At 39.7% G+C, this 72,089-nt stretch overlaps 1 pseudogene; it reads right to left on the reverse strand.

Moving 5' to 3' along the window:
• Positions 1 to 27,910: 27,910 nt before the first annotated feature.
• Positions 27,911 to 28,008, reverse strand: LOC120107359 (annotated as a pseudogene).
• Positions 28,009 to 72,089: the final 44,081 nt, after the last annotated feature.

A 72,089-nucleotide genomic window follows, 5' to 3' on the forward strand; every position in this document is an offset into this window, starting at 1 on the left:
ATATGGCTTTTGAGCAAAAAGTTTTGACTGCCCTTCAAGGACTCGAAGCCAATACACAATTGTTGCACTCCCACACCCAGTCTATTGCCAAATTAGAAACCCAGCTAGGGCAGCTAGCGAGAGCACTAAATAAAAGAGAGGAAGACAAGCTTCCAAGCCAACCAGTGAGTAATCCGAGAGGGCAGTACATGGCTCAAGAGACTCACCCGAATGATGTTCACCATGAACAAGCTAATGCCATGACTACCTTAAGGAGTGGACGTGTAGTAGACAATAAGATTGGGGAGGATAACAATAAGGAAGGTGAAGAAGAGGATAGCAATGTGTCAGATGAAAATCTAAAACCTTCTTCTTCTTTTTCTTCAGCTAGTCCACCTTCTGCCAAAACTCACATCTCAAAGGCCCCATTTTCTGAAGCTCTTAATTCACCCTCTCCCTTTGGCAAGAAAGGAACTTCACTAGAGGAGATGATGGAGGTTTTCAAACAAGTCAAAATCAACCTCCCGCTTCTTGATGCTATTAGACAAGTTCCCTCCTATGCCAAATTTCTCAAAGACCTTTGTACCCAAAAGCGAAAATCTAGGATACATGTGCCTAAAAAGGTCTTCTTAACTGAGCAAGTGAGTTCTATTCTCCAACACAACACCCCTCCGAAATTCAAAGATCCTGGTGCTCCCACTATCTCCTGTGTCTTAGAAAATAATTTCATTGATCGAGCGCTCTTAGATCTAGGGGCAAGTGTCAACCTTTTACCTTACTCAGTTTATAAGAAACTTGGGTTAGGTGAGTTAAAACCAACCTCGGTATCCCTTCAATTAGCTGATCGATCTGTAAAAACACCACGTGGGATAATTGAAGATGTTCTTGTCAAGGTAGACAAATTCTATTTTCCAGTAGATTTTATCGTCCTTGATATGGAACATGAGCCTAATCCTAATGTTGCCCAGATAGACAACCCAAGAGGGGGGGGTGAATTGGGTTTTTAACTTAACTTAGCTAATTAAAACTTTGTGGATGATTAACTAAATACTATAGCCAGTTATTTAATTAAAGCTAAGTGCTGTGAGTAATGTGTGGGGAAGAAGATGAGAGACAATGCACTACAAACACAAAGTTTTATAGTGGTTCGGAGCTAACCCTTGCTCCTACGTCCACTCCCCAAGTCTCACTTGGAAATTTCACTATAACCCCCTTGGATTACAGCCGGTTGTTTTGCAAGCTCACAACCGAACTTGTTGTTTTACGAGCTCACAACGAACTCGGTCGGTTTTCCCAGGCTCACCGACTAGAACCAACCCCGATTGTTTTCCCGGGCTCAAAATCAAACCCTTACACTCGTTGGTTTTAAACCGGCTCACCAACCAACCTTAATCCCCTTGATTCAATCCCCCGATTGAATCAAGTAAATACACGAGATAGAAGAAAACAGAAAATAGCTTCTCAAAAAGCAGATTTAAAACAATATAATCGTAAAGGAGTTAGAAGCCCTCAAACGCTTTTAAGATGGTGAAGAGGTGTGGCTTCTGGAACTCCGGTCTCCTCTTGAAAGAGTGATCGACTTGAAAGCAGGAGGAGGAAGCTTTGAATGCTGGGAAGATGTTGGTGGAGCAGCAAATGCAGATCTTTCCTTTTTCTCGTTGAAGAGCACTTAGAGAGCTTGAAGACTTGAATGCTAGGAGTGGAATGTGTGTTCTCTACCTTGCTACAGTCTTCTGTGGCTATTTAAGCCAACCCCCACGGAAACTAGCCGTTACTCTGCTTTTTCTGGCCGTTCTGCACACTCTGCGCAGCCTGACAATGTGACCGTTGGTGGGTTGGAGTCGACTCGCGCGATCAGGAGTCGACTCGGCTGTAGCAGGAGTCGACTCGAGCTTTTCCGGAGTCGACTCGGCAACTGTTCCCAGTTTGAATTAAAGTTGCCGTCTTGACTGGGAGTCGACTCGTCTTGACCCGGAGTCGACTCGCCAACTTCTGGCGCTGACCTGGCAATTTTGGAGTCGGCTCATCCTCTGTAGTCCGTGGATCCAAATTTGAATTTTGTCCACTCGAGTCGACTCGACTGTCCTGGGAGTCGACTCGAATCTCAGAGCCCGAACTCCCGATTCTCTGTCTTTTGGCTCATCCAGTCTTGGAGTCGACTCGAACTTCCTTGGAGTCGACTCGGCTCTTAGTTTCCGAAAGTTGGTCTTCTGCCTTTTGACGTGAAGCTTGTCTTGGAGTCGACTCGAGCTGTCTGGGAGTCGACTCGAATCTCAGAGGCAGTAACATGGTCTTCTGTCTGTCGATGGTCGCACAGTCTCGGAGTCGACTCGCGTACTGCGGGAGTCGACTCGAATCTCAGAGTCCATAAAACGCTCTCTGACTTTTTCTTTATGTACCGCTGGGAGTCGACTCGCGTTCCACTGGAGTCGACTCGAATCTCAGAGTCCATAAAACGCTCTCTGACTTTTTCTGTGTGTACCGCTGGGAGTCGACTCGCGTTCCACTGGAGTCGACTCGAATCTCAGACCTGAAAAACTGCTCTTCTGTCCTTCTGTCTGTTTTCAGTCGGAGTCGACTCGTACTGATCAGGAGTCGACTCGAGCTCGTGCCAGTGACCTTGATACGCTTGGAGTCGACTCGTGAAACTCGGGAGTCGACTCGTATCTCAGACATTGGTTCATGCAGACTTCTTAACTTATCCAAAATGCTATGAACCAAGTCTAGAGACACTTGGACAGGATTTTCACTGAAACACTCAATTGAATTCATTAGTAATCACAAGATATACTCCAATGCTTTGAGCTCATCAAAATCAAACGGGGTTTTAATCGATCACTCCACAATCTCCCCCTTTTTGATGATGACAAAACTTTGAGTATATGTAAAATGAGTTGCTCAGTAAATAATGAAATAAACTCCATAAATGAATTCAAATGTCTGATAATTTAATTTATCCAAGTTTGAAAGGAGTGAAACATTAAATTTCGGAGTTAAAGTTCCCCCTTTCATTTGGAATTATATAAGCCTTCATATTCTGCAATCAATTGTTTGGCTTATATGACATTAATGATTTAGCTTGATTAAAATTCAGATTCTCCCCCTCAACATATGCATTCAACTATGTTTTGATTTTCTGAATTTCCTTTTAATGCTTTGAAATTTTTGAACTAAAATTTTTGTTTTTAGAGGGAAAATCTGTCAAATTGTTCTTGAGTAGGATTCAGCTAATCTCCGAATATCCCTTGAATAGATTCTGGAGATTACTCCATTAGGAGCCCCAAAAGAGAGATAATGAGCCTCGAGGTACCGAATCTACTTAGAACAAATTTATGTGTGTTTTTAAGAGTTTATCGTTTTATTTATTTCCATTGATTTCTTTTACATATTTTTTAATATTTCTCCCCTTTTACATATTTTATACTTACACATTTCTCCCCCTTTTTGTCATCATACCAAAAAGGAGGTAATCACACACAATCAATGGCACACATGGCACAGTCAATCATCAAATGGCACAGAAATGAAGATAAGATGTCTACTCATTGTATTGATATGAAGGTGAATACATTTGAGCATACAATAGGTAAAGCAAGAACAATACAAAAGAAGACAAAACACAACTCAAAATCATCTATGACCTCCTCGAGGATGTGGCTCCCCCTCTCGAGGATACATCTCCTCCTCTGGAGGATATGGCTCCCCCTCTCGAGGATACATCTCCTCCTCTGGAGGATGTAGCTCCCCCTCTCGAGGATACATCTCCTCCTCTGGAGGATGTAGCTCCTCCTCTCGAGGATGTGACTCCTCCTCTCAATCGGCTCTGCTCCATGAGGAGGGCGACTGCCTCTGTAACATGGCCCAGCTGCGTGATAATAGACGTGGTGGCTCTGCTATGTGTAGTGGAGAGCTCAGTCACCGACGTCTGAAGCCCAGTCACCGAGGTCTGAAGTGCGTCCAGCTTGTCGATGAGCACATTCGACAAGCGCTCGGCCCCCTCGGTGGTGGTGTGCATGTCACGGCGGATGTCATCCCGCATCCTCCTCGTGGTGCTCGTGACCTCGCTCATGCTGTGGAACTGGGCCTGCACCAGGGTCCTAATGTTGTAGATCTCCTGCCGCACCTCAGCCGTCATGTCTGTCACGACTGTCAAGGATGGGACCAATGCTGAGGATGGAGTGGGTGCAGGAGTGGGAGCTGGCACGGAACCTCGGAGCTCCCGGAGCAGCTCGTCCCTCAAATCTCGGACGATCTCCTGCCGCAGCTCCCGGAGCTGCTCTGGATCAATACGGACCTCCATAGATGGTGGAGCTGAGGAGGAAGGTCCGACAGAGGTGGTAGGAGCAGGAAGAGTGGATGGAAGGTCTGGATGGTCTGGGAACTCTGGGTAGTCAGAATCTGGCTCAGGACTGGGTGATGGTCTGGTGGTCTGAGCGGTGAGAGTGGACTTCCTAACCCAGATCCCTTCTCTCTTCCGAAATCCCATCCTGTGCATGGTCCCCGTACCCAAGCGATCAGTCCATCGCAAGGCACGAGAGGGTTCCTTCTCAGGAATGGAAATTTCGTACTGCCTAAAGAGAAGAGTGAATATCATTCTGTATGGGAGGGAGAGCCTAGGTCTATCCAGGGGCTCACACATATATCTATAAATGAGCTTGGGAAAGTTGACCGGGGTGTCCTGAAGAATGTAAGACATAATAGCTAGGTCCCTCTCATTCACAAAATCAAATCTCCCTGTCTTAGGGAAGATGGACCTGGACAAAATGCTCAAAAGGATTCTCACTTCAATAGGAAGTGAGCTAGCAGATACCTCATCTAGGGGAGACTGAGGCGGATGCCCTAAGACGATCGTAAGGGCCTCAAATCTATCCTCAGGATGTGCAGGAGCCACCCCTACTAATGGAAGGTGGAGGATATGGGCAATGAGGTCCTCTGTGACACGCAATGGGACACCTAATACCGTGCCCTCAATACCTCCATCTCCCCGATGGACGGTACTGTAGAACTCTTGAACTAGGCCAGGATAGGTGGGAAGGTCCAAGGTGAGGAAGTACTCTAGACCCTGGGCTCTAAGCCTATCGCCTATGGTGAATCCTTCCCGGGAGAGATAGTCGAAAGTGACATACCTCCCGGAGGTGACGGCCTTCCCGGCCAACGGCCTAACATGAACCACCCTAGGCGGGGAACGATCCGGAGGAGGTTGCCTCGCGGGATCGTGCCGCGCCTTGGAGCGCCGCTCGGGACCGGCCACGGGACGGGACCTCTTTCTAACAACTCCCTTGCGAGGCATCTTGACCTAAACGAGATGAAAACCTAGAGAACGAAGAAGGATCGATAGAGGAAGCTCGGGACTGACCTGAAAAGACCTAGGAACGGACGGAAACTCAATGTCCGGCGAAGAATCGACGGGAAAAGGGCTTGGAGACGATCGAGGATGACCTAGGAGTCGGCTCTAGGGCTTTGTGAACAGTGGCGGCTTGAGAAAAAGTGTTTGCGAAACGACAAACCTAGGGTTAAAAAGTCGGATCCCGACTGCGAGTCGACTCCCCTGAGTCGCGAGTCGACTCGACCTCGAGTCGACTCCAGAAAATGCGCGAGTCGACTCTCCTTATGCGCCTGTAGACTTCGAGTCGACTCCCGACAATGTGCGAGTCGACTCCCCCTTAGGAGCCGGCTCTGAAACTTACTCGAGTCGTCTCTAACCTTGGCACGCACTTAAAAATCATGCTATAACCGTGCCAAATGAGGGAAAATCACCTAGTTGGGATCTAATTTGATGATCATTGAATAGAAACTCTATTTTAACCTCATTTTAACCATCAAAATCAATTAATCTAGTGGAAACTCCCACTAGGATGGGTCAATCACTCCTAATCCCCTCCTAAGTACACTGAACCTCTCTTCACTTAGGGGTTTTGTGAAAATATCTGCTAATTGATTATCAGTACAAACAAATTGGAGAGTCACATCACCATTCAATACATGATCTCTTATGAAGTGATGTCTTATCTCAATGTGTTTAGTTCTTGAGTGTTGAATTGGATTTTTAGTTAGGTTTATGGCACTTGTATTATCACAATTAATGGAGATTTTATCTTGTTTAATGCCATAATCTTCTAATTGTTGTTTAATCCACAAGATTTGAGCACAACAACTCCCGGCTGCAACATATTCAGCTTCTGCAGTGGATAATGCAACCGAGTTTTGTTTCTTGCTAAACCATGAGATTAGGTTTTCTCCTAGAAATTGACAAGACCCGCTGGTACTTTTTCTATCAAGCTTACATCCAGCAAAGTCTGAATCTGTGTACCCTATTAAGTTTAGGCTAGATTCTTTAGAGTACCACAGCCCTATGTTCTTAGTTCCTATTAAGTATTTAAAGATTCTCTTAACTGCAGCTAGGTGTGATTCTTTAGGATTAGCCTGATATCTAGCACACATGCACACACTAAACATAATATCAGGCCTACTTGCAGTAAGATACAGTAAAGAACCTATCATACCTCTATAAAGTTTTTGATCTACAGATTTACCTGATTCATCTTGGTCTAACTTACATGATGAGCTCATGGGGGTGCTGATTGACTTGTTTCCCTCCATATCAAACTTCTTGAGCATCTCCTTGATATATTTGGCTTGATTGATGAAGATGCCTCCTTCAGATTGTTTGATTTGAAGCCCGAGGAAGTAGTTCAGCTCTCCCATCATGCTCATCTCAAACTCACTCTGCATCAAATCAGCAAATTCCTCGCAGAGGCGATTGTTAGTAGCACCGAAAATGATATCATCAACATAAATCTGTACTAATAACATATCCTTTTTTTTCTTTTTCAGAAATAATGTTGTATCTACATTTCCCCTAGAGAATTCATGTTTTAATAGAAATTTACTAAGTCTCTCATACCATGCTCTAGGTGCTTGTTTTAGTTCATAAAGTGCTTTGTTCAGTTTATACACATGATTGGGGTATTGATGATTTTCAAAACCAGGAGGTTGTTCCACATATACCTCCTCATTAATAAACCCATTTAGAAAAGCACTTTTTACATCCATTTGATATAGCTTGAAGTCCTTAGAGCATGCATATGCTAATAATAGTCTAATAGCCTCAAGTCTAGCTACGGGAGCAAAGGTTTCATCAAAGTCTATACCTTCTTCTTGATTATAACCCTTTGCTACTAGTCTAGCCTTATTCCTTATAACAATTCCATTTTCATCTAGCTTATTTTTATATATCCATTTTGTACCTATAATTGGATATTCAGAAGGTCTCTCTACTAGATCCCACACTTTGTTTCTAGTAAATTGGTTTAGTTCTTCTTGCATTGCATTTATCCAATTTACATCATTTTCGGCTTCTTCTATATGTTTGGGCTCAAAGTGTGAAACAAAAGCTAGATGGTTATTCAAATTTCTAAGGGATGCTCTAGTCCTAACGGGTTGGGATGGATCATCTAGAATTAGTTCCTTAGGATGCCCATGAGCATACCTCCAAGCTTTAGTTAGCCCATGATCCACTATAGGCTCTTGGTTTGATGATTCTCCTTCAATCAACTTTTGATTATCATCTTGTAATCCCATCTCATCTATCTTTTCTTCAAGTATTTCAATATCATCATCAAAATTAACCTTCTTACTAGATGAGATGTCACTAGAGTCATCAAAAACAACATGTATAGATTCTTCTATAGCTAGGGTTCTTTTATTAAAGATTCTATAGGCTTTACTAGTTGTAGAATAACCTAGGAATATTCCTTCATCAGATTTTGGATCAAATTTCCCTAGATTATCTTTCCCATTATTATGTACAAAACACCTACATCCGAAAACATGAAAATAGTTAACCTTTGGTTTTCTGTTTTTCCACAGTTCATATGGTGTTTTCTTTATGATGGGTCTTAATAGAACTCTATTTAATACATGGCAAGAAGTATTAATGGCTTCTCCCCAAAAGTACTTAGGGAGGTTACTTTCACATAACATCGTTCTAGCCATTTCCTCTAGGGTTCTATTTTTCCTTTCCACAACTCCATTTTGTTGTGGTGTCCTAGGTGCTGAGAAATTATGGGTTATCCCCTTTTTACTACAAAATTCATCAAATAATTGATTTTCGAATTCGGTACCATGGTCACTTCTAATAGCTATAACTGAGGACTCTCTAGCATTTGTTACTTCCTTATGGAACTTCTTAAACATAGAAAATGCTTGATCCTTATGCGCTAGAAACATGACCCATGTGTACCTAGAGTAATCATCTACTATAACTAGACCATATTTATTTCCACCTAGGCTCGTTGTTCTAGTTGGACCAAATAGGTCCATGTGTAGTAATTCTAGAGGCCTAGAAGTAGAGACACATTTTATGGATTTAAAAGAGTTTCTAGATTGTTTGCCAAATTGACATGCTTCACATATTTTGTTCTTTTCAAATTTTAATTTTGGCAAACCTATCACGGAGTCTCTTTTAACTAGTTTAGTTATTGTGTCCATGCTTGCATGACCTAACTTACGGTGCCATAACCAACTAGCATCATTTTCTTTAGTTTCATTAACAACTAAACATTGGTTATGTTTTGTAAGGTCTTCTAGATCTACCACATATACATTTCCACGTCTCATCCCTTTAAAAACTAAACTATTATCATTAGGATTTGTTATAATACATAGTGATGGTTTAAACATAACATCATATCCTTTATCACATAATTGACTAATGCTTAACAAGTTATGCTTAAGACCATCAATATATCTAACATTATCTATAAAGGTAGAAGGGGTGATTTGAACTTTACCAATACCAATGATGTGACCTTGGTTGTTGTCTCCAAAAGTCACAGCACCTCCCTTCTTAGCTTCAAGGGTGAAAAATTGATCTTTATCACCCGTCATGTGCCTTGAACAGCCACTATCCAAATACCAGCAGTTTTTGTTGACCTTGGCTGCAAGACACTCCTACACAAGCAAATCATGTCATCTTAGGTACCCAAGTTTTCTTGGGTCCTTCATGGTTAGTCAAGTTGGTTCCTTTTGGAACCCATACCCTTTTATTTTTTCTTTTAGTTTTACTTTTCCTAAAATTACATGCATTTGCTTTATGTCCTACTATTCCACAACAAAAGCAAGTTATTTTCTTAATTTTAGTTTCCCCAGCTTTAACAAAGAAGTTACTAAGAAGTTTTTGCTTATTCCTTGGTTTATACCCTAAACCCGCTTTATTAAATACGGCTCGTTGATTATTAAGTATCATGTTTAACTTTTCAGAACTATATGTGAATTTTTCAACTAAGGGTTTGTATTTGTTTAGTTCTTTAGTTAATGTCTGATTTTCGGTTTTTAGATCATTTAGCTCTTTAGTTAGATCCTTGTTTAAGACTTGTTTATGGTTTTTGAGATCTGAAAATTCCTTTGTTAGTTTCTCAATATCTTTCGTTAAGGTGTTAGTCTTCTTAATTAGGAGTTGGTTGCTTGTCTTAAGTTCTAGATTTTCTTTGGTGAGATTATCTTTATCCTTAATTAATGAATCATGCTTATGAATATAACTTTGGTTAGTTACTTTTAGTTCTCTGTTTTTAACATTTATATTCTTATACTCAATCATTAATTCATTGAACGCATCATAAAGTTCATCAAATGTAAAATCAAAATGCGTATCGGAAATTACCTCATTTTCGTTGGCCATGAAACAGAAATTGGCCTTCTCTTCTTGTTCTTCATCCGATGATGAAGATGATGCGTCGGAGTCCGATAGGGTGGTGACAAGTGCCTTCTTCTTCTTGTACTTACTCCCCTTCTTCAGTAAGGGGCACTCTGCTCTTATGTGTCCCGGCTTCTTGCACTCGTAACACCCAATCCCCTCATTTTCCCTTTCCTTACCTTTGTCTCTGCGGTAGGAATTTGAGGGACCTCTCCTTTGATGATACGTCTTCTTGTGGTTGATAAACTTCTTGAACTTGCGCACAAGAAGTGCCTCACCACCATCTTCCTCATCTTCTTCCTCTTCACTGCTACTGCTGCAAGACAGGTCCTTGTTAGAAGAAGTAGATTTTAAAGCTATTACCTTTTTCTTATGGGAGGACTCTTCCTCGTTGTGTTGTTTCATGGTAAGCTCATGCGTCATCAGGGATCCAAGGAGCTCTTCAAGTTGAAGCTTGTTCAAGTCTTTAGCTTCTTGGATCGCCATCACCTTGGCTTCCCACGACCTTGGTAGACACCGAAGGATTTTCCTGACAAGTTCACTGTTAGTATAGTTCTTGCCAAGGCTTTTTAGGCCATTGACAATATCAGTAAACCTAGTGAACATGCTTGTGATTGTTTCATTTGAATCCATTTTAAATAGTTCATATTTATGAACCAAGATGTTTATTTTGGATTCCTTGACTTGATTCGTGCCCTCATGGGTCACTTCAAGTCTGTCCCAAATTTCTTTTGCAGAATTACAAGTTGAAACTCTATTGAATTCATTACGGTCTAAGGCACAATAAAACACATTCATTGCTTTAGAGTTTAGTTGTGCCTTCCTCATGTCATGTTCATCCCAATCCGTTTCTAGTTTGGGTACCTTAACACCCTCTACATATGTGGATGGGATGTATGGGCCATTCACTACAATGGTCCACATCTCATAGTCTTGGGCTTGGATGAATATTCTCATCCTAGCCTTCCAGTATGAGTAGTCGGATCCATTGAAGAAAGGAGGTCTTTGGGTGGACTGACCCTCAATGTGAGAAGATCCAAATGGGGTTGTCATTTTGATCTTTTAACTCTTGAGTGGAAGAGTTTTTGGCTCTGATACCACTTGTTGCCCAGATAGACAACCCAAGAGGGGGGGGTGAATTGGGTTTTTAACTTAACTTAGCTAATTAAAACTTTGTGGATGATTAACTAAATACTATAGCCAGTTATTTAATTAAAGCTAAGTGCTGTGAGTAATGTGTGGGAAAGAAGATGAGAGACAATGCACTACAAACACAAAGTTTTATAGTGGTTCGGAGCTAACCCTTGCTCCTACGTCCACTCCCCAAGTCTCACTTGGGAATTTCACTATAACCCCCTTGGATTACAGCCGGTTGTTTTGCAAGCTCACAACCGAACTTGTTGTTTTACGAGCTCACAACGAACTCGGTCGGTTTTCCCAGGCTCACCGACTAGAACCAACCCCGATTGTTTTCCCGGGCTCACAATCAAACCCTTACACTCGTTGGTTTTAAACCGGCTCACCAACCAACCTTAATCCCCTTGATTCAATCCCCCGATTGAATCAAGTAAATACACGAGATAGAAGAAAACAGAAAATAGCTTCTCAAAAAGCAGATTTAAAACAATATAATCGTAAAGGAGTTAGAAGCCCTCAAACGCTTTTAAGATGGTGAAGAGGTGTGGCTTCTGGAACTCCGGTCTCCTCTTGAAAGAGTGATCGACTTGAAAGCAGGAGGAGGAAGCTTTGAATGCTGGGAAGATGTTGGTGGAGCAGCAAATGCAGATCTTCCCTTTTTCTCGTTGAAGAGCACTTAGAGAGCTTGAAGACTTGAATGCTAGGAGTGGAATGTGTGTTCTCTACCTTGCTACAGTCTTCTGTGGCTATTTAAGCCAACCCCCACGGAAACTAGCCGTTACTCTGCTTTTTCTGGCCGTTCTGCACACTCTGCGCAGCCTGACAATGTGACCGTTGGTGGGTTGGAGTCGACTCGCGCGATCAGGAGTCGACTCAGCTGTAGCAGGAGTCGACTCGAGCTTTTCCGGAGTCGACTCGGCAACTGTTCCCAGTTTGAATTAAAGTTGCCGTCTTGACTGGGAGTCGACTCGTCTTGACCCGGAGTCGACTCGCCAACTTCTGGCGCTGACCTGGCAATTTTGGAGTCGGCTCATCCTCTGTAGTCCGTGGATCCAAATTTGAATTTTGTCCACTCGAGTCGACTCGACTGTCCTGGGAGTCGACTCGAATCTCAGAGCCCGAACTCCCGATTCTCTGTCTTTTGGCTCATCCAGTCTTGGAGTCGACTCGAACTTCCTTGGAGTCGACTCGGCTCTCAGTTTCCGAAAGTTGGTCTTCTGCCTTTTGACGTGAAGCTTGTCTTGGAGTCGACTCGAGCTGTCTGGGAGTCGACTCGAATCTCAGAGGCAGTAACATGGTCTTATGTCTGTCGATGGTCGCACAGTCTCGGAGTCGACTCGCGTACTGCGGGAGTCGACTCGAATCTCAGAGTCCATAAAACGCTCTCTGACTTTTTCTTTATGTACCGCTGGGAGTCGACTCGCGTTCCACTGGAGTCGACTCGAATCTCAGAGTCCATAAAACGCTCTCTGACTTTTTCTGTGTGTACCGCTGGGAGTCGACTCGCGTTCCACTGGAGTCGACTCGAATCTCAGACCTGAAAAACTGCTCTTCTGTCCTTCTGTCTGTTTTCAGTCGGAGTCGACTCGTACTGATCAGGAGTCGACTCGAGCTCGTGCCAGTGACCTTGATACGCTTGGAGTCGACTCGTGAAACTCGGGAGTCGACTCGTATCTCAGACATTGGTTCATGCAAACTTCTTAACTTATCCAAAATGCTATGAACCAAGTCTAGAGACACTTGGACAGGATTTTCACTGAAACACTCAATTGAATTCATTAGTAATCACAAGATATACTCCAATGCTTTGAGCTCATCAAAATCAAACGGGGTTTTAATCGATCACTCCACACCTAAGAAACAGATCCTTATGATTCTAGGTCGTCCCTTTTTAGCTACAGCCAATGCGAGTATAAATTGTAGAACTGGGGTGATGAATATATCTTTTGGGAATATGAAGGTCAAGTTAAATATATTTCGTGCCTCTGATCAACCCGCAAAGAAAGTTGAGTGCTTCCTAATAGATAAAATGAACGATTTTGTAGAAGAAAACCTTCCCTATATTTTGACAGATGACCCTCTGAAAACATGCTTGGCCCATTTTAACTCTGATAGTCAACTTTAAAGACCACGCAATAGCACGTATCTAGTAGGATAGTGATTACGGGTATCGATCCACAAGAATTGGGGTATAATTGTTTTCTTAAAAATAAAAATATTTAAAAGGATGAGTTTGTGAAGACTATTAAACTAAGCAATTTAATAAAAGAAAATGCAATTAAAGGGATATCAGTTTAAGAGAACCTAGGGCAAGGAATTCACCAGTAACATCAGAACAAGGGTTATTTATAATTTATTTCGTTCTTGGATTAACATGCAAATTGGCTACAATCGCTATAAGCATTCAAATAAAATTTCACCAAAGTAATTTAGGAACATCCATCTTCAGTTAGCATGAAATGTCTACCCTAAACTAATGCGGCAGGACACTGCATCTTTCCTAAGCATGGATGATCTTACATTAACTTAGTGATCATGAAAAAACCGTTGTATAAACGTCATACTTAAAATCATAGAAATTAAATATGAGATGAAATAAAATATTCATTAAGAACAAAATAAAGTTTATACAACTCCAAGAATAGAAATCAAAAATATAAAACCCTTGGCCCTTTGTTAGGGCTGCATCCAGCCCTAGAGAGGAGATCAGCCTTCCATGGAGTCGTGGGCGACAGCAGCAGTGGCACAACAGCGGGCTCCCATCACGATCGACTTCCTCTGCCTCAGCACTTCATTTTTTTTTATATGGGAAGTGTTTCCCGAAATGCCCCAAACTTCTCTCCCTCCTCTGTTTCCATGGGATTTGGCCTATGAGCTCCCCCCAGCTTCCTACTCGAAGAGGAGAAATCTCCTCCTTTTATAGCCTCTGTCGACCCCGTTATCTCATCACGTCGTGGGAAGATAAGGGCCAAGAAACTGACACGGGCGAGACGCGTAGCAGATTTAATCTGGGCGTTGGGATTATAGTCTGGGAACTGATTTCGTTGAAGAAGTCGGTTGCTCCCTTGGATGCAGAGGATGGCGAAGACGTGGATGTTGAGAGGATCTCGGACACTGCTAGCTCATGGGATGAGTGGAAGAAATCGCCACTTCTTCAATGCGTGGGAGGAGATCTTGGATGCGGCTGGCAGCTGGGAGTTGACCGCGGATGAGATGAAGGCTGGCTTGGGATTTGAAGGTTGGCAGTTGAGATATAACGAAGCAGGGGATGCAGAAGGGAGTGATCAAAATATGAAGCTTGGGACTCGACTTGACTCGAACGAGTGAAGAAATCAGGGGATAAGCTTGGGAAGTTTGCTGGGATTAGTCCGGAAGGATGTTGGGATGTGGAGAAGATAAGGATGCTGGGAGGAAGATACGATGGGAAGATGAACTGGGATGCAAATCCGGATGGGGTTGATCCGTGGAAGCTTTGGAAGAAGAATCGGAAGCATGGGAGATGAAGATGAGCAAAGATCATGGGATTCGGCTGGTGGTTATTCCGAAACAGAGGAAGAATACGTGTGGTTGCCGTGAAGCTCGCAAGGATGAAGCTCATCCGGTTGAGATGCGGCTGGGGAAATCTAGGAGGTGGGTCGAACGGCTGGGAAGTATGAACAGAGGAGTTTGTTCGTGGACGTGGCTTGGATTGATGAAGACTCGGACTATGTTCCGAAGCAACAGGGAATACGTGGGTGATGAAGGTTATCCGGAAGAAGATGAGAGCTGGTGCCGTTTGGGAGTGATCCGGAAGAGGCCAACGCGAACGGGAGGATGGAAGATCACGGACAGGATGTGGGCTGCGGAGGCCATGCACGCATGAGATTGGTTGTTCCGCGAGATAAAGATGATCTCGGAACAGGGGAGGTTGGAAGAGAGACGCGTGGAATTTGTTGATGGATGCTAAACGGTAATGAAGGGAAGCGACTGGGAGTGAAGATGTTGAGACTTTGTTTGTGAACGTGGGAGTGAAGGAGAAATAAACTGTTTGGGAGGATTACGCTAAGAAAAGGAATTGGGGTTGACTCGGAATATTGAATTTTTAAATGGAGATGATATGGAAAAAATGACTGGTGAACGACTGGGAAGTGAATCCCGGGAGTTTGATACAGGGGATGTGATCCTATTCAGCTGGGAACATGTGTGGGAAGAAAATTAGGTGACTGAGATGTGACGCAGGAAAGTTTGGTGGAGTCAAATGTGGGAAAGAAACAAGGGAGGATGGATCTGAGAGGGTCTTGATTTGCGAGGTGCATACGATTTGGGTTCAGAAATTAATGAATTTGACTTGACCTGCATACATTAAACTCAATCAGTAAATAAATAAGTAAAACAAACTCGAATTAATTTATTAAAATGCAATGATGAGGGTAACACATTTTTTAGTTAAATTTACAAAATATGTGAATTAAAATAATGATAAGTGCTATGAATAAGATATGAATTTATGCATTATTTAGCACTTATCACACCCCCAACCTACAATTTGCTAGTCCTCAAGCAAAATAAAATAAAAAAAACTAACTCAATTTCGCAGGAATCGCGATTGCATTTACCGTATGCAATAAGGCTTTAAACCCCTAGGTGGCCCTAGTGGACGAGTTTTGTCTCGTGAGGGTTTCCGGCTCAGATACCCACAAACTGTTGTCTCTACCTAATGAATTTATTTTATTGCTTTATAAAATCTAATTTTAAATGCATAAGTGCCAAGAATTTTAAAAGCACACAAAGTTTTAATTACTAAGTCAGCCCAAATCCTAAGTCAGTATGCAATTTAAGTTGAAGTCATTAAGTTTCTGTTAGAGAGTTGTAAGGCTAATTTATACTTGGGTGCTCGGTGATGTCTGGACCATACACAAGCTAAGGCTTTAGATTCTCCAAAATACTGCTAAAACTAGTAGTTTCCAAGAATTGGTCAGATAAGACCTAATCACTGATTCAAAATCATCCTACCTTGCAGGATTTCGAGAGTTGTGGATGTTTACTTTAATACCTCATGGGCTTTATCTGTAATATTCCAGTTTACTCGAATTTTTACAACAACGGCTTTCACACTATCGTCTTTTTCAATGTCAATATTATTTTCTCTTTTTTTCTTTTTTTTTATTTTTTTTATTTTTTATTTTTTTATTATTTTTATTATTTTTATTATTTTATATTTATTATGCACTTTTACTCTTGTAATGATTCCTCCATGTAACGAGCATTCAGTCAACACTCCCACACTAGATGGCATAAGGTGTTAGGCATCAAGACTCCCCTACGGACCTATGCTCGGATTCATCATTGCAAGCCCGCTGACCTTTGACAAGAGGTAGCCCTTTTCGATGTACCTGACTAAATTCACTTTTTTTTTTTTTAATAGCGAATTAGATAGGTATGATTCATCAGGACTCAAGGTTGCTACCAGACTTAACAATATCATGTTAAACCTAACCCTTAGAAGTGCAGGCCATGTGTGTTGTGAAATTTCAAAGTAAAAATTATCTTACAACTTGCTAAAAGAATTTTTATTGAAAAGAACTCAAATTGACTTATTCCTGACTAATCATTGGGCTTTTTAGATTTTATATACTTTGTGTGATTATCATTTCAGCACTAAGGCATAGAAATAAGGTTTTTTTTTTTTTGAAATTCACTTAAAAATGTGAAAATGCGAAAAATTTCTTCAAAAATTCGAAACCTATACCCCCCAACCTAGATCAGACATTGTCCTCAATGTTTTTTTTTTTGAATATTATATTATTATTTTTATTTTTTTATATATTTTTTATTTTGGACGAAAATATGATGCATATGGAGGATAGAAGCATTTTACCGTAGTTGCATCAGTAATATGAGGGATCCTGTTAAGAAAATAACAAAAAAAAAATGCGACAAGAAAATATGCAAAAATAACCTACGAGAATTGGGTTGCCTCCCAACAAGCGCTAAGTTTAACGTCTTCAGCCAGACGCAGTGCATCCTTATCAAATCATACCGGGTTCATGCGGGGTTCTCCAAGGAAGAAAATTTGTGGAAGACTGATTGTTGGGCAGAAAGTTGATTGCTTCTATGGCCTTGTCTATATTAAAGTCAAAATGGGCCAAGTATGTTTTCAGAGGGTTATCTGCCAAAATATAGGGAAGGGTTTCTTCTACAAGATCGTCCATTTTGTCTATTAGGAAGCACTCAACTTCCTTTGCAGGTTGATCAGAGGCACGAAATATATTTAACTTGACCTTCATATTCCCAAAGGATATATTCATCACCCCAGTTCTACAATTTATACTCGCATTGGCTGTAACTAAAAAGGGGCGCCCAAGGATCACGGAGATTTGTTTCTTAGGATTAGGCTCATGTTCCATATCAAGGAAAACACCTACTAGGATCTTCGCCGGAAGTAATGGCGGAACGGCCGCTTTGGACTGAGAAGAAAATGGAGAAGGTAGAAGAAGACAATAAGAAAGAAACCAGAGGAGGCCAGGTAGGGGTTTATATAGATCCCTCCAACAGCCCAGATCAGCAAGACGGAACGCCGCTCCCCGCCTAGATCATGACACATATCGACTCCGAGAGTCAAAGCGCCGCATTTAATTCAAGCTAACGCTTCAAACACAGAAGCGCCCCGTCGGATCGTGTGGCCCCATCATGAGCCCACGACGCGACGACGCTTCGAAAAACGAAAAGGTACCCTAATGATGAAACGTTTCGGGAAAGAGGAGACGCCGCCCATTAAAAGCGCCTCGAAGCGCGCGATAATTCAAAATTTCCCTAACCCGAATTAACCCAACTAAAACTACTTCCCGCGCTCGAGCTTGCAATCAGCTCGAGCTCGGAAGTCGGGGGGTAGTGTTGGGGGAAAAACATAAGGCATCCTGGAGCAGAGGGCGCCGACCAAGAGGCGCCGACCTGGAAGCACCCGACCAGGAGGCGCCAACCAGGAAGCGCCCGACCAAGGGGCGCCGACCAGGAAGCGCCGACCAGAAAGCGCCGACCTGATGACACTCCGACCAGAAGGCGCCGACCTAACGACGCTCGGACCAAAGGCACCCAACTTGGCAACTGGCTCGGTTCGGCACCGGACCAGGGGCCGAACTCCGAAATGCCTTGTCCAAATATTCGACCCCGGCCTAACCCCGTAAAGGAGCCTAACTCCAGATACTCAACCTCACCGTATCCTGTTACTGTCGTCAAACCATTAATGCGCATGGCCTCTGCAGGCCTCCGGCGCACTCAACCATTAAATGAGCATGGCTCATGATGATTTCCGGTTCACTCAACCATCAAAGCGTATGACCTCTCCTGATCTCCGGTTCACTCAACAATTAAAGCGTATGGTTCCTGTCGTCTACGGACATCGAACCCCTTACGGCAAACCCACTTGGCTACGGATGATGGAATGATTCAACGATGACTTAAGGGCTTCGACCTAATCTCCAACAGTAACAGTGTTGACTCACACGATCGGGCATTTATTTCCACTCCATGCCAGATTGTACGACAGGCCGTTTGCCCCGTCACATCACAGGTAACCCAGCTCCCTCTATAAAAAGGGAACTCCTCCATTTTAAGGGGGGCTGGAAGCTGGAAACTCTAATTTTCTACTACTGTCTCCATTCTTACACTTGCCTCCTCTGACTTAAGCATCGGAGGGCCGGCGCCGGAAACCCCGGCCACCGGCTTCTTGCAGGTCTCCCGGAGGACGCCCCGCGCCGACGGACCGCCACCGATCACCGCCGATTCTCACCGAAGCTCCCCCTTCCTGGCCCAGCGGTCGCCCCCAGGTCCAAATTCCAGCAACACAAAGCTTCTTCATTCCGTCTTCATCCCAGCTCCCATCCTTCATTCCATTCTCTTCTCAGCATCTGTATCTCCACGTCACCACGGAGTGGATCAACATCCCAAGTGCATCCCGAGCTCCATGGAATCCCCTGTTTCGGAACCACTCCCAGCCGGTATGCCAGATTGACTCAAACCAATCCAAGCATCCCACGTTCGGCCATCCGTGGATCATGTCCCAGCATCCTTATCACCTTTCGCATCCGATTCCTCCCAGCCAAATCTAAACTTCCCATATTTTCTTTCTTCCTCCGAACACCAGCATCATGCACGTCGTCCCCCTGGCTCAATCCATCTTCCTCCCAACTTCACACTCCCAGTTCATTTTCTCTTACAAATCCAACCAAACTCCCAGCCGAGATCTTCTTAGCTTCCCCCTCGCGCCTGTGCCCATCTTCTCTGTGATTCCCTGCATCCAATAGATTCATCTACGAATTCTCAAACTTCCCAGCTTCTTCTGGAATCCCATCTCCTTCCGTTCGTGAACATTATCCCCACTGCATCATCCCGCATCTTTAGCCGTGGGCATCAATCATCATCCCCGTCCTCGCTATCCCCTGTTCCCAGCTCGTTTTATCTTCATCCGAATCATCCCAGCGTCCAAGCCAATCGTCACCCATCCGACTTAATCTCCCAACGTCCAAGATCTTCTTCCGGACTCCCAGCTTCCACCGTGAAAATCTTCATCCACGTCCGCAGCATTCCAGCCGTTCGGGTTGACTCCATCACCCACGTCGCATCCCCTGCTCCGCTAGATCTAAGCCAAGATAGATGCAAATCCAAGCTTCCCAGCGTCCGGATAAACTTCATCTTTCTCTGTTTCGGAATCAAGTCTCAAACTCCCTCCGGATCACACGTCCTTCTGCATCCAAATATCCTCTGTTCTCAGCCGTATCCCTCTACCGAACTCAGGATCCGATCTTACCTCCCGGCTCATGGATTCGTCTCCTCTTCCGGCTTGATCCCAGCTCCTCCCAGCCGAGATCCCAACATCCAAGTTCATCCTCTGCATCTAGTTCGCATCTTTCCCAACTTCCGGATCATTTCACGTCCACAGATCCACCGTTCCCAAGCTTCCTTTCTTCCGGATTGAGTCCATTGACACGGGATAAACTCCAAATCCTTATCCAAATAGCATTCCATCCGAGATTCTCCCGAGCTTCATGGATCACGGATCATCACCTTCTTCTGCATCCTCCACATGTCCGGATCAACTCCATCCAGCAGCATGCCTTCCGCGTCCTTATCATTCCACTCTCACGTGAAGCGAAACAGAAGGGGGGTAGCCTATAAAAGGAGTCAAGTTGTGAAGGGGAGAAGCCATTCTCTCCTCCGTTCCATTCTTCTTCCCCCATCAAGCTTGGAGCAAGCCGAATCCCATGAAGTCAAGAGAGAGATTATTTTTGGGTATTCTGGGAATGATTTCCCAGAAGAGCTGAGAGGGAGCCGTTTTCAGTAGAAGCTACACCGGAAGGAGACGTCGAAGAGATGGAGGTAGCCATGATGGGAGCCCGCTGCTGTGCTGCTGCTGCCGTCTACCACTGCATGGAAGCCTAAGCTCTTCTCTAGGGCCGGATGTGGCCCTAACAAAGGGCCAAGGGTTTTGTATTTGTTTTATTTTTATTCTTGGAGTTGTATAAACTTTATTTTGCTCCTAATGAATATTTTATTTCATCTCATATTTAATTTCTGTGATTTTAAGTATGACGTTTATACAACTGTTCTTCATGATCACTAAGTAAATATAAGATAGTCCATGCTTTGGAAGATGCGGTGTCCTGCCACATTAGTTTAGGGTAGATATTTCATGCCAACTGAAGATGGATTATTCCCAAATTACTTTTGTGAATTTCTATTTAAATGCTTATTAGGCTTGTAGCCAATTTGCATGTTAATCCAAGAATAAATTAAAATACAAATAACCCTTATTCCGATGTTAGTGATGAATTTCTTGCCCTAGGTTCCCTCAAACTGATATCATTTTAATTGCATTTTCATTAAATTTCTTAGTTTAATTTTCTTTACAAATTTTCCTTTTTAAATATTATTTTTAAAAAAATAACTGTACCCCAACCCCTGTGGATCGATACCCGTAATCACTATCCTACCAGATACGTGCTATTGCGTAGTCTTTAAAGTTGACTATCAATTTTTGGTGCCGTTGCCGGGGATTGCTAGCATAGTTGTTTTTCTTTTCATAAAAAAAAAACTTCATTTTATATAATATATATATAAAATAAAATAAAAATATTTTATATTTTTTTTATTTTTTTATGTCCTTTCTCTCTCTTACTAATTTTTGATTTTTTTGATCAGGAATCGAAGAAGAAGTCTGGGACGATCAAAAAGGGAACTGCTGAAAAGGAATGCTGTAGAGGTTTGCTTTTAAAAAAAAATTGCTGGAAAAATTTTCTTTGGTAACATCTAAACCTTTCTTATTCAAATTGATTCCCAGTTTGTTTGAAATTTTGTGGTGATTGTTTGATTTTAATTTCAGTAAAAGTGTGAATGCATGTTTGATATACATACACCAATTAATCCGCACATAGTAAGGGCAATCACCCCAATAAGATAAGAACTGGATTTCATCACCAGATTTTTGCCCAAATTAGGTGAATCAATTCTCACATAGCTATCACGTTAATTAAAATCAATTAGACGTTGGCCCCTAGGGACATTCGAGCTCAATAGGACGAAGATCACCGAAAGTTGCACCAATTTCGCTCTGTGGCTCAGTTGATATCTAGGCAAGCTTTGTCCCAAGGGAGACAGTTCATCTGTTCGAGGCAAGTGGTTTTTAAGTGGGACCTTTGCAACGCATCGTGACCCCCCCACTTACCTAGGAGCTTACCTGGTCAACTCAGTTCATTAGACCGGATTGGAGGCTTAGGTGCCCTTTTCAAACCAGTTAGGAGTTGTCTAGTGATTTTAGGGCAAACATAAGGATTTGAAGTGTTTCTTTTAATGCATGCTTGACTGCACTTGACTGATCAGAAGAGTTTTAGTACATGCTAGGGTGTCGTTCCAGATCTCCTGAATTAGTACCTTTTGATTCTGAGATAGAGCGTTCTATTAGGGCCCTTCGAGCTGAAATCCGCACCTATAGAACTATAGGATCTGCTCCACTTGTAGAGATGGCTGAAGAACACCCCAAGCTGTTGAAGGAGTACTTTACTCCTTCCATTTATACCTCTCCATCTTGTATTCGACTACCTGATACCACTGCTGCTGTACACTTTATGATTAAGTCTAGTGTCATCCAAATGCTTCCCTCTTTTTATGGACTCAACAATGAAGACCCATACAAACATTTAGATGAGTTCCTTGAGATCTGCACTACTGTCAAAATTCAGAACTTCACTGATGATGCTTTGAAACTTAGGCTGTTTCCTTTTTCCCTTAAGGATAGAGCTAAACAATGGCTCCATTCATTAGAAGCCAATTCTATTCTCTCTTGGGCTCAAATGCAACATGAATTTCTAAAGAAATATTTTTCCATAGGAAGAACAAACCAATTTAGGCGTGCTATCATGAGCTTCTTCCAATCTGATGGTGAAGAATTTCATGAAACTTGGAAAAAATTTAGAGACTTACTCCGAAAATGCCCGCATCATCAAATACCCAAATGGCAATTAGTGCAATGTTTCTATGACGGGTTGTCTGAACGAAACCGTCAGATGGTTGATGCTTCTTGCGGGGGAACTTTCATGCTTAAGAGTGAGCATGAGGCATGGCAGTTGTTTGAAAACCTCAATGAAAATTCTCTCCACCATGCCTCCTCCGCTCGTCAAGCACCCCCGAGTTCTCAAAGAAAAGGAACCATATATGAAGTTAGCCAGTCCATAGGTCTATCTGACAAAGTAGATGCACTATCCCGCAAGTTGGACCAGCTAATGTCTAGAGAATAGCTCCCAAACTTTCCCCAAGCACAAGTGTGTGCTCTCTGTTCTAGTCCGTCTCATACTATTTTTTAGTGCCCTTCGGCAACACAATTCTCTGAATTTGTGCAAGAACAAGTAAATGCTACCCAAATGCAATCCCGACCCGGTAATGATCCATATTCTACCACTTACAACCTGGGGTGGCGCAACCATCCAAATTTCTCTTGGAAGCAGCAAACTTCCAATATCTCCCAGCCTTATTCCCAAAATGTTTAACTGTTCCAGAATGTTCATCCGAACCGTCCTCCTACTCACTATTCACAATTTCAACATGTCCCTCCTCCAGCACCCCAAAGAGATATGGCTTTTGAGCAAAAAGTTTTGACTGCCCTTCAAGGACTCGAAGCCAATACACAATTGTTGCACTCCCACACCCAGTCTATTGCCAAATTAGAAACCCAGCTAGGGCAGCTAGCGAGAGCACTAAATAAAAGAGAGGAAGGCAAGCTTCCAAGCCAACCAGTGAGTAATCCGAGAGGGCAGTACATGGCTCAAGAGACTCACCCGAATGATGTTCACCATGAACAAGCTAATGCCATGACTACCTTAAGGAGTGGACGTGTAGTAGACAATAAGATTGGGGAGGATAACAATAAGAAAGGTGAAGAAGAGGATAGCAATGTGTCAGATGAAAATCTAAAACCTTCTTCTTCTTTTTCTTCAGCTAGTCCACCTTCTGCCAAAACTCACATCTCAAAGGCCCCATTTCCTGAAGCTCTTAATTCACCCTCTCCCTTTGGCAAGAAAGGAACTTCACTAGAGGAGATGATGGAGGTTTTCAAACAAGTCAAAATCAACCTCCCGCTTCTTGATGCTATTAGACAATTTCCCTCCTATGCCAAATTTCTCAAAGACCTTTGTACCCAAAAGCGAAAATCTAGGATACATGTGCCTAAAAAGGTCTTCCTAACTGAGCAAGTGAGTTCTATTCCCCAACACAACACCCCTCCGAAATTCAAAGATCCTGGTGCTCCCACTATCTCCTGTGTCTTAGAAAATAATTTCATTGATCGAGCGCTCTTAGATCTAGGGGCAAGTGTCAACCTTTTACCTTACTCAGTTTATAAGAAACTTGGGTTAGGTGAGTTAAAACCAACCTCGGTATCCCTTCAATTAGCTGATCGATCTGTAAAAACACCACGTGGGATAATTGAAGATGTTCTTGTCAAGGTAGACAAATTCTATTTTCCAGTAGATTTTATCGTCCTTGATATGGAACATGAGCCTAATCCTAAGAAACAGATCCTTATGATTCTAGGTCGTCCCTTTTTAGCTACAGCCAATGCGAGTATAAATTGTAGAACTGGGGTGATGAATATATCTTTTGGGAATATGAAGGTCAAGTTAAATATATTTCGTGCCTCTGATCAACCCGCAAAGAAAGTTGAGTGCTTCCTAATAGATAAAATGAACGATCTTGTAGAAGAAAACCTTCCCTATATTTTGACAGATGACCCTCTGAAAACATGCTTGGCCCATTTTAACTCTGATAGTCAACTTTAAAGACCACGCAATAGCACGTATCTAGTAGGATAGTGATTACGGGTATCGATCCACAGGAATTGGGGTATAATTGTTTTCTTAAAAATAAAAATATTTAAAAGGATGAGTTTGTGAAGACTATTAAACTAAGCAATTTAATAAAAAAAATGCAATTAAAGGGATATCAGTTTAAGGGAACCTAGGGCAAGGAATTCACCACTAACATCAGAACAAGGGTTATTTATAATTTATTTCGTTCTTGGATTAACATGCAAATTGGCTACAATCGCTATAAGCATTCAAATAAAATTTCACCAAAGTAATTTAGGAACATCCATCTTCAGTTAGCATGAAATGTCTACCCTAAACTAATGCGGCAGGACACTGCATCTTTCCTAAGCATGGATGATCTTACATTAACTTAGTGATCATGAAAAAACCGTTGTATAAACGTCATACTTAAAATCACAGAAATTAAATATGAGATGAAATAAAATATTCATTAAGAACAAAATAAAGTTTATACAACTCCAAGAATAGAAATCAAAAATATAAAACCCTTGGCCCTTTGTTAGGGCTGCATCCAGCCCTAGAGAGGAGATCAGTCTTCCATGGAGTCGTGGGCGACAGCAGCAGTGGCACAACAGCGGGCTCCCATCACGATCGACTTCCTCTGCCTCAGCACTTCATTTTTTTTTATATGGGAAGTGTTTCCCGAAATGCCCCAAACTTCTCTCCCTCCTCTGTTTCCATGGGATTTGGCCTATGAGCTCCCCCCAGCTTCCTACTCGAAGAGGAGAAATCTCCTCCTTTTATAGCCTCTGTCGACCCCGTTATCTCATCACGTCGTGGGAAGATAAGGGCCAAGAAACTGACACGGGCGAGACGCGTAGCAGATTTAATCTGGGCGTTGGGATTATAGTCTGGGAACTGATTTCGTTGAAGAAGTCGGTTGCTCCCTTGGATGCAGAGGATGGCGAAGACGTGGATGTTGAGAGGATCTCGGACACTGCTAGCTCATGGGATGAGTGGAAGAAATCGCCACTTCTTCAATGCGTGGTGATGAGAGCACAAAAGTGCGATCTACACATCACTTAAATTAGTATTATTGCTAACAAATAATGATAAAAGTGCTGCATTAATATTATATTTTTGTGGGGTGCAGGTAATCATAAATCAAAGCTAAAATGCGCATTGGGTCTAGAAAAGATGCAATCACTGCAGGTGATCAGCCGACTGCATGGTTCAATCCCAGTTGCACACTAGAAGGAGCATTAGCCGGCTAGGTGCAGCCATATCCAGCAGCAGCATTTTCCCCATTTCGTGTGTCCATTTGAACTTCTCCCAGCCGTCCACGTGTTCAGCCGAGTCCCCAGCATCTTGCGAAGCATCCACCCAGCGTCCCTCATCCTTCTCTTTCCCCATTTCAAAGGCATCTAGAGTTCATGATTCATTCCTTCCAGCCGTCACCCTGGCATCATCCAAATCTCAGCATCTCGAGACCAACATCCGGCCGTCCGTGGCGATTCCAACCGCGTCCGTCTTCTCCGCGCGCGAGTCTCCCGTGAAGCGTCCCAGGATCCGCATCAAGCTCATCCGTTCGCTACCCAACCTCCCAACATCCTGCAGCCGGGATGCATACTTCGAACGACCACCCAATCATCCCGCGTTCGTGCAGCCGTCCGTGAAGCATCCTCCCACGCGTTCCACGCTCCAGCTTCTCCCGAGTTCCAGCCACATCAGCTCCCAGCCGTCCGCTTCATCCGCACGATTCCATCCCGATTCCCAGTTTCCTTCAAGCATCCCCAGATCTTCTCCGCGTACATGAGCCAACGTCCGCGTGCATCCCACGAGGATCGCGACCCAGCCTCCGTCTTCGTCGCAGTCCACCTCTTCCGGATTAAGCAACCGAAATCCCAGCTTCTCCCAGCGTCCGAGGATCCCGGCATCCCGTGATTTCAGCATCAGCGAGGCATCGTCCGCGTCCATCCATTTCTTCCGGATTAGCATCCATCCGTTGATCTCCATCGCGTTCGAGGAGTGGATCGAAGGCTAGCTTGATATCCCTCTCGGCTGGGAAGTTGGCTATTTATTATTCCTTCCCATTCGGTGAAACGGAGGGGGGGGGGGTCCTGTTATTCAAAGAAAAGAGAGAAGAAAGGGAAACAGAGCATGCTCTGTTTCCAAAAAGAATAGAAAAAAAAAAGAAAAGAAAAAAAGAGGGAGTTTTCTTTTATGATTATGGAGGGCTGATTTCTTAGGGAGGGAGATGGAGGAACTTTTGATGTATTGCTCTTTGAAGTAAACTCTAAACTTTTGCTTTTAATGATTTTTATTTATTGATATGTTTTTGATCCATGCGTAGTTATTTCGTAGATAGATCTTTAATGGAGTATGATTATTGATATATGGATTGCTTTAGTATTTGATTCGTCGTAGACGTAGAAAGCACGGCGAATGCTTAGAAATTGAGTTCATATGTTCATGAAACATATACCATGATTAGATCTATCCTACATTTAATCTTTAATCAAGAACCATAGAGTTTATTCCTTGGATGCAATATCATCAAGGGGGATTCCAGATCCCTACCATTTTTATTTCATTGAATTGTGTTTATTATTCTCTGCATTTAATTTCTGAAAATCAAAACATCATTTTAATCCACATATTTATTCAACTAAAGTACTAATTATATCTAAAAATTACGCTAATAATCTATAGATCGTTCCCTGAGGATTCGACCTCGGACTCCCGAGATTTTACTACTTGTGCGATTCTCCTGCACTTGGGAGAACAATTTTATTTTTGCATCAAGTTTTTGGCGCCGTTGCCGTGGAATGGCTTAGTTATTAGTATAGTTTTAGATTTAATTAGTACCCTATCAGTTAGATTGAACATTATAGTAAAACTAAAACTGAGAAAAAAAAAAAAAAATTTATTGCTGTTTTTTTTATTCCCTGGACAGTCTGCATCAAACTCTGATATCTGAGTAATGCACCGTCTGATTGGACTCAAATTTTGTCGGCTGGTGTAGGACACAAGTTTCTTTCATATGAACGGTCTGATTGATATTCTGAGATTTTTACGACCATTAAATTAATATACAACCTTGCTGCTGTCTGCTTTAAATTTTCTGTGTTTAATTTTTTTTAGAATCAGAATTTTATTATCATCATATCTCATTAACCCTTGTTGCTAATTGAAAATTGATAAGAACTTTAAGAAAAGATCAAGGGTAATCATTGAAAAAAAAAAAAAACAAACAAATAAATAAACTCTAAAATTTTGTATGCTAGGTTGGAATAGGGACAACACTGGACGTCTGAGTCGACAACCTTTTGACAATTCCTTAGATCACATTATTGAAACTTTTTCGCAAAATCTCAGATCTGGTGAGATGGCTGATGATGATGTAGGAAGTCACCATGGTAATGAAGGTAGACCCCCAGTTATGACACTTCGACAATACTTACATCCCACTAGGACTAGTCAACCTTCATGCATGATTATTCCTGAAAATGTAGGACACTTTGAAATCAAACCAGGAGTAATTCAACTGCTGCCCAAGTATCATGGAATAGAATCTGAGAACCCTTATCTTCACCTTAAGGATTTTGAGGAAATTAGTATCACATTTAGAGTGCCAAATGTATCAGAAGATGTCCTTAAATTAACCTTGTTTCCTTTTTCCTTGAAGGATAAAGCCAAAACATGGCTGAACTCCTTGAGACCTAGATCGCTAGGAACATGGCATGATATGCAAAGAGAATTCTTGAAAAAATTCTTTCCCGCACAAAGGACTAACTTTTTGAAAAGGCACATTAGTAATTTCTAACAAAAAGACCATGAAACATTTTATGAATGCTGGGAGAGATTTAAAGATTTGCTTCTCTCTTGTCCTCATCATGGGTTTGAAACATGGAGAACCATTAGTTTCTTTTACGAAGGGTTGTCTCCACAGTTGAAACAATTTATAGAGACTATGTGCAATGGTCTATTTCTGGAAAAGCAACCCGATGAGGCATGGGACTATTTAGACTCTCTCGCAGAGACTGCACAATTATGGGATACAGGGGATAGAGTGAATAAACCTTTGCCTAAGCCTACTAGCATTCCACACGGGGGCCTTTACAACCTTAATACTCAAGATGATATTCAAGCTAAAATGGCAGCCCTTACTAGGAAGGTAGAGGAAATTGAACTTAGAAGGATTGAACCCGTCAAGACCGTAGAACATAACAGCGAGTGTTGTAGGATTTGCGAGATGCCTGGCCATCTCATCACTGATTGCCCCACAATACCCGCATTCAAGGAAGTCTTGCACGATCAGGCCAATGTTATGAATACCTATCAAAAATCTTTCAATAATCCTTTTTCGGGTACTTACAACCCTGGATGGAAGAACCATCCAAATTTCAGGTGGAGGAATGACCAACCTCAACAAGTATATAACCCAACTCCTCCACCTCCGCACCCTCATTATGCACATGCACCCCCTCAAAAATCCAGTCTCGAAGAAATTTTGCAATCTTTCATGCAAGGTCAAGCTAAAATCAATGATGAATTAAGAAATCAACTGACAACGCTGACCACTGCTTTAAGTGCTCAAGAGAAAGGCAAGCTACCAGCTCAACCACAACCTAATCCTCAAGTCTATGGCGGTAGCAATGCATCATCTTCAACTTTGCATAAAGAACAAGCAAAGAGTATAATAACTTTGCGAAGTGGAAAGGTTATTGACCGACCAGTCCCAGAACAAACACAAGTCATACCTGATTCTGACCCTCCCAAGACAAAAGAAAAGGATAATGAAGAAACCGAAGCACCAACATCTACTGAAAAAATTGAATGTCCTTTTCCTGCACCATTTCCACAAAGATTAAAGCCCTTGCAAAAGCTTGAACCAAACTCTGAAATTCTTGAGCTTTTTAAGCAAGTAAAAATCAATGTACCTCTTCTTGATGCAATCAAACAAGTGCCTTCTTATGCAAAATTTTTAAAAGATTTGTGCACTGTCAAGCGTCGTTTAAATGTCAAGAAGAAGGCATTTCTGGCTGAAAATGTGAGTGCAATTTTACAGCATAACATTCTTCCTAAATATAAGGATCCAGGTTGCCCAACTATCTCGTGCATCATTGGCAATTTTAGGATTGAGCGAGCATTGCTAGATTTAGGAGCGAGTGTGAACTTGTTGCCATATACGGTATATGAGCAACTCGGGTTGGGTGAGTTAAAGCCAACAACTGTGACCTTACAATTAGCTGACAGGTCAGTGAAGGTCCCTAGAGGAATTATCGAAGATGTGTTGGTCCAAGTAGACAAGTTCTATTTTCCTGTTGACTTTATCGTACTGGACACACATCCGGCTTCCAATTCACCATCTCAGATTCCGGTCATCTTAGGATGCCCATTTCTTGCAACTTCTAATGCATTGATCAATTGTAGGAATAGTGTCATGAAGCTTTCTTTTGGCAATATGACTTTGGAACTGAACGTCTTTAGTATAGGCAAACAACCCAGTAAACATGAAGAAAGTAAAGAAGTTGAATGGGTTGAAACCATTGCGGAAGAATATTTGTTAAAAGAAACATTTACTAAATCGGCCGACAATGGTTTGATAGATTGGTGTTCTGAAGGTACTGCTGATGATACGGTCCCACCTATTTTAGATAACTCGGATGTCATGATGGTCAATGGGTGGAGACCGAGAATAGAGGAATTTGAACATTTGCCATCTCGAGGAGCAAAGATAGTACCATCCCATGAACAAGCACCTAAGCTCGAGTTGAAACCTTTACCGAAGGAACTCAAGTATGCCTTTCTTGGATCCAATGACACATTTCCTATAATCATCTCATCTGATCTGGATCATGCCCTAGAAAGAAAATTACTTGGTGTTCTAAAGAATCATAGAGGAGCTTTAGGGTGGTCTATTGCAGACTTGAAGGGGATTAGCCCTTTAATTTGCACGCACCGGATATATTTGGAGGACAATGCCAAAACCACAAGGCAAATGCAACGCAGGTTGAACCCTACGATGAGAGATGTGGTTAAAGCAGAAGTCCTCAAGTTGCTTGATGTGGATATTATTTACCCAATTTCCGATAGCAAGTGGGTGAGTCCTACTCAAGTCGTGCCCAAGAAAGCAGGTCTGACGGTAGTCAAAAATGATCAGGGTGAACTAGTTCCAACTCGTGTTCCGACGAGTTGGCGCATGTGTGTTGACTACCGAAAATTGAATTTGGTCACTAGGAAAGATCATTTTCCCCTACCCTTCCTAGACCAAGTTTTGGAAAGAGTTGCAGGACACAAATTCTATTGTTTTCTCGATGGCTATTCCGGATACTACCAAATTGAAATTTCACCTGAGGATCAAGAGAAGACTACCTTCACTTGTCCTTTTGGCACATTCGCTTTCCGTCGGATGCCATTCGGGTTGTGTAATGCACCTACAACATTCCAAAGATGCATGCTCAGTATTTTTGAAGAAATGAACGAGAAGTTTTTGGAAGTGTTCATGGATGATTTTTCTGTTTTTGGCGATTCTTTTGATGATTGTTTACTACATTTACAAGCTGTCTTAGCTCGGTGTATAGAAAAGAACCTGATACTAAATTGGGAGAAATGCCACTTCATGGTGCCAAAGGGAATTGTTCTAGGACATATTGTTTCATCGAAGGGCATGGAAGTTGATAGAGCTAAGATTGACTTAATCGCCAAGCTACCTGCACCCAAGACGGTTAGAGATATTAGATCATTTTTGGGTCATGCCGAATTTTATAGGAGGTTCATCAAGGACTTTAGTGTCATAGCCCGACCATTATGTAACCTCCTATCCCTTGATACACCGTTCAATTGGACTGAAACCTGTCAAGAGGCATTCGAAAAGTTGAAGTCTATGCTTAGCACTGCACCTATCGTGCGACCACCCGATTGGTCATTACCTTTTGAGATCATGTGCGATGCTAGTGACTATGCGATAGGAGCTGTCCTAGGACAACGCAAGGATAATAAGCCATATGTCATTTACTATGCAAGCAAAACTTTAAATGATGCTCCTTATTTGTTCAAGTATTGCAATGATCAAATCTTTAGAAGATGCATTCCGGAACATGAGATACAAAGTGTACTCTCTTTTTGTCATGCCAGTGCTTGTGGAGGACACTTTGCATCTAAGAAAACGGCAGCTAAGGTGTTGCAATGTGGTTTTTATTGGCCTACACTATTTAAAGATGCCCACGAGTTCTGTAGGACATGTGACCCATGTCAACGTGTTGGAAGTCTAACTCGTAGGCAAATGATGCCTCTTCAGCCCATTACTGCTATTGAAATTTTTGACATTTGGGGCATCGATTTCATGGGCCCATTCCCACCGTCTTTTGGACATGAGTATATTTTAGTTGGTGTTGAGTATGTGTCAAAATGGGTAGAAGTTGTTGCCTGTAGAACTAATGATCACAAACCTGTTTTGAAATTTCTGAAAGAAAATATTTTTTCACGATTTGGGATGCCCAAGGTTATAATTAGTGATGGGGGAAAACATTTCTGTAATAAGCCTTTTGAGATCCTATTGCGAAAGTACGGTATCACTCATAGAATTGCAACTCCTTATCACCCGCAGACTAGTGGCCAAGTAGAGTTAGCCAATCGGGAAATTAAACGAATTTTAGAGAAAACGGTGAATCCATCACGCAAAGACTGGCCTTTAAAACTTTCTGACGCATTGTGGGCTTACCGTACTGCTTATAAAACTATTCTTGGTATGTCCCTGTATCGGCTAGTGTATGGAAAAGCATGTCATCTACCCGTTGAATTAGAGCATAAATCATATTGGGCCATTAGAAAATTGAACTTTGAATTGTCAGATGCTGGTTTAATTCGAAAATTACAATTAAGTGAGTTGAATGAAATTCGTCGGGATGCGTATGACAATGCTAGACTTTGTAAAGAACGAATGAAAATTAGGCATGATAAATCAATTCTAAGAAAATCTTTTAAACCTGCACAAAAAGTTCTTTTGTATGACTCTCGCTTACATCTATTTCCTGGAAAGTTACGATCAAGATGGACAGGTCCTTTCATTGTAAAAACTGTTTTTCCACACGGGGCAGTTGAAATTGAGAATCCACAGGATGGTCAAATTTTTAAGGTAAATGGACACAGATTAAAACCTTTTCTTGAAAATTTTGCAGATGAAGAGGACTCCTTTCCCTTGGGGGAGCCTTCTTATGACTGAGCATGACGGCCAAGGTATGTGTATATTAGTTAGAATTATTTTTTTTCTTTTATTTTTCTTCTTATTTTCCAGGTCTTCTTTTCTGAAAATCAACAGCTCAAGGTATTCTTTTTCTCTCCAATATTCTTTTCTCTATTGTTTCTCACATATAGTTTTCTTGCATTTTTTACATTGAGGACAATGCAATGTTTAAGTTGGGGGGAGGGAAATATTTTGACAAAAAAAAAAAAAAAGTTTTTGCATTTGATTTATTCTATTACTTTCTTTTCTGAGCAAATGCACATGTATTTTCATATTGAGTGTATACAACTATTAAGGCAAGGAACACATGCATACTATGACTGATCAGAGACCTATTATTAGATTCCCACACGTGTACTTAATGACAATAGGAAGGCCTCAGGAGTTCATATTTGTTAACTGCATTTTTGTTAGCCTTATCCATAAAAGAAGTATGAGTATCCTTGTTCGTACCATAAGGTTCAGAATTTGGTTTTCACATAAAGATAGAGGTTGAATATCCCGACTAGATTACTTAGGTGCCTTATGATCCGACTTTGGTTGACCTATAGTCACGATGCAGTCACATATATAATAAAAATATATATGGTTCAGTCTATCATTTCTTTTCTTGCATAATTATTATTAAAAAAAATACTTATGATGACAAGTCTGGCCTCGTGGCGTAGTCTGGTTCGAGTAATTAAGTCCGAGGGGTGTTTCACCTAATGTCTTGAGCCAACTGGATCGGGGGTCATTGACTGAAAGCTCGCTACATGGACCTTACTAGAGCCTAATGGGGTTGGATAGCTGTAGTTGTCATGTGTATTGAAAAAAAAAAAAATGAAATAAAAATAAGCATGAATGAGTTGGTTAGGCTGAACCTAGTGACATGTGGTAATGGCTGGTTTGACTCCATTGTATTGGACCTCTGTGTACCCGGGTTGTTTAGTTGAGATTGATAGCTCTTTCTTTACATGCGAACCATTCTTGACAAATTTAGACAACATGTGATATTCTGAAAATTTGATGGATCAGGTTCTAATAAATTGTAGAAAACACTTGTGAACTTGAGTAGTGCACCTAAAACTCAGGCAGTGCCCTGTTGTGGTGGAGGTATTAGTACTCTGAGAAAGTCATACGGTTTGATGCACACTACACTTTTATATTTCCTTATCTTGACAGTTGCCATGCTTGAAAATATATATCAATTAATTACATGTGTATTAGCTTAAGATTTATTTCATATTTTTTAGAATCTCATGTCATATAATTCATGATGTTTGTGGGTAACATTCCTGAAAACCCTCACGAGACAACACTCGTCCACTAGGGTAACCTAGGGGTTTAACGGCTTGTTGCACGTGCTAAGTGCAATCGTGATTCCTACGAAAGTGAGTACATATCTTAGTTTTATATCTTTAGCTTCAATAAAAAGTCATAGGTTAAACCACACCTTTTGCACTCTCATTTTATTATCTGCTCGTTAATTGCTAGAGACTAGCAATAAGCTAGTTGGGGGGTGTGATGAGAGCACAAAAGTGCGATCTACACATCACTTAAATTAGTATTATTGCTAACAAATAATGATAAAAGTGCTGCATTAATATTATATTTTTGTGGGGTGCAGGTAATCATAAATCAAAGCTAAAATGCGCATTGGGTCTAGAAAAGATGCAATCACTGCAGGTGATCAGCCGACTGCATGGTTCAATCCCAGTTGCACACTAGAAGGAGCATTAGCCGGCTAGGTGCAGCCATATCCAGCAGCAGCATTTTCCCCATTTCGTGTGTCCATTTGAACTTCTCCCAGCCGTCCACGTGTTCAGCCGAGTCCCCAGCATCTTGCGAAGCATCCACCCAGCGTCCCTCATCCTTCTCTTTCCCCATTTCAAAGTCATCCAGAGTTCATGATTCATTCCTTCCAGCCGTCACCCTGGCATCATCCAAATCTCAGCATCTCGAGACCAACATCCGGCCGTCCGTGGCGATTCCAACCGCATCCGTCTTCTCCGCGTGCGAGTCTCCCGTGAAGCGTCCCAGGATCCGCATCAAGCTCATCCGTTCGCTACCCAACCTCCCAACATCCTGCAGCCGGGATGCATACTTCGAACGACCACCCAATCATCCCGCGTTCGTGCAGCCGTCCGTGAAGCATCCTCCCACGCGTTCCACGCTCCAGCTTCTCCCGAGTTCCAGCCACATCAGCTCCCAGCCGTCCGCTTCATCCGCACGATTCCATCCCGATTCCCAGTTTCCTTCAAGCATCCCCAGATCTTCTCCGCGTACATGAGCCAACGTCCGCGTGCATCCCACGAGGATCACGACCCAGCCTCCGTCTTCGTCGCAGTCCACCTCTTCCGGATTAAGCAACCGAAATCCCAGCTTCTCCCAGCGTCCGAGGATCCCGGCATCCCGTGATTTCAGCATCAGCGAGGCATCGTCCGCATCCATCCATTTCTTCCGGATTAGCATCCATCCGTTGATCTCCATCGCGTTCGAGGAGTGGATCGAAGGCTAGCTTGATATCCCTCTCGGCTGGGAAGTTGGCTATTTATTATTCCTTCCCATTCGGTGAAACGGAGGGGGGGGGTCCTGTTATTCAAAGAAAAGAGAGAAGAAAGGGAAACAGAGCATGCTCTGTTTCCAAAAAGAATAGAAAAAAAAAAAGAAAAGAAAAAAAGAGGGAGTTTTCTTTTATGATTATGGAGGGCTGATTTCTTAGGGAGGGAGATGGAGGAACTTTTGATGTATTGCTCTTTGAAGTAAACTCTAAACTTTTGCTTTTAATGATTTTTATTTATTGATATGTTTTTGATCCATGCGTAGTTATTTCGTAGATAGATCTTTAATGGAGTATGATTATTGATATATGGATTGCTTTAGTATTTGATTCGTCGTAGACGTAGAAAGCACGGCGAATGCTTAGAAATTGAGTTCATATGTTCATGAAACATATACCATGATTAGATCTATCCTACATTTAATCTTTAATCAAGAACCATAGAGTTTATTCCTTGGATGCAATATCATCAAGGGGGATTCCAGATCCCTACCATTTTTATTTCATTGAATTGTGTTTATTATTCTCTGCATTTAATTTCTAAAAATCAAAACATCATTTTAATCCACATATTTATTCAACTAAAGTACTAATTATATCTAAAAATTACGCTAATAATCTATAGATCGTTCCCTGAGGATTCGACCTCGGACTCCCAAGATTTTACTACTTGTGCGATTCTCCTGAACTTGGGAGAACAATTTTATTTTTGCATCACGTGGGAGGAGATCTTGGATGCGGCTGGCAGCTGGGAGTTGACCGCGGATGAGATGAAGGCTGGCTTGGGATTTGAAGGTTGGCAGTTGAGATATAACGAAGCAGGGGATGCGGAAGGGAGTGATCAAAATATGAAGCTTGGGACTCGACTTGACTCGAACGAGTGAAGAAATCAGGGGATAAGCTTGGGAAGTTTGCTGGGATTAGTCCGGAAGGATGTTGGGATGTGGAGAAGATAAGGATGCTGGGAGGAAGATATGATGGGAAGATGAACTGGGATGCAAATCCGGATGGGGTTGATCCGTGGAAGCTTTGGAAGAAGAATCGGAAGCATGGGAGATGAAGATGAGCAAAGATCATGGGATTCGGCTGGTGGTTATTCCGAAACAGAGGAAGAATACGTGTGGTTGCCGTGAAGCTCGCAAGGATGAAGCTCATCCGGTTGAGATGCGGCTGGGGAAATCTAGGAGGTGGGTCGAACGGCTGGGAGTATGAACAGAGGAGTTTGTTCGTGGACGTGGCTTGGATTGATGAAGACTCGGACTATGTTCCGAAGCAACAGGGAATACGTGGGTGACGAAGGTTATCCGGAAGAAGATGAGAGCTGGTGCCGTTTGGGAGTGATCCGGAAGAGGCCAACGCGAACGGGAGGATGGAAGATCACGGACAGGATGTGGGCTGCGGAGGCCATGCACGCGTGAGATTGGTTGTTCCGCGAGATAAAGATGATCTCGGAACAGGGGAGGTTGGAAGAGAGACGCGTGGAATTTGTTGATGGATGCTAAACGGTAATGAAGGGATGCGGCTGGGAGTGAAGATGTTGAGACTTTGTTTGTGAACGTGGGAGTGAAGGAGAAATAAACTGTTTGGGAGGATTACGCTAAGAAAAGGAATTGGGGTTGACTCGGAATATTGAATTTTTAAATGGAGATGATATGGAAAAAATGACTGGTGAACGACTGGGAAGTGAATCCCGGGAGTTTGATACAGGGGATGTGATCCTATTCAGCTGGGAACATGTGTGGGAAGAAAATTAGGTGACTGAGATGTGACGCAGGAAAGTTTGGTGGAGTCAAATGTGGGAAAGAAACAAGGGAGGATGGATCTGAGAGGGTCTTGATTTGCGGGGTGCATATGATTTGGGTTCAGAAATTAATGAATTTGACTTGACCTGCATACATTAAACTCAATCAGTAAATAAATAAGTAAAACAAACTCGAATTAATTTATTAAAATGCAATGATGAGGGTAACACATTTTTTAGTTAAATTTACAAAATATATGAATTAAAATAATGATAAGTGCTATGAATAAGATATGAATTTATGCATTATTTAGCACTTATCACACCCCCCAACCTACAATTTGCTAGTCCTCAAGCAAAATAAAATAAAAAAAACTAACTCAATTTCGCAGGAATCGCGATTGCATTTACCGTATGCAATAAGGCTTTAAACCCCTAGGTGGCCCTAGTGGACGAGTTTTGTCTCGTGAGGGTTTCCGGCTCAGATACCCACAAACTGTTGTCTCTACCTAATGAATTTGTTTTATTGCTTTATAAAATCTAATTTTAAATGCATAAGTGCCAAGAATTTTAAAAGCACACAAAGTTTTAATTACTAAGTCAGCCCAAATCCTAAGTCAGTATGCAATTTAAGTTGAAGTCATTAAGTTTCTGTTAGAGAGTTGTAAGGCTAATTTATACTTGGGTGCTCGGTGATGTCTGGACCATACACAAGCTAAGGCTTTAGATTCTCCAAAATACTGCTAAAACTAGTAGTTTCCAAGAATTGGTCAGATAAGACCTAATCACTGATTCAAAATCATCCTACCTTGCAGGATTTCGAGAGTTGTGGATGTTTACTTTAATACCTCATGGGCTTTATCTGTAATATTCCAGTTTACTCGAATTTTTACAACGACGGCTTTCACACTATCGTCTTTTTCAAGGTCAATATTATTTTCTCTTTTTTTCTTTTTTTTTATTTTTTTTATTTTTTATTTTTTTATTATTTTTATTATTTTATATTTATTACGCACTTTTACTCTTGTAATGATTCCTCCATGTAACGAGCATTCAGTCAACACTCCCACACCAGATGGCATAAGGTGTTAGGCATCAAGACTCCCCTACGGACCTATGCTCGGATTCATCATTGCAAGCCCGCTGACCTTTGACAAGAGGTAGCCCTTTTCGATGTACCTGACTAAATTCACTTTTTTTTTTTTAATAGCAAATTAGATAGGTATGATTCATCAGGACTCAAGGTTGCTACCAGACTTAACAATATCATGTTAAACCTAACCCTTAGAAGTGCAGGCCATGTGTGTTGTGAAATTTCAAAGTAAAAATTATCTTACAACTTGCTAAAAGAATTTTTATTGAAAAGAACTCAAATTGACTTATTCCTGACTAATCATTGGGCTTTTTAGATTTTATATACTTTGTGTGATTATCATTTCAGCACTAAGGCATAGAAATAAGGTTTTTTTTTTTTGAAATTCACTTAAAAATGTGAAAATGCGAAAAATTCCTTCAAAAATTCGAAACCTATACCCCCCAACCTAGATCAGACATTGTCCTCAATATTTTTTTTTTGAATATTATATTATTATTTTTATTTTTTTATATATTTTTTATTTTGGACGAAAATATGATGCATATGGAGGATAGAAGCATTTTACCGTAGTTGCATCAGTAATATGAGGGATCCTGTTAAGAAAATAACAAAAAAAAAATGCGACAAGAAAATATGCAAAAATAACCTACGAGAATTGGGTTGCCTCCCAACAAGCGCTAAGTTTAACGTCTTCAGCCAGACGCAGTGCATCCTTATCAAATCATACCGGGTTCATGCGGGGTTCTCCAAGGAAGAAAATTTGTGGAAGACTGATTGTTGGGCAGAAAGTCAAATGGCCTTGTCTATATTAAAGTCAAAATGGGCCAAGTATGTTTTCAGAGGGTTATCTGCCAAAATATAGGGAAGGGTTTCTTCTACAAGATCGTCCATTTTGTCTATTAGGAAGCACTCAACTTCCTTTGCAGGTTGACCAGAGGCACGAAATATATTTAACTTGACCTTCATATTCCCAAAGGATATATTCATCACCCCAGTTCTACAATTTATACTCGCATTGGCTATAACTAAAAAGGGGCGCCCAAGGATCACAGGGATTTGTTTCTTAGGATTAGGCTCATGTTCCATATCAAGGACGATAAAATCTACTGAAAAATAGAATTTGTCTACCTTGACAAGAACATCTTCAATTATTCCTCGTGGTATTTTTACAGATCGATCAGCCAACTGAAGGGATACCGAGGTTGGTTTTAACTCACCTAACCCAAGTTTCTCATAAACTGAGTAAGGTAAAAGATTGACACTTGCCCCTAGACCTAAGAGTGCTCGATCAATGAAATTATTTCCTAAGACACAGGAGATGGTGGGAGCACCAGGATCTTTGAATTTCGGTGGGGTGTTGTGTTGGAGAATAGAACTCACTTGCTCAGTTAGGAAGACCTTTTTAGGCACATGTGTCCTAGATTTTCGCTTTTGGGTACAAAGGTCTTTGAGAAATTTGCAATAGGAGGGAACTTGTCTAATAGCATCGAGAAGCGGGAGGTTGATTTTGACTTGTTTGAAAACCTCTATCATCTCCTCTAGTGAAGTTTCCTTTTTGCCAAAGGAAGAGGGTGAATTAAGAGCTTCAGAAAATGGGGCCTTTGGGATATGAGTTTTGGCAGAAGGTGGACTAGCTGAAGAAGAAGAAGAAAGTTTTAGATTTTCATTTGACACATTTCTATCCTCTTCTTTACCTTCCTTATTGTTATCCTCCCCAATCCTATTGTCTACTATACGTCCACTCCTTAGGGTAGTCAAAGCATTGGCTTGTTCATGATGAATTGTATTTAGTTGATTTTCTTGAGCCATGTATTGTCCCCTAGGATTACTCACTGGTTGGCTTGGAAGCTTTCCTTCCTCTCGCTTGTTCAGTGCATTAGCTAGTTGCCCCATTTGGGATTCTAGCTTGGCGATAGATTGCGTGTGAGAGTGCACCAATTGTGTAATGGTTTCCAAACCTTGAAGGGAGGTCAACACTTTCTCCTCAAAGGCTGTGTTTCTATGGGGTGGAGGAGGAGTGTGTTGAAATTGAGTTGAAGGATGGTAGGGATTAATATTCTGGAATGGTTGAAAGTTTTGAGAATAAGGTTGGGAAGTATTGGGAGTCTACTGCTTCCAAGAGAAGTTTGGATGGTTGCGCCATCCCGGGTTATAAGTAGTGGAATATGGATCATTACCCGGTCGGGACTGTGTTTGAGCAGCGTTGACTTGTTCTTGCATAAATTCAGGGAATTGAGCTGCCGAAGGGCATTCATGAATAGGGTGAGACGGGCTAGAACAAAGAGCACAGACTTGTGCTTGGAAAAAATTTGGAAGCTGTTCTCTAGACATTAGCTGGTCCAACTTGCGGGACAGTGCATCTACTTTGTCAGATAGACCTATGGACTGGCTAACTTCATATATGGTCCCTTTTCTTTGAGAACTCGGGGGTGCTTGACGAGCGGAGGAGGCATGGTGGAGAGAGTTTTCATTAAGGTTTTCAAATAATTGCCATGCCTCATGGTCACTTTTAAGCATGAAAGTTCTCCCGCATGCGGCATCGATCATCTGACAGTTTCGTTCAGTCAATCCGTCATAGAAACATTGCACTAACTGCCATTTAGGTATTTGATGATGCGGGCATTTTCGGAGTAAGTCTCTAAATTTTTCCCAAGTTTCATGAAATTCTTCTCCGTCAGATTGGGAGAAGCTCGTGATAGCACGCCGAAATTGGTTTGTTCTTCCTATGGGAAAATATTTCTTTAGAAATTCATGTTGCATTTGAGCCAATGAGAGAATGGAATTGGCTTCTAATGAATGGAGCCATTGTTTAGCTCTATCCTTAAGGAAAAAAGGAAACAGCCTGAGTTTCAGAGCATCATCAGTGAAGTTCTGAATTTTGACAGTAGTGCAGATCTCAAGGAACTCATCTAAATGTTTGTATGGGTCTTCATTGTTAAGTCCATAAAAAGAGGAAAGCATTTGGATGACACTCGACTTAATTTCAAACTGCACAGCAGCAGTGGTATCAGGTAGTCGGATACAAGATGGAGAGGTATAAATGGAAGGAGTGAAGTACTCCTTTAACAGCTTGGGTTGTTCTTCAGCCATCTTGATAGGTGAAGCAGATCCTAGGGTTCTATAAGTGCGGATTTCGGCTCGAAGGGCCCTAAGAGAACGCTCTATTTCAGAGTCAAACGGTACTAATTCAAGAGATCTAGAACGACACCCTAGCATACACTAAGACTCCTCTCATCAGTACAGCCAAGCATGCACTAAAAAGAAAAACACAATTCCTTATGTTCACCCTAAAATCACTAGACAGCTCCTAACTGGTTTGAAGAGGGCACCTAAGCCTCCAATCCGGTCTAATAACTGAGCTGACCAGGTAAGCTCCCAGGTAAGTGGGGGGGTCACGATGCGTTGCAAAGGTCCCACTTAAAAACCACTTGCCTCGAACAGATGAACTGTCTCCCTTGGGACAAAGCTTGCCTAGACATCAACTGAGCCACAGAGCGAAATTGGTGCAACTTTCGGTGATCTTCGTCCTATTGAGCTCGAATGTCCCTAGGGGCCAACGTCTAATTGATTTTAATTAACGTGATAGCTATGTGAGAATTGATTCACCTAATTTGGGCAAGAATCTGGTGATGAAATCCAGTTCTTATCTTGTAGGGGTGATTGCCCTTACTATGTGCGGATTAATTGGTGTATGTGTATCAAGCATGCATTCACACTTTTGCTGAATTTAAAATCAAACAATCACCACAAAAGGGAATTTAAATAAGAAAGGTTTAGAGGTTACCAAAGGGAATTCCCCAGCAATTTTGAAAAAAAAATTTAGGCAAACCTCGACAGTATTCCTTTTCCAGCAGTTCCCTTTTTGATCGTCCCAGATTTTCTTTTCGATTCCTGATCAAGAAAAATCAAAAATTAGTAAGAGAGAAAAAGAGGATAAGTAAAGTAATAAAAATAGAAAATATTTTTATTTTAGTTTAGAAATATATATTATTATTATTATTTTATTTTTATTTTTTTTTTAAAAAAAAATTTTTATGAAAAGAAAAACAACTATGCTAGCAATCCCCGGCAACGGCGCCAAAAATTGATAGTCAACTTTAAAGACCACGCAATAGCACGTATCTAGTAGGATAGTGATTACGGGTATCGATCCACAGGAATTGGGGTATAATTATTTTCTTAAAAATAATAATATTTAAAAGGATGAGTTTGTGAAGACTATTAAACTAAGCAATTTAATAAAAGAAAATGCAATTAAAGGGATACCAGTTTAAGGGAACCTGGGGCAAGGAATTCACCACTAACATCAGAACAAGGGTTATTTATAATTTATTTCGTTCTTGGATTAACATGCAAATTGGCTACAAGCCCTATAAGCATTCAAATAAAATTTCACCAAAGTAATTTAGGAACATCCATCTTCAGTTAGCATGAAATGTCTACCCTAAACTAATGCGGCAGGACACTGCATATTCCCTAAGCATGGATGATCTTACATTAACTTAGTGATCATGAAAAAACCGTTGTATAAACGTCATACTTAAAATCACAGAAATTAAATATGAGATGAAATAAAATATTCATTAAGAACAAAATAAAGTTTATACAACTCCAAGAATAGAAATCAAAAATATAAAACCCTTGGCCCTTTGTTAGGGCTGCATCCAGCCCTAGAGAGGAGATCAGCCTTCCATGGAGTCGTGGGCGACAGCAGCAGTGGCACAGCAGCGGGCTCCCATCACGATCGACTTTCTCTGCCTCAGCACTTCATTTTTTTTATATGGGAAGTGTTTCCCGAAATGCCCCAAACTTCTCTCCCTCCTCTGTTTTCGTGGGATTTGGCCTATGAGCTCCCCCCAGCTTCCTACTCGAAGAGGAGAAATCTCCTCCTTTTATAGCCTCTGTCGACCCCTGTTATCTCATCACGTCGTGGGAAGATAAGGGCCAAGAAACTGACACGGGCGAGACGCGTAGCAGATTTAATCCGGGCGTTGGGATTATAGTCTGGGAACTGATTTCGTTGAAGAAGTCGGTTGCTCCCTTGGATGCAGAGGATGGCGAAGACGTGGATGTTGAGAGGATCTCGGACACTGCTAGCTCATGGGATGAGTGGAAGAAATCGCCACTTCTTCAATGCGTGGGAGGAGGTCTTGGATGCGGCTGGCAGCTGGGAGTTGACCGCGGATGAGATGAAGGCTGGCTTGGTGTTGCCCAGATAGACAACCCAAGAGGGGGGGTGAATTGGGTTTTAAAATAATTTAGCAATTGAAACTTTTGTGGATGACTAATTAATGCTTTTGTGAGATGATTAATTAGTTGTTATGTGCTGTGAATGAAATGAGAGAAATAGAGAGAGACAATCAATCACAAACACAATGTTTTATAGTGGTTCGGAGCTAACCCTTGCTCCTACGTCCACTCCCCAAGTCTCACTTGGGAATTCACTATAACCCCTTGGATTACAGCCGGTTGTTTTACAAGCTCACAACCAAACTTGTTGTTTTACGAGCTCACAACGAACTCGGTCGGTTTTCCCTGGCTCACCGACTAGAACCACCCCGATTGTTTTTCCGGGATCACAATCGAACCCTTACACACGTTGGTTTTACACTCGGCTCACCAACCAACCTCTACACCCTTGATTCAATCCCCCGATTGAACCAAGCAAAGACAAGATGTAAATAAAAGGGACAAACAGAAAACAAAGCTTCTCAAAAGCAGATAAATAACAATATAAACTGAAGAGAGGTTAGAAGCCCTCAAACACGTTTGAGTTGGAGTTGAGTAGGGCTTCTTGAGCTTCGGGTCTCCTCTTGAATGTCTGGTCGACTTGAATGCAGGAGGAGGCTTCTTTAAATGCAGGGAAGAGGAAGTTGGATGGAGTTAATGCCGCTCTTCCCTCTTTTCGTTGAAAACCAACTTGCAGAGAATGAAAGCTTGATCTCTTTGAATGGAATGGTGCTTAACTGCCTTGCTACAGTCCTCTGTGGCTATTTAAACCATCCCCCATGGAAACTAGCCGTTAGACACTTTTTTCTGCCCGTTCTGCACACTCTGCACAACCTGACAATATGTCCGTTGGGGTTGGAGTCGACTCGCGCGATCAGGAGTCGACTCGGCTGTAGCGGGAGTCGACTCATGCTTTTCTGGAGTCAACTCGGCAACTATTCCGGATTTGAATTAAAGTAGCCTCTTCGACTGGGAGTCGACTCGTCTTGACCCGGAGTCGACTCGCCAACTTCTGGAGCTGACTTGGCATTTTCGGAGTCGGCTCCTCCCATGAAATCCGTAGATCAACTTTTCAACTTGGTCCGCTCGAGTCGACTCGACAGTCCTAGGAGTCGACTCGGCGCTCAGAGCCCGAACTCCCGATCTTCTGTCTTTTGGCTTGTCCAGTCTTGGAGTCGACTCGAACTGTTCCGGAGTCGACTCGGCTCTCAGAGACAGTAAATCGGTCTTCTGTCTTTTTGGGGTCGCGCTGTCTCGGAGTCGACTCGTGTATTGCGGGAGTCGACTCGAATCTCAGAGTCCGAAAACGGTTCTCTGACTTTTGCCTTGTGTTCCACTGAGAGTCGACTCTCACTTTCTTTGGAGTCGACCTGCCAACCATCGGAGTCGACTCGCGTTCCACAGGAGTCGACTCGAATCTCAGGGTCGAAATTCGCTCTCTGACTTTTCTGTCTGTAACTTCTTGGAGTCGACTCATATTACTCCGGAGTCGACTCGGTAAACATCGGAGTCGACTCGCGCACTTCAGGAGTCGACTCGCTGACAGGTTTTGAGATGTGTTCTTCTGTCCATCTGTCTGTTCTCAGTCGGAGTCGACTCGTAATGACCCGGAGTCGACTCGAGCCCGTGCCAGTGATTCTGATACGCTTGGAGTCGACTCGTAATATCTCGGAGTCGACTCGAGTCTCAGATTTTGGTTCAAACTGACTTCTTAACTTATCCAAAATACCTTGAACCAAATCTAGAGACACTTAGACAAGATTTTCACTGAAACACTCAATTGAATTCATTAGTAAAATATAAGATATACTCAAATGCTTTGAGCTCATCAAAATCAAATAGGGTTTCAATCAATCACTCCACAATCTCCCCCTTTTTGATGATGACAAAACATTGAGTATATGTAAAGTGAATTGCTTAATAAACAAGGAAATAAAATCCATAAATGAATTCAAATGTCTGGATATTTAATTTATCCAAGCTTGAAAGGTGTGAAACAATAAATTTTGGAGTTAAAGCTCCCCCTTTCATTTGGAATTATATAAGCCTTCATATCATGCAATCAATTGTTTGGCTTATATATAATTAATGATTTAGCTTTCTTAAAAATTCAGATTCTCCCCCTCAACATATGCATTCAACTTTGTTTTAATTCTCTGAATTTCCTTTTAATGCATTGAAGTTTTTGAACTGAAATTTTTGGTTTTTAGAGGGAAAATCTGTCAATTTGTTCTTGAGTAGGATTCAACTAATCTCCGAATATCCCTTGAATAGATTCTGGAGATTACTCCATTAGGAGCCCCAACAGAGAGATAATGAGCCTCGAGGTACCAAATCCACTAAGAACAAATTATGTTTTAATTTTCATTTTGATTCCTTTTATGTTGATTTCATTTACATATCTATTAAATATTTCTCCCCCTTTTTGTCATTGTATCAAAAAGGAGGTAATCAGAACACACACTCAATCATAGATCAAATTGCACAGGAATTGAAGAGAACATGTCTACTCATTGTATTGATTTGTATGTAAATACGTTTGAGAATACAATAAGTAAAGCAAAACAATACATGTCAAAATAAAACACCAAAACAGCTAAGGTCTCCTCGAGGATGTAGCTCCTCCTCTCGAGGATGTATCTCCTCCTCTCGAGGATGTGGCTCCTCCTCTTGAGGATGTGGCTCCTCCTCTCAATCTGTTCTACTCCATGAGGAGGGTGACTGCATCTGTAACATGCCCGAGCTGAGAGATAATGGACGAAGTGGCCCTGCTATGTGTAGTGGAGAGCTCGGTCACCGACTTCTGAAGTGCGTCCAGCTTGTCGATGAGCACATTCGACAAGCGCTCGGCCCCCGGAGTAGTGGTGCTCATGTCCTTCCGGATGTCGTCGCGCATCGTCCGAGTGGTGCTCGTGACCTCATTCATACTGGAGAACTGGGCCTGGATCAAGCTCCGGACATTGTAGATCTCTTCCCGTACATGGGCCGTCATGTCAGTCACGGCTGTCAAGGAAGGGACCAACTCAGAAGATGTGGGTGCAGGAGAGGGAGCAGGCACTGAACCTCGGAGCTCCCGAAGTAGATCATCTCGCAGGTCTCTAACAATCTCCTGGCGCAACTCCTGGAGCTGCTCAGGAGCGATCCAGACCTCCATGACCTGAGGAGCTGAGGAGGAGGGTCCGGCTGAGGCGGTAGGAGCAGAAGTGGAGGAAAAGTCAGGATAATCTGAGTCTGGCTCAGGACTAGGGGAATGTCTGGTGGTATGTGTGGAGGTGGAAGACTTCCTAACCCAGGTCCCCTCTACCTTCCGAAACCCCATCCTGTGTAGGGTCTCCGGACGCATGCGATCTGTCCATCGCAATGCGCGAGAGGGTTCCCCCTGTTGCCCAGAGATGGTCACCCAAGAGGGGGGTGAATTGGGTGTTTTAAAAACTTTTTTGACTATTTAAAAGTAAAACACACAAATATAAGAGCTAAAGCAAGAATAAAGCTATGAAGACAACCAATCGCAAACACAGGCTTTTATAGTGGTTCGGAGCCTCCACTGCTCCTACATCCACTCCCCAAAGCACCTTTGGGAATTTTCACTATAATCCACGATTACAGTACGGTAGTTTTGCGAGTTCACTACCTAACTCGTTGTTTTACACCGGGCTCACAACAAACCCTAAAACCCCCAATTTAACCTAGGCTTGGGACGCCTTTTCCTTGTTCCAAGTCCCTTGACTGGAACAAGCACAATGTTAAAAGAGTTTTACAAACAATTGGAAAGCTCTAAATAAGCAAATATGACAATGATAAACAATAGAACCCGGAAGAATCCTTTTGCTGTTGGAAGCGTGGGAAATGGTGATTCTTCCGATGTGGATCGCGTAGGTTTGAGTGTGAGCTTTGAATGCACGAGCGGAAGAGAGTAGTGGAGCTTGAAATCACTTGGGAAGCTTGAAAGCACTTGATTTCTTCACTTGAATGCACTAACTTCCTTGAACCTCTTTTTCTTTCTTCTCTCTTGAATGATTTTGCTTTGGGTTGGTGAAAGAGTTGTTTAGAAGCACTTAAGAGGTCCCTTTTATAGCCCAAAAAGCAAATATAGCCGTTAGAGATAAAGTGAAGGAGATTTGAAATTCAAACCAAACCTGAAAAGTTGTCAGTCGCGTCCCAGGCGTTCCGGGGACGTCTCCGCTTCAACGAGAGACGTCTCGGCTACAAGATTTTACTTTTTACGTTGTCTGGGGACGACTCGGCTCTTTACGGGGACGACTCTGGAATTGTACCGTTTGAATCCTTGCCTTTCTGATTTGCTGAGAGGGTCGTCTCTGCACTTTACGGGGATGTCTCGGCTTGTTTGCACTTTTTGAATGGGGACGACTCCGCTCCCTCGGGGACGACTCCGCTTCTTTATCTCAGAAAAACATGTCTTCTGGAATTCCCTGAGAGAGTCGACTCCGCTCTTTCAGGGGACGTCTCCGCTGCCTTATCACCGAAAAAATCATTCTCTGGAAAACCCTGAGAGAGCCGTCTCCGCTATCTAGGGGACGACTCCAGAGATCTGCTTTTTACTTGCGGGGACGACTCCGCGTATGGTGGGGACGTCTCGCGCATATCTCTTGAAAACTGCCTTTCTGCCGCCACTGAGAGAGTCGACTCCGCTACTGAGAGAGTCGACTCCGCTATCGCGGGGACGACTCGGCAGGTGCCGGGGACGTCTCCAGACGTGCCAGTTCTTCCTGTTTGTGCCAGAGACGTCTCTGAGACTATCAGGAGACGTCTCGGCTGTCCCTGAACTTTTTCTTTCATCTCAAAAAAATTCTTCAATAAATTCATAAAAATTATGGGAACTTGCCTAAACATTTCTTAACAATATTCTTAATAAAACACATGAATTTCTCAATTAAATTATTAAGATAAATGGAATTATACTCTAGTGTTTTGTATTCATCAAAATCCATTAGGGGGTCAACAATCTCCCCCTTTTTGATGATGACAAAACACTGAGTGATGACCCAAAGATTGATTCATAGATTGATTTTGATGATCACAAAACCTAGAAGTATAGATACTAATGTTTATGTTGCAAGGAGAAAGATATTTATTTTGCAAGGAACATAGCAAGTTGGAAGAACACAAGAAGGCCTCCAAAGCTCTCAAGTTGGAAGAAAGCTACAATTTATTGGCCCAAGTTTAAAGTTCAAAGGATTCAAATTGGAGGAGTAAAATCAAAAGAAAAATTCAAAAGAACAGTCTTCGAGTCGACTCTAGTGGAATTCTAGTCGACTCCGGAGAAGTATGAGTCGACTCCGGAGAAGTATGAGTCGACTCCTAGGAGTCACAGGCAGAAAAGTCAGAGAGTAGTTTTCGGGTCTGAGATTCGAGTCGACTCCAGTGGCACGCGAGTCGACTCCAATGGTTGGCAAGTCGACTCCAAAGAAAGCATGAGTCGACTCTAAGCGGAACACAAAGAAAAAGTCAGAGAGCATTTTTGGGACTCTGAGATTCGAGTCGACTCCCGCATTGCACGAGTCGACTCCGAGACTTCGCGACCATCAACAGACAGAAGACCAAGTTACTGCCTCTGAGATTCGAGTCGACTCCCAGACAGCTCGAGTCGACTCCAAGACAGCTTCACATCAAAAGGCAGAAGACCAAGTTTCGGAAACTGAGAGCCGAGTCGACTCCGAGGAAGTTCGAGTCGACTCCAAGACTGGACGAGCCAAAAGACAGAGGATCGGGAGTTCGGGCTCTGAGATTCGAGTCGACTCCCAGGACAGTCGAGTCGACTCGAGTGGATCAAATTCAAAATTGGATCCACGGACTTCAGTGGATGAGCCGACTCCGAAATTGCCAAGTCAGCTCCAGAAGTTGGCGAGTCGACTCCAGGTTAAGACGAGTCGACTCCCAGTCAAGGCATGCACTTTAATTCAAATTTGGAACAGTGGCCGAGTCATCTCCAGTAAAGCACGAGCCGACTCCTGCAACAGGCGAGTCGACTCCTGATCGAGCGAGTCGACTCCGATCCCAACGGTAATATTGTCAGGAGGTGCAGACTGTGTCCAACGGCTCTATTTTTGTCTCTAACGGCTAGATTCTTGTTTCCACGCCATCTAAAGCTATAAAAACAAGAGGAGAGCCAAGGGAGAAGGCATGGAAGTGGGAGAGAACATTTAGGAAAGAGATTTCAAAGAGATTACAAGAAAAATCTCCCATGAGCACAAAAGGGCCATCCAAAGTGAAATAGAGAGAAGAAGAGCATCCAAGTAAATCCCAAAGCTTCCTCTCCATCCGTGTGCTGCCTTGGTGATCCTCTACTTCGTGCCAAATCAGAAGAGGGTCAAGTAAAGAAGAAGCCGAGCTCCTTCATCTTCGAAACTCGTTTGAGGGCTTCTCTTTACTCTATTTGTTTATATTGTTATATTTGCTTGTTTAAGAAGCTTTGATTTGTTTTTACACTTTGTTTTAATATCTTGTAACTTGATTTAATCAAGGGATTGAATCAAGGGATTAAGGTTTGTTGGTGAGCCAAAGGGAAAACCAACGGTGTTAGGTTTGTTGGTGAGCCAAGGGTAAAACCAACGTGTAAGGGTTCGATTGTGATCCCGGAAAAACAATCGGATTGGTTCTAGTCGGTGAGCCTGGAAAAACCGACCGAGTTCGTTGTGCGCTCGTAAAACAACAAGTTGGGTTGTGAGCTTGTAAAACAACCGGCTGTAATCTGTAGGATTATAGTGAAATTCCCAAGAGGTCTTGGGGAGTGGATGTAGGTGCTGGGGTGCACCGAACCACTATATGTTTGTTGAGTTTGTAATGCTTCTTGTCATTGCCTAACTTACACACACACTCACTTAGATAAATTGCTTGCTTAACTATTATCCGCGAATTCTCTAGTAGCAAGCTCATTCAATCAAATCATATTCTATACATCAAACTGGTGCTAAGTTTAACTTTCACTGTGCATCTATACAACTTAGCATAATTAATCAAAAACTTTTAGAAGTAGGTCAAAAGTTTTAAAAGACCCAATTCACCCCCCCCTCTTGGGTTGTATCTACTGGGCAACAAGTGGTATCAGAGCAGGTGCTCTAAGTTTAATTATTGATCTCACGATCAAGAGCCAAAGATCATGACAACTCAAATAGATAGTTTTCTAGGAGAAGGACAATCAATTGATACACCTCCACTATTTAATGGCATAAACTATACACATTGGAAAATACGCATGCGCATCTTTATTCAATCACAAAACTATTATTTATGGAAAATCATAATAAATGATCTTCACACACTCTCTCAAACTTTTAATGAAAAGGACTTAGCACAATTGAATGCTGATGCCATGAACCTATTATATTGTGCATTAGATAGGAATGAGTTTAATTGCATATCTTCTTGCATGACTGCTAAAGAAATATGGAATATGCTTGAAGACAAATATGAATGCACTAACAAATCTGAAACATCATGTGTAGAAGGAGAGCAGTATCATATTGAAAATCCATGCTTGGTGGCACAAGAGGTACATGCTGAAACTGAAAGCAATTTTACATTTGATGAACTCCATGATGCCTTTTCTGATTTGTATCAAGAACATAAGAAACTCATTTGTAAAAACAAGAACCTGAAGAATGAAAAGAAAATCCTAGTAAATGAAACTGAAATCTTAATTAAGGAAAATAAAGAACTAAATCAGAAAAACCAACTTCTCACTGAAAGCCATGATAAACTTAAGAAAAATAATGAATTGCTTTCAGAAGATAACAAAAGATTAACTAAAGAAGTTGACAAATTAAAACCTGTTGTTGAAAGATTTACTTTGAGCTCTGAAAAGTTGAATCTAATGATAAATAATCAAAGAGCTGAATTTGATAATATTGGATTGGGATGTCAACCTTGGTACACCCAAAAATCTTTCAATAATATGTTTGTTAAAACAGTTTCTAATCATTTTAAAATAGATTCTTATAATGCTGATAAACAGGAACAAAGATTATGCAAAATCACTTCTGTTCCTAAATCTGTACATTGCAAATTTGATAAACCTAAAAGGCAAAAACAGAAAACTGAAGGGTTATCTACCACTCATGTTAAATTCATGTTCGTTAAATTTAATAAGAAGATGCAGAAATACACTTCTTGTAGTCCTAAAATCTGCAAGCCTATGGACAAAATAGCTATTAAGAAAATATGGGTTCCAAAAGGAACAATAATAGCTAACCTGCAAGGACCCAAAAGAGCTTGGGTTCCTAAGTTGAAAATCTAAATATTTTCTGCAGGTGTGTCTAGCACTCAAGGCTCCAACAAAAGATGTTAAATTGGACATTGGGTGCTCTAGACATATATTAAAGAGTGAAACTTAAAATATACTTAAGAAAAGTGACTAAAATGGAAGAAATAATGAAATTAGTAATTCTTGCATCCTCTCATACTGAAATTGTTTTATTAGTTGATTAAAATATGAATTGCAAGTATTGATTAATTTTGTGGTATAGAAAATACTTTTGGAAATATAATCAAATCACTTCATTTTATAGGATACTTTACTCACTATTGGATAAAGTTGCTAAATGATTAATCATTATTAAGATTAACTCTATGAATTCTCTATATGCTTGATTGAGAGTTTTTATCTATGGCATTATTGTTTATTGATCATAGATATGATAATGTGTACTTGGTATGCTTTTGAATATATGCACTATGAATACCAAGATTAAAGAAACCATATTTGGCATATGAAATCAGCTCATGCTAGTATGTACTTAATCTCAAAAGACCTTGTCATAGGCTTACTTAGATTATCCTCTTAAAGGTCAAAGTTTTACTATGCATGCTAACTAAGGAAACAAACAAAAATAATTTCTAAATCTAGAGATGTTGTTTCCAACACTAATTTTTCAAAAGCTTACATTAGCCTTGTTCTTGGCACTCAAATTGAAATATTTTCTGCATTGGCACAAACTCACAAAAAGCGATCAAATGATAAAGGTTTGCAAACTATGAATCACGGCATAGTTTTGAAAACCAATTTTTGTGTTAAGTTGTGCACAGAAAATAATATTGAATACAATTCTTTCTGCACCAAGAACACTATAGGTAAAATAGGATTAATAGAATCTTTGAAGAATTGAAAAAGGCAATGTTGTATGATAGTCATCTACTTAAATGATTTTTAAAAGCTATCATCACTACTTGTCATACATATGACTTCTATTAGATCTATCTTTGATGAAAACTTCTTTTGATCTTCTGAAAAATAGAAAACGAACTATTGCGTATCTCTCATATTTTTCAGTCGTACATGTTATGCTTGATACGTTCTCTTGAAAAATAATGCCAAATCTAATAAAGATATTTCTATCCTTGGATATCATTCATCAAGCAATGCATATAGAACATTCATGAAAAATTCTAGTTGTAGAAGTATCAATTCATTTTATTCTTTATGAGACTAATGATCTATTATCAAAATACTAAAATCAAATTATATGGTTAAATCTTTTACATATAACAATCTGAAAAACTTGTTAATTAGAAACAAATTGGATTTTTCAGATATACACTTAATGATGACTACTAAAAGATTAAATCAAGAAAAGATGAAATAGATCTTGATAAGATTCTTGCATGATTAGAAGTAAAAATCACCTTTATCATTTGTTTGCTTTATAAACGTTATATCCTATCAAATGAGTGTGTAGAATGGACTCCTATGTGCTTACTTTATATATGTTAGATAACCACCATATTTGAAAACACTCATTACAAATATGATAAAGCATTATATGATTTGAAACAAGCATCAAAAGCATGATATAAAAGCTTAAGCAACCTTTTTGATAGAAAGTAATAATGATAAATCTATGTATTAAAAGGAAGAATTTGTGACATTATTTTTGGTTCTACTAATGAAGATTTATATTTTTACTAAGCTCATACAAGGTGAGTTTGAAATATGTATGATGAATGAATTAACATCTTCTCTCAAACTTCAAATTAAGACAAACAGAAAAGGGGATCTTCATTGACCAACATTAGTCCACAAGAAAACTCTTATAGAAGATTGGCATGAAGAAGGTATATCTATGACCCCATCTTGTAGAATTTGAAAAGGATGAGCAAAGTAGATCTATTGTGTTAAAGCTGTATTGAAGCATGATAGAATAATTATTTTATCATACAGCTAGTAGACCAGATTGTATGCTCATTATGTGACCGTGTGCAAGACTTCAATCTAACTTTAATTAATCATATTTTATTGATAACAAATAAATCATAATCTGAATTTTGATAGAAACAAATGTTTAAGATAAATTGATTAAAACATAGTTAACATATCTTATTGATAATTATCTTAAGCAAATAGAATCTAAACTAAATTGACTTGAACTATCTTGGTTAATGAATCTATCTCTTTAGTTCAAATGATATGTGCTTGCTTATATTTAGGCAATCTCTTGAGTAAAGTGACTCAACATGCAACTATTGTCATATCTCATATTGAGTCATCTAATTAAAAAAATATATATATGTTGGATGAATGCTTTGTATCTTAAAGAAACTAATGACCTTCCTTCAAGAAAAAAAAATGAGAAATTTCAACTTGAAGGATATCTTCATGAAAGATACACTAAACATTCACATGCAAACAAGAGAGAGGATCTTCTTCAGCCAAAAGTTCACACATAAGAAATCTAGTTTGGCTTGAAGAACATATAATGAATAGGTAATTTAGATACCTTTCTCACAAATTAGTTGAGCAAAGTCAGTAACTTAAATCTTATTATGGAATGATTAAAATTTTTTGATATCATGTCTATATGTGTATTGACTGACTTATACTTTTAGAAATTATTTCATGGTTTGCCCAAACTAAAATATATCTTTGCCTATGTCATAACCATGAAATACACAAGTATATGCTTAAAATTTTGATGTCAAATAACTTGTGAGAAGTTATGAATCCTTGCGCACAATGAAAATGTTGTTTGCATAATATACATCTATATAATACATAAGATTATCTCTTTATTCTACTCTTTCATGTAAATTACTTGAGAATGACAAAAAGAGAGAGAGATAAAGAAAAGAAAATGGACATTGTTCAAGAGATGAAAAATCTGAGCAAAGGCAAGTACTTCAATCTTAAGGAAAAGCAAAACAAGCATAATATATTCGGCACATTTGGAAGGGATAAAATCTATAATTAATTACACTCAAACAGGGAGAGTTTGAAGTAAACATTTTAACCTTTCTATATTGCTCATCATAGGGATGGTGCCAATGGGGAGGCTAGTGGTAGTACCCGGCACTATTTGACCCAACTATTCGGTGTAGGGCATATTAGGGACGGCACAAGAGGGAGGCTAGTGGTAGTACCTCGTGCCCCTTCCCAACTCCACCGGATAGGGAGCAAATAGAGTATAGTGCATAAGAAAGTAAAAATGAAAGACAAAATAAATGATAATATACAAGAAAGAATCAATTCAAATTTTTAGTTACATGGAAACACACTTTAAGGATGAAATCAGTGCCAAATTATATTTAAATAGGGGGAGTTTATTTGAAAAGAATTGATTTTGATCCTTGACATGCTTATTCTTAATATTCTAATGCATGACTTAACACATAATATATTTTGCATGTGGCATGATGCTTTAAATTATAGATTCTCAATATTTTGTAATGCTTCATGCTTGGACAATTTGATTGAATGTTTGAAATACTACATAACATCTTTTGTTTGGTTTTATTGAAAAGAAAATTCAGATTTGTTATTCACAATCATCGTTAAAATCTGAAAGTTAAATAAATTTGTAAAAAAAAAAGGAGAAGAGAAGGATATCTCTATTTAGGCAAAATGAATTGAGTTTGTCTTATCCATCAACTTGCTTAACTTTGGTATATAATGTGCTAACTCATACCAAAATTCAACATAAATACAAATATTCTGAATATGCTTGAAATATGTGTTTTCAATCGTAATGATTTAAGATAAGCTACAATGTGGAAGATCCATATCTCAAATTATGACTTAGAAAGCCTCTTTTGAAAATCTTTATGAAATTCAGAATCTGATTTTGTATAAAAGCTTAAACTAAATGTGATTTTTTAAATAAAGTCTTATTTTAGGAAAAACAGAATTAATTTTGATGCCTTTGGTGATTGCTCCGATACGCATCCGAAACATATCATTTCTTATCTTCAAAATATACCAATATTGGTTCAAATGATGTGTCTTTCGATGATCTTGATTACAAACAAAAATTTCTAAATATATGATTTTATTTTGATATTAAAAAGATTTATTGTGTTTCATGTATACATTGCAAAAAAAACTATGATTAAGAAATTGAGTTCTATAAATATATATACCTCAATGATCATCTATATGTTTTTCTCTCCTACATTATTAAAGACTTCCATCAATAGAGTGAATGATCTTAAAACTAGAAATATTTCAGTTCACTCAAATGACTCTAAAAGAAAGAAAATGTAAATGCTTTTGAAAGAAATTGAGCTTCAATTGAATCATTTTCTGATTAATACTTTTATACATTTTCTCTAAGATTAGGAGAAAGCATAACTTGTTCTTAAAGGATTAGAAAGAGTGATTACTATAAATTCTGAATAATTCTAGATCACTCTACATTCTTGATATTACAGAATTTCAGTGTTATTCACGTTTATCACCAAAAATCTGAAATTCAACAATTAAAATGATTAAAGAAGAATGCATCTTTTGAGGGGGAGCTTTAGATATTCAGTATCCTATCCCAAAGACACTTTATTTTGATGCATACTTTGAATTTTATGGATTGATTTTGATGAACCTCCTTATATTGCAAGACATGCTTTAATTTCCTTGAGATGAGTTCTATAAAGGTTGTCTTATCTCAAACCTTGAGTCTTATGAAAATAAGCTGAAATATATTTTTGAGATTGACAATCTTATTGAACATTATCTTAGGATTCTAAACTCTTAAATGGAATGATCAATTGAGGGGGAGAAAGAAAATTTCAGAAGGAGAGGTCTTATGGAACTTAATTACATAAATCTATAGGAGAGGGAAAGAATACTAAATGAAAAATGATCCTAATACTCTCCAATATGTATCATCTGAAATTTAAATCTGAAAATCTTTATGATACACCTTGAGGCGTGTTATTTGGTTAGTATATCTTATGCATCACTCATGAACCAAATTACAAATCTTAAGAGCCTCTAATTTAATAAAACAGGAGGAGAACAATGTATTAAATTTTCTTGAGTATCTCTTAGAAAATCTATTTTGAACCTCACTAATGAGTTTTAATTGGCTTACTCTTTAGAACTTCTATTTTGTGCCAATTCATTATTTTATGTATCAAATTGTGCTTATTTTCTAAAGGAATAAAAGAAAGTCTTTAAAAGAGCTCAAAGATGTATCAAAAATTGCATGATTTCATATTTTGGTATTTGTGCTCCAATGCTCTTATTATCAAAAAAGAACCTTGAAGTCATTAAGAATTAATGATCCAACATGATGATATGTTTTCCAAGTATGTAAGTTTTGATCTTTTACTTTGGACTTAATTATCATACTCTTTTACACATGATGAAAATTAATTAAATTGCTCTCATGTTGATAAAATACTTAATAGATTGGGCAAAAGGTCTTAAATGAACAAGCTTTCATACTTAGTGAAGAGAGGTTAGATTTCCACTCATGTTTTTCCTTGAATATCATTTGTGGTACTTCTTGAATTAACCTAAGGAAGATTTCACCTACACTTGATTAGAAAACTATCTGTGGTATCAAATTAAAAAACCTCTTGAATTCACACTCGATGTGTTCCGCTCTGATCTTTGTACTTAATGTTTCACTATCTTTTTGATGTTGTCAAAAAGGGGGAGAAATATCTAAGTATATGCTATATACTCAGAATGCTTTATTACTTTGAATTGAATACAAATCAGCTTAACACAATGCTTTATTACTTTGAATTGAATACAAATCAGCTTAAAATGATTGTGTTAAGCTGATTAAATCTAAAGCATTATCATGAAGTATGTTTTTTAAATATATATGTTTTTCACTTCATGCAACTTAGCTATGTATTACTTCTAGAAATCAATATCTTTTATATTGCATATACTCCAAGTTTTGTCATCATCAAAAAGGGGGAGATTGATGACCCAAAGATTGATTCATAGATTGATTTTGATGATCACAAAACCTTGAAGTATAGACACTAATGTTTATGTTGCAAGGAGAAAGATATTTATTTTGCAAGGAACATAGCAAGTTGGAAGAACACAAGAAGGCCTCCAAAGCTCTCAAGTTGGAAGAAAGCTACAATTTATTGGCCCAAGTTTAAAGTTCAAAGGATTCAAATTGGAGGAGTAAAATCAAAAGAAAAATTCAAAAGAACAGTCTTCGAGTCGACTCTAGTGGAATTCGAGTCGACTCCGGAGAAGTATGAGTCGACTCCGGAGAAGTATGAGTCGACTCCTAGGAGTCACAGACAGAAAAGTCAGAGAGTAGTTTTCGGGTCTGAGATTCGAGTCGACTCCAGTGGCACGCGAGTCGACTCCAATGGTTGGCAAGTCGACTCCAAAGAAAGCATGAGTCGACTCTAAGCGGAACACAAAGAAAAAGTCAGAGAGCATTTTTGGGACTCTGAGATTCGAGTCGACTCCCGCATTGCACGAGTTGACTCCGAGACTCCGCGACCATCAACAGACAGAAGACCAAGTTACTGCCTCTGAGATTCGAGTCGACTCCCAGACAGCTCGAGTCGACTCCAAGACAGCTTCACATCAAAAGGCAGAAGACCAAGTTTCGGAAACTGAGAGCCGAGTCGACTCCGAGGAAGTTCGAGTCGACTCCAAGACTGGACGAGCCAAAAGACAGAGGATCGGGAGTTCGGGCTCTGAGATTCGAGTCGACTCCCAGGACAGTCGAGTCGACTCGAGTGGATCAAATTCAAAATTGGATCCACGGACTTCAGTGGATGAGCCGACTCCGAAATTGCCAAGTCAGCTCCAGAAGTTGGCGAGTCGACTCCAGGTTAAGACGAGTCGACTCCCAGTCAAGGCATGCACTTTAATTCAAATTTGGAACAGTGGCCGAGTCGTCTCCAGTAAAGCACGAGCCGACTCCTGCAACAGGCGAGTCGACTCCTGATCGAGCGAGTCGACTCCGATCCCAACGGTAATATTGTCAGGAGGTGCAGACTGTGTCCAACGGCTCTATTTTTGTCTCTAACGGCTAGATTCTTGTTTCCACGCCATCTAAAGCTATAAAAACAAGAGGAGAGCCAGGGGAGAAGGCATGGAAGTGGGAGAGAACATTTAGGAAAGAGATTTCAAAGAGATTACAAGGAAAATCTCCCATGAGCACAAAAGGGTCATCCAAAGTGAAATAGAGAGAAGAAGAGCATCCAAGTAAATCCCAAAGCTTCCTCTCCATCCGTGTGCTGCCTCGGTGATACTCTACTTCGTGCCAAATCAGAAGAGGGTCAAGTAAAGAAGAAGCCGAGCTCCTTCATCTTCGAAACTCGTTTGAGGGCTTCTCTTTACTCTATTTGTTTATATTGTTATATTTGCTTGTTTAAGAAGCTTTGATTTGTTTTTACACTTTGTTTTAATATCTTGTAACTTGATTTAATCAAGGGATTGAATCAAGGGGTTAAGGTTTGTTGGTGAGCCAAAGGGAAAACCAACGGTGTTAGGTTTGTTGGTGAGCCAAGGGTAAAACCAACGTGTAAGGGTTCGATTGTGATCCCGGAAAAACAATCGGATTGGTTCTAGTCGGTGAGCCTGGGAAAACCGACCGAGTTCGTTGTGCGCTCGTAAAACAACAAGTTGGGTTGTGAGCTTGTAAAACAACCGGCTGTAATCTGTAGGATTATAATGAAATTCCCAAGAGGTCTTAGGGAGTGGATGTAGGTGCTGGGGTGCACCGAACCACTATATGTTTGTTGAGTTTGTAATGCTTCTTGTCATTGCCTAACTTACACACACACTCACTTAGATAAATTGCTTGCTTAACTATTATCCGCGAATTCTCTAGTAGCAAGCTCATTCAATCAAATCATATTCTATACATCAAACTGGTGCTAAGTTTAACTTTCACTGTGCATCTATACAACTTAGCATAATTAATCAAAAACTTTTAGATGTAGGTCAAAAGTTTTAAAAGACCCAATTCACCCCCCCCTCTTGGGTTGTATCTACTGGGCAACACTGAGTATATGCAAAATTCGAAATTTAAACATATACACAGTATTTGCTCAGATGTACAGGTATAATGTTTTGATTAGAACTAGATTCAATGTGAAATGAAATATTGATGCTAAAGATAATTGAAAGCTAAGTTCTTTTTGACTCCCCCTTTCTTTTCCAGAAGGGCAATTATCTTAAAGCCAATATTCTTCAATTTTATCTCTTCTAATTCAACTTTTAAGCATGAATTTTGTATTTTGCATTCCAATGTATCCATATTGGTTCTACTCCCCTTATCCATATTGGTTCTATGGGTTCTAGGTTCTACTCCCCCTTTTTGTCATCAACAATGAAGGGGACAAATTATCTGTAGGTGCTTAAAGCATACTTCCTAGTAAGATTCAGCATATTTCCATGAACCACTCAAGAATATTCAAGTTGTGCTCCCCCTGTCCAAGTCATTTCTATTAATGAATTCAGTCATTCATATCACTCCCCCTTTGTTTTGGAATTCATTTCAGACTCATCTTTTTGTTTAGTATAGTTATCACAAGATGTGCTCCCTCTGTTTTATATGCATTGTTTCTTTGTATCAAATTTGAACATTCAAGGTATGTGATAAGATTTTTATGGCACATCACAAAATCACATACACAATCACATACACAGAGTTAGAAATGTACACAGGGTTTCAAAAGAAATTGTATGTCATTCATATGTCATTGTAAACCTTTGAAGTCAGTACATAGTCAAAAGAAGAAATCATTACAAGTATTGATTTCTAATACAAAAAGTGTTTCAAAATAGCCTAGGGTTTACAAAAAGAAGATCCCTAGATGTTTACAAAACGTCCCTTATCGGCGACGTTGCTCATAAACCCTACAAGCTGCATCTATAAAAGCATTGATTGAATCCATTAGGGTCTTAAATTGATCTCCCTGTGACTTGTGGAAGGCTGCCACAAGTGCTTCAAATTCTTCAGTTGCCATTTCAATCCTCCCTCTAAGTTGGGCAACTAAAGTGCCCACATTGCCTCCTGGGCTTGTCAACTCTTTGAGACTCTTGGAAATGGTCTTCAAGCTGTCCTTGAGCTCAATTGACCTGCAGGTTTGGGTGGCACCCACACCAATCATTTCTTGCATTGTAGCTTCAATTTGAGCTCTAACTTCCTTCAGCTCTTGTAGAAGCCCTTCATGTGAAGCTCTGATGGGGGCCAACTCAGTGGAGATCATGGATCTCATCTCCTCCCTCATCTGCTGGCAAATGACAGATGCTAAGGTGCGCATCTGATCCTCTGATAGGAAGGAAGGCCCACTGACTGGAGGAGGTGGTGGCATGGATGTGGAAGGTCCAGCTGAGCTGAAGGGTATATCAGGGATATCCATGTGGCTAGGTGGAGGAGAGTGATGGTCAGACTCGTGATGTGGGATCTCAGGCTCTAGGGTTTGTGCTTTTCTTTTTGGAACCTTGACCCAAGATCCATCTATCTTATGAAACTCCATTCTTCTCATTGTGCCCTCATTATAGTAGTCGGTGTTTCTCAAGGGCTTTGCAGGTTCATTTTCGGGAATGTGAACCTTAAAGTGTTTGAAAACTAAGGTAAAGATCATGCCATAGGGTAAACTAAACCTAGAATACCTATGACATAGGGCAATGTAGTTTAGCATGAGTCTAGGGAGGTTTAGAGGAATCCCTAGTAGGATATGGTGCATTATAACTAAATCTCGCTCCGAAACAAAATCGAAGCGACCGGTTTTGGGAAACAAGACCCGGTTGACAATACTTAAAAGTAATCTCATTTCGGCGTTTAGGTCTTGGGAGTTGACAGCATCAAGAGGGCCGCAGTCCTCTCGTCCTAAAAGTAAATTTAGGGCTGACTCCCTTTGGGGATGTGAGGTTGGAGCCTCACCGTCCTTAGGGATTTGCAAGACAGTGGATAGGACATCTTCATTGACTTCTACTAATGTCCCCCGGACATATGCAGTGTACCCTAGGTCCCCTAAGGCCATATTGCTAAAAAGTTCTCTAACTAGGCCGGGGTAGGTCGAGGTATTAAGGGTACAAAGGTGCTCCCACCCTTGGGCTCGGAGTCTCTCTCCAATAGAGAACCCCTCATTATCTAAAAATGAAAAATCTATATACCTACCGGTCGTGACTGTGCGATTTGCACAGGAGATGGTTGTGGTTGGCGGAGCAACCGGAGGAGACGGCGTGGAAGGTTCTTCCCTCCATTCCTCACCGTCGGCCGCTGCCCTAGGTCGCCTTCCACGGGTCGTCCTGGCTCTTTTGGGTGCCATTGAGTGGAAATCCTAAGGAAATGTGGAGAAGGAGGCTAGGGTTTGTGATGGAGAACAAGCGGAGGCTAGGGTTTTTGGTTTTGGTCGGGAATGAGAGAAGATAGCTCGGGTCGGCTCGAGCTGTTTCACTTATTTTAAAAACCCTACTTCGGTCCCCGAGACGTCTCCGCGACTAAGGCGAGACGTCTCGCCTGGGGGGACGTCTCTGCGATTTGCCAGAGACGTCTCCGGCACTGAAAAAAGTTTCAGACTGAACTCTATCTTTTCCCAATTTTTGTTTAATCACCCTAATCAACATGATCTCTTTTGATAAACTCAGAGTGAATTTGTTTGTGATCCTCCCCCTTAATAATACATCCTATAATAATTTGATAATGATTTTTGAATTATTAATATTGAAATGAGGAATGTTTGACCAAATTTTGAATACCTATGAAATAGGCTCTGAAAATATCTCCATGAAGAGTCCAAGGGAGGGTAACCATCCTCCGGAAAGTCAAACAGTTCGTCATTTAGCTTAGATGAATTCATGTTTTCACTTATGTTTACTTTGAGGTGGATTACTAGTTTGAGTAGCAAAGCAATGCAATACAAGTTCAATTCATTTACTAGGATCATACAAGCTCAAAGCATTCCTTAAGAAGTTGAATCTATCTTTACAAAGGGGCTTTGTAAAGATATCGGCCAATTGATTTTCAGTGCATACATATTCAATCATCACATCATTTTTCAGCACATGATCCCTAATAAAATGATGCCTAATCTCTATATGCTTTGACTTAGAGTGTTGAACAGGATTTTTTGTTAAATTAATTGCACTTGTATTATCACACTTAATTGGTATATTATCCATTTTGATACCGAAGTCTTCAAGTTGTTGCTTAATCCAAAGAACTTGGGCACAACAGCTTCCAGCTGCTATGTACTCAGCCTCAGCTGTGGACAAGGCAACTGAATTTTGTTTCTTGCTAAACCAAGAAACCAAATTAGCACCCAAGAATTGACATGTGCCACTTGTGCTTTTTCTGTCGAGTTTGCACCCGGCAAAATCAGCATCGGAATAAGCAATTAAATTTATGTCAGATTGTTTAGAATACCATAAGCCTACATTAGATGTCCCTACTAGATATCTAAAAATTCTCTTAACAGCTTGCAAGTGTGATTCCTTAGGACATGCTTGGTATCTAGCACACATACAAACACTGAATAATATATCTGGTCTACTAGCAGTAAGGTAAAGTAAAGAGCCTATCATACCTCTGTACAATTTGCAGTCTATACTTTTACCTTTTTCATCTTTGTCAAGCTTGCAACTTGAGCCCATGGGTGTGCTGATTTCCTTTGCATCCTTCATCTTGAATTTTTCCAACATTTCCTTGATGTATTTGGATTGACTGATGAAGATGCCTTCCTCTGATTGTTTTATTTGTAGCCCAAGGAAGAAGTTGAGCTCACCCATCATGCTCATTTCAAATTCTCCCTGCATAAGCTTGGCAAACTCTTGACAAAGATTATCATTAGTAGCACCAAAAATTATATCATCCACATAAATTTGCACAAGCAATAAGTCATTTCCTTTTCTTTTGATAAAGAGGGTTTTGTCTACATTTCCTCTCTTAAATTTGTTTTCAATTAGGAAATTACTTAACCTTTCATACCATGCCCTAGGAGCTTGCTTAAGTCCATACAATGCTTTATGCAATTTATACACATAATCTGGATGTAAGTGATTTTCAAAACCTGGAGGTTGTCCTACATAAACTTCCTCCATTATATAACCATTTAGAAATGCACTTTTTACATCCATTTGATAAAGTTTAAAATCCATGAAGCTGCATATGCCAAAAGTAATCTAATAGCTTCTAATCTAGCAACAGGAGCAAAAGTTTCATCAAAATCTATTCCTTCCTCCTGATTATATCCTTTGGCCACTAGCCTAGCTTTGTTTCTTATTACTATCCCATCTTCATCTAGTTTATTTCTATATACCCATTTGGTGCCTATAATTGAAACATTAGGGGGTCTTTTCATTAGAGTCCAAACTTCATTTCTTTCAAATTGATTTAATTCCTCTTGCATAGCATTCATCCAATTGTCATCTTTTTCAGCTTCTTCTAGTGATTTAGGCTCTATTTGAGAAACGAAAGCAAGATAATTACTAGTATTTCTTAGAGAGGATCTAGTTCTTATACCTTGTGAAGGATCACCAAGGATTAGATCCTTTGGATGACCATGTGCATACCTCCATTCCTTAGGAAGATCTTGATTTCTTGATGGAGGTTGATCTTCTTCACCTTGCTGATTTGTATCTTCTTTGATCTCATCCTCATGTTGTTTGTCTTGAATGGAGAATTCCTTCATTCGGTCTTCAAGTATACCTGCATCACCATCTTCTTCTTTTCTAGAAGAATCTCCATTAGCTTCATCAAAAACAACATGAATGGATTCTTCAACAACGAGAGTTCTCTTGTTGAAGACCCTGTATGCTCTACTAGATGAGGAATAACTGATGACCCAAAGATTGATTCATAGATTGATTTTGATGATCACAAAACCTTGAAGTATAGATACTAATGTTTATGTTGCAAGGAGAAAGATATTTATTTTGCAAGGAACATAGCAAGTTGGGAGAACACAAGAAGGCCTCCAAAGCTCTCAAGTTGGAAGAAAGCTACAATTTATTGGCCCAAGCTTAAAGTTCAAAGGATTCAAATTGGAGGAGTAAAATCAAAGAAAAAATTCAAAGGAATAGTCTTCGAGTCGACTCCTGAGGAATTCGAGTCGACTCCAATGTTTACCGAGTCGACTCCGGGGAAGTATGAGTCGACTCCTAGGAGTCACAGACAGAAAAGTCAGAGAGCAGTTTTCGGGTCTGAGATTCGAGTCGACTCCAGTGGAACGCGAGTCGACTCCGATGGTTGGTAGGTCGACTCCAAAGAAAGCAAGAGTCGACTCTCAGTGGAACACAAAGAAAAAGTCAGAGAGCATTTTTGGGACTCTGAGATTCGAGTCGACTCCCGCATTGCACGAGTCGACTCCGAGACTCCGCGACCATCAACAGACAGAAAAACCAAGTTACTGCCTCTGAGATTCGAGTCGACTCCCAGACAGCTCGAGTCGACTCCAAGGCAGCGCTACACCAAGATGGCAGAAGGCTGTGTTTCGCAAACTGAGAGCCGAGTCGACTCCAAGGAACTTCGAGTCGACTCCAAGACTGGACGAGCCAAAAGACAGAGGATCGGAAGTTCGGGCTCTGAGATTCGAGTCGACTCCCAGGACAGTCGAGTCGACTCGAGAGGACAAAATTCAAAATTGGATCCACGGACTTCAGTGGATGAGCCGACTCCGAAATTGCCAAGTCAGCTCCAGAAGTTGGCGAGTCGACTCCAGGTTAAGACGAGTCGACTCCCAGTCGAGGCAAGCACATTAATTCAAATTTGGAACAGTGGCCGAGTCATCTCCGGTAAAACACGAGCCGACTCCTGCAACAGGCGAGCCGACTCCTGATCGCGCGAGTCGACTCCGATCCCAACGGTAACATTGTCAGGAAATGCAGACTGTGTCCAACGGCTCTTTTTCTTGTCTCTAACGGCTATATTCTTGTTTCCACGCCATCTAAAGCTATAAAAACAAGAAGAGAGCTAGGGGAGAACTCATGGAAGTGGGAGAGATCATCTAGGAAAGAGATATCAAAGAGATTACAAAGGAAATCTCCCATAAGCACAAAAGGGCCATCCAAAACGAAATAGAGAGAAGAAGAGCATCCAAGTGAATCCGAAAGCTTCCTCTCCATCCGTGTGCTGCCTCGGGGATCCTCTACTTCATGTCAAATCAGAGGAGGATCAAATAAAGAAGAAGCCGAGCTCCTCCATCTTCAAAACTCGTTTGAGGGCTTCTCTTTACTCTATTTGTTTATATTGTCATATCTGCTTGCTTAAGAAGCTTTGATTTGTTTTTATTCTTTGTCTTAATATCTTGTAACTTGATTCAATCAAGGGATTGAATCAAGGGGTTGAAGGTTTGTTGGTGAGCCAAAGGGAAAACCAACGGTGTAAGGTTTGTTGGTGAGCCAAAGGGAAAACCAACGGGATTAAGGTTTGTTGGTGAGCCGAGGGTAAAACCAACGTGTAAGGGTTTGATTGTGAGCTCGGGAAAACAATCGGGGTTGGTTCTAGTCGGTGAGCCTGGGAAAACCGACCGAGTTCGTTGTGCGCTCGTAAAACAACAAGTTGGGTTGTGAGCTTGTAAAACAACCGACTGTAATCTGTAGGATTATAGTGAAATTCCCAAGAAGTCTTGGGGAGTGGATGTAGGTGCTGGGGTGCACCAAACCACTATATGTTTGCTGTGTTTGTAATGTTTTTTTGTCATTATCTAACTCACACACTTACTCACTTAGATAAATTGCTTGCTTAACTATTATCCGCGAATTCTTTAATTGCAAGCATACTCAATCAAGTCACATTCTATACATCAAACTGTCGCTAAGTTTAACTTTCACTGCGCATATATACAACTTAGCATAATTAATCAAAAAGTTTTTAGAAGTAGCATAAAAGTTTTAAAAGACCCAATTCACCCCCCCTCTTGGGTTGTATCTACTGGGCAACAAGTGGTATCAGAGCAGGTGCTCAAATATTATTTGTAGTCTTAACCGACTAGAGCCAAAGATCATGACAACTCAAATAGATAGTTTTCTAGGAGAAGGACAATCAATTGATACACCTCCACTATTTAATGGCATAAACTATACACATTGGAAAATACGCATGCGCATTTTTATACAATCAGTTGATTATAATTTATGGAGCATTATAGTCAATGGAACACACACAAACACTAGTCATAATGAGAAAATGGCTCAACAAAATTCAAAAGCCATGAACCTACTATATTGTGCACTAGATAGGAATGAGTTTAATTGCATATCTTCTTGCATGACTGCTAAAGAAATATGGAATATGCTTGAAGACAAATATGAATGCACTAACAAATCTGAAACATCATGTGTAGAAGGAGAGCAGTATCACATTGAAAATCCATGCTTGGTGGCACAAGAGGTACATGCTGAAATTGAAAGCAATTTTACATTTGATGAACTCCATGATGCCTTTTCTGATTTGTATTTAGAATATAAGAAACTTATTTGTAAGAACAAAAACTTGAAGATTGAAAATCAAATTCTAATAGATGAAAAACTGAAACTAACCAGTAAAACTGAAATCTTAATTAAAGAAAATCAAGAACTAAATCAAAGAGATCAACTTCTCACTGAAAGTCATGATAAACTTAAGAAAAACAATGAGTTACTTTCAGAAGATAACAGAAGATTAACTAAAGAAGTTGACAGATTAAAACCTGTTGTTGAAAGATTTACCCTCAGCTCTGAAAAATTGAACCTAATGATAAATAATCAAAGAGCTGAATTTGATAAAGTTACATTAGGATATCAACCTTGGTACACCCAAAAACCTTTTAAGAATATGTTTGTTAAAACAGTTTTTAATTACTCTAAAACAGATTCTTATAAACAAAAGCTAAGTAAAATCTCTTCTGTTGTTCCTAAATCTATACATTACAAATTTGATGAACCAAAAAGGGAGAAACAGAAAATTAAAAGTTTTCCTACTACTCATGTTCGATCTAAGTTTGTTAAATTCAACAAGAGGATACAGAAATACATCCCTTGTAATCCTAAAATCTGTAAATTCATGGACAAAATAGCTATTAAGAGAATATGGGTTCCAAAAGGAACAATTATAGCTAACCTACAAGGACCCAAAAGAGCTTGGGTTCCTAAATTGAAAATATGATTATTCTTTCAGCATGCATGTCTAGCTATCCAAGGTTCTAATGAAAGATGTTATCTAAACAATGGGTGCTCTAGACATGTGTTAAAGAATTGAATTTAAAATGTAATTTAAAAGAATGATTTAAATGAAAGAAAGAATGAAATAAGTAATTCTTACATCTTCTCGTATTGAAATTACTTTATTAGTTGATTAAAACATAACTTGAAAGTACTAATCATTTTTGTGATATAAGTGATTTTTTTTTTTTTTTTTGGGTATGAAAAGAAAATATATTCAAATCACTTCATAGTATGCTCCACTCACTATTGGATAAGTTGCTAAATGATTAATTAATTTATTAAGAATAACTCTATGAATTCTCTATATGCTTGATTAAGAATTTGTATCCATGGCATTATTGTTTATTAATCATAAATATGATAATGTGTACTTGGTATGCTTTGGAATATATGCACTATGAATACCAAGATTAAAGAAACCATCTTTGGCATATAAAATCAACTCATGCTAGTATGTACTTAATCTCAAAAGACCTTGCCATAGGCTTACTTAGATTATCTACTTAAAGGTCAAAGTTTTGCTATGCATGCTAACTAAGGAAATAAACAAAAATCATTTCTAAATCTAAAGATGTTGTTTCCATCTCCAAGTTTTTCAAAAGCTTACATTGGATTTATTCTTGAAAAATAAAACTGAAGTATTTTTCTGTATTTACTAAATCTTGTAAAAGTGATTCAAATGATAAAGGTTTCCAAACTGTGAAGATAAAGAGTATCATGACACAGTGTTGAAAACCAAAATCATGATAAAGGTTATACAGAAAATAATATTAAATCCAATGATTTCAGCACCAAGGACACCATAAGCAAAATAGGATTAATAGAATTCTTGAAGAAATGAAAAAGACAATTATGTATGATAGTCATCTACTTAAATAATTTTTAAAAGACTATCATCACTGCTTGTCATACATATGATTTCTATTTTTGATGAAAATTTTGATCTTCTGAAAAATGGAAAATGAACCATTGCATATCTTTCATATTTTTCAGTCGTACATGTTATTATGAAAATAATGCCAAATCTGATAGAGATATGTCTATCCTTGGATATCATTCATCAAGCAATGCATATAGAATATTCAATGAAAAGATTTTAGTTGCAGAAATATCAAGTCATTTTATTCTTTATGAGACTAATGATTTATTATCAAAATACTAAAATCAAATTATATGGTTAATCTTTTACATATGCACTTAATGAAGAAAAATTGATGACTACTAAAAGACTAAATCAAGAAAAGAGGAAATAGATCTTGATAAAGATTCTTGCATGATTAGAAGTAAAGATCATCATTATCATGTGCTTGCTTCATGAGCTTTATATTCTGTCAAATAAATGTGTAGAATTCACTCCTATGTGGTTACTTCATTAAAAAGGAGATCTATGAAAAATAACCACCATATTTAAAAATACACATTACATATATGATAAAGCAATATGTGATTTAGAACAAGCATCAAAAGCCTGATATATAAAAGCTTAAGCAACCTTTTTGATAGAAAGTAATAGTGATAAATCTATGCATCAAAAAAAAATGAATTTGTGATATCTTATTTGCTCAAAGTATGCATTGATGACATCATTTTTGGTTCTACTAATGAAGAGTTATATTGCAAAGTGAGTTTGAAATATGATGAATGAATTAACATCTTCTCTCAAACTCCAAATTAAGACAAACAGGAAAGGGGATCTTCATTGACCAACGTTAGTCCACAAGAAAACTCTTATAGAAGATTGGCATGAAGAAGGTATATCTATGACCCCATCTTGTAGAATTTGAAAAGGATGAGCAAAGTAGATCTATTGTGTTAAAGCTGTATTGAAGCATGATAGAATAATTATTTTATCATACAGCTAGTAGACCAGATTGTATGCTCATTATGTGACCTTGTGCAAGACTTCAATCTAACTTTAATTAATCATATTTTATTGATAACAAATAAATCATAATCTGAATTTTGATAGAAACAAATGTTTAAGATAAATTGATTAAAACATAGTTAACATATCTTATTGATAATTATCTTAAGCAAATAGAATCTAAACTAAATTGACTTGAACTATCTTGGTTAATGAATCTATCTCTTTAGTTCAAATGATATGTGCTTGCTTATATTTAGGCAATCTCTTGAGTAAAGTGACTCAACATGCAACTATTGTCATATCTTATATTGAGTCATCTAGTTAAAAAATATATATGTTGGATGAATGCCTTGTATCTTAAAGAAACTAATGACCTTTCTTCAAGAAAGAAAAATGAGAAAATTTCAACTTGAAGGATATCTTCATGTAAGATACACTAAACATTCACATGCAAACAAGAGAGAGGATCATCTTCAGCCAAAAGTTCACACATAAGAAATCTAGTTTGGCTTGAAGAACATATAATGAATAGGTAATTTAGATACCTTTCTCACAAATTAGTTGAGCAAAGTCAGTAACTTAAATCTTATTATGGCATGATTAAATTCTTTAATTATTAATTTTTGATATCATGCCTATATGTGTATTGACTGACTTATACTTTTAGAAATTATTTCATGGTTTGCCCAAACTAAAATATATCTTTGCCTATGTCATAACCATGAAATACACAAGTATATGCTTAAAATGTTGATGTAAAATAACTTGTGAGAAGTTATGAATCCTTGAGCATAATGAAAATGTTGTTTGCATGATATACATATATATGATATGTAAGATTAATTCTCTATTCTGCTCTCTCATGAAAATTACTTGAGAATAACAAAAAGAGAGAGAGATAAAAAAAGAAAATGGATATTATTCAAGAGAAGTAAAATCCAAGTAGAGGCAAACACTTCAACCTTAAGGAAAAGCAAAACAAACTTAATATATTCGACACATTTGTGAGACTTGTGTGAGCATTCTTTTGGAAGGGATAAAATCCATAATTAATTACACTTAAACAGGGAGGTTTTGAAGTAAACATTTTAACCTTTCTATATTGCTCATCATAGGGATGGTGCCAATGGGGAGGCTAGTGGTAGTACCCGGCACTATTTGACCCAACTATTCGGTGTAGGGCATATTAGGGACGGCACAAGAGGGAGGCTAGTGGTAGTACCTCGTGCCCCTTCCCAACTCCACCGGATAGGGAGCAAATAGAGTATAGAGCATAAGAAAGTTATAAATGAAAAACAAAGTAAATGAAAGTAGAATTAAGTCAAATTTTTAATCACTTGAAAACACACTTTAAGGATGAAATCATTGCAAGATTATATTTAAATAGGGGGGTTTATTTGAAAAGAATTGATTTTGATCCTTGACATTCTTGTTCTTAGTATTTTAATGCATGACTTAACACATGGTATATTTTGCATATGGTATGATGTCTTGATTTATGGGTTCTCAATATTTTGTAATGTTTCATACTTGGACAATTTGATTGAATATTTGAATTGCTACATAACATCTTTTGTTTAGTTTTATTGAAAAGAAATTTCAGATTTGTCATTCACAATCATTGTTAAAATCTGAAAGCTAAATAAAATTGTAGAAAGGAGAAGAGAAGAACATCTCTATTTAGGGAAAATAAATTGATATTGATCTATCTTTCTACTTGCCTAACTTTGATACATAATGTCCTAATACTTGTTAAAATATCCTTTATTTTGTATCGAAACTCAAAATTAAACACAAAGATTCTGAAAGTGCTTTAATGTTATTGAAATATGTATTTTTCAATCGTAACAATTTAAGATGAGCTACATTGTGAAAGATACATATCTCATATTATGACTTAGAAAGCTTCTATTAAAAATCCTATGTAATTCAGAATCCGATTTTGTATAAAAGTTTAAACTCCATATGATTACTAAATAAAATGTTAATGTAAGAAAAACAGAATTTATTTTGATTGCTCCGATACGCATCCGAAACATATCATTTCTTATCTTCAAAGTATACTAATTTTGATTCAAATGATGTGTCTTACGATGATCTTGATTGCAAGTAAATATTTTTAAAATATATGACTTTATTTTAATATTTAAAAATTTATTGAGCTTCATGTATACATCGCTGAAAAACTATGATTAAGAAATTGAGTTCTAAAAATATATATACCTCAATGATCATCTATATGTTTTTCTCTCCTACATTATTAAAGACTTCCATCAATAGAGTGAATGATCTTAAAACTAGAAATATTTCAGTTCACTCAAATGACTCTAAAAGAAAGAAAATGTAAATGCTTTTGAAAGAAATTGAGCTTCAAATGAATCATTTTCTGATTAATATTTCTATACATTTTCTCTAAGATTAAGAGAAAGCATAACTTGTTCGTAAAGGATTAGAAAGAGTAATTACTACAAATTTTGGAATAATACTAGATTACTCTACATTTTTGATATTACAGAATTTCAGTGTTATTCACGTTTATCACTAAAATCTGAAATTCAACAATTTAAAATGATTAAAGAAGAATGCATCTTTTGAGGGGGAGCTTTAGATATTCAGTATCCTATCCCAAAGACACTTTATTTTGATGCATGCTTTGAATTTTATGGATTGATTTTGATGAACCTCCTTATATTACAAGACACGCTTTAATTACCTTGAGATGAGTTCTATAAAGGTTGTCTTATCTCAAACCTTGAGTCTTGTGAAAATAAGCTGAAACTTATAGAAAATATAGTTTTGAGATTGACAACCTTATTGAACATTATCTTAGGATTCTAAACTCTTAAATGGAATGATCAATTGAGGGGGAGAAAGAAAATTTTAGAAGAAGA

The sequence above is a fragment of the Phoenix dactylifera genome, unplaced genomic scaffold (assembly GCF_009389715.1).
Source record: "Phoenix dactylifera cultivar Barhee BC4 unplaced genomic scaffold, palm_55x_up_171113_PBpolish2nd_filt_p 000836F, whole genome shotgun sequence".
Lineage (NCBI taxonomy): Eukaryota > Viridiplantae > Streptophyta > Magnoliopsida > Arecales > Arecaceae > Phoenix > Phoenix dactylifera.